The 72,089-nt window shown below is 43.4% G+C and overlaps 2 protein-coding genes and 1 pseudogene across 2 annotated transcripts; 2 read left to right on the top strand and 1 right to left on the bottom strand.

Moving 5' to 3' along the window:
- Positions 1-47,152: 47,152 nt before the first annotated feature.
- Positions 47,153-50,602, top strand: LOC128309201 (uncharacterized; annotated as a pseudogene).
- Positions 50,603-59,167: 8,565 nt separating this feature from the next.
- On the top strand, positions 59,168-60,439 carry LOC128309215 (putative nuclease HARBI1). The gene is made up of 4 exons (XM_053045598.1): positions 59,168-59,312; positions 59,368-59,800; positions 59,861-60,005; positions 60,084-60,439. The coding sequence occupies exons 1-4, from the start codon at positions 59,197-59,199 to the stop codon at positions 60,344-60,346; spliced, it is 957 nt and encodes a 318-aa protein (XP_052901558.1). The 5' UTR covers positions 59,168-59,196; the 3' UTR covers positions 60,347-60,439.
- A 78-nt stretch (positions 60,440-60,517) lies between these two features.
- Positions 60,518-61,390, bottom strand: LOC128309199 (uncharacterized). Its single transcript, XM_053045583.1, has 2 exons — positions 61,099-61,390; positions 60,518-61,030 (listed from the first exon to the last, which is right to left on the bottom strand). Exons 1-2 carry the CDS (start codon positions 61,282-61,284, stop codon positions 60,518-60,520), a joined length of 699 nt encoding a protein of 232 aa, XP_052901543.1. The 5' UTR covers positions 61,285-61,390.
- Positions 61,391-72,089: the final 10,699 nt, after the last annotated feature.

Raw genomic sequence — 72,089 nt, 5'->3', positions numbered from 1 at the left:
CATACACCTTGGAATCACAAGCAAATCGTTTCCATCTACTATTTTGTAAATCACTCCACCTTTCATCGTGTAACCGGTATCCGATCCTTTCGAGATTAGCTCGACGATAGGTTGCAGCGTCTCATCTTGTCGTTGAGCTTTCTTTATACGGACGGTCACATCGTCAGACATATGCATCATTTCTTTGGGGTATCGGCTTAAGCAATCAACATGCTGCAATCGGCTGCCCGGTCGATGTTCAACGCTAAAAGTAAAATCTTGTAAAAATATTACCCATGCCGCTACTTCCCGAGGGACGTCCTTCTTCTGCAGAGTTTGCTTGAACGCAATGCAGTCTGTCACCAGCTTGAATTGTATGCCCAGCAGGTAGTGTCTAAATCTCTTCACTGCCAGAAAGATCGCCTTCGCCTCCAGGATGTAACTATGCTGCTTGGCTTCACCCTCGGTAGTCTTCTTGCTCCAGTACATAACGGGATGCATCTTTCCACCGAAATTTTGCAGTAACACCGCTCCGAACCCTGCCTTCGACGCGTCTGTGTGAATCTCGGTTTCCGCGTCTCGATCGTAGATTTTCAATATCGGTTCCGTTGTCAGCAGATTCTTGAGAGATTCGAACGAATTGATCTGTCGCTCACTCATTTCAAACACCGTATCTTTTTGCAGTAGATCAGTCAACGGTCTCGCAATTAGTGAATATCCCTTGACGAACTTTCGGAAGAATCCCGTGAGTCCTAGAAACGATTGTATCGCCTTAACGTTTTTGGGTATGGGAAAATCCCGTATGGCCTTTATTTTCTCCGCTCCCGGAGATATCATACCCTGACTCACATTATGCCCGAGGAAATGCACTTCCGTTTGCATAAACTTACACTTCTTCCACTTTATAGATAAACCACTTTTGGCCGCTACTGCCAATACTCTTTCCGTTTTTTCCAGGCATTCTTCGTCCGTTTTTCCGTGTATCACAATGTCGTCCATGTACAAGTCCATCACATTTTGGTTTATTAAAGACTTGAACTTATCGTTCACATAACGAATGAACACAGCCGGTGAATTACAGAACCCGAATGGTGCGACATTGAACTCGTACAGGCCTCTTTTTGTCACAAATGCAGTAAATTTCTTACTTTCTTCATGTACAGGCACATGAAAGAATCCATTTTCCAAATCCATGATCGTAAACCATCGTGCTGTCTGCAGTTTTTCCAATACCTCGTCAATCATTGGAATTGGGAAGCCATCCTTTAGGACCATCGAGTTTAGTTTTCTAAAATCGACACACACTCTGTTTGTTCCGTCCTTCTTCTTCACTATTACCACGCGGCTCGCAAAGTTAGAAGATGAAGTACGCACTATGCCTTGTTGTAACCATTCTTCAACTTGTTTGTCCACTGCTACTTCTTCGGGATAGGCTAGACGAGTTGGCGCATGTCTAAAAGGCTGAATGTTATCTTCGGTCACAATCTTCAATTTCACCGAATTTTCTTCTGCGCAATTTTCGCTTCGAATAACCTTATATTCTTCGATCCACCGGTCTATCTTTTTGCGATACTTCTCAGGAACTATTATTTCTTGCTCACCGTCCACTTGGAAACCATCCGCGAGTAAAACAGTATCCACGTTGTTCAATCCTCTTTCTTCACATCGAGGAATCAATCTTACTCCGTCTTTTGTCACTTTAGCATCGAACAGTTGCAACGATTCTCTCCCGATAACACACTCGTATTTCATTGTTCCGTCCGGTACGATGAAAAACGGCACTCCCCGGTAGATTTGCGAATTTATCGACACCTCCGTCGAAATCCTTCCTGCGGCACGAGTACGTTTTCCCCCGAATCCGTGTAGTTCAATAGATACGTTTTCTACTGGTGGGGCTCCGATTCGATGAAAGACTGTGTTGGTGATCAAATTAAAGTAACAGCCAGAGTCAAACAAAGCGTATAACACACATTTTCCGATGGTGATATTTACCGTAGGCTCCTCCCCATCCACGATCAAATTCGTAGGAACACTCGTTACTCTACTTTTCCCGCACTCGTTAGCTTTGTGCCCGTTTTGTCCGCATCGGTAGCACTTTGTTCGCGACGTGTTGCGACACGTTTTTGCTTCATGTCCCGGTAAGCCGCAATTATAGCACTTTAGGTCAACGCTCCTTGTGTTGCACGTATTGGACAAATGTCCCATTCTTCCACATTTGTAGCATTTCCTAACTATGTCCTTAGCTGCTACACTACTTTTTTCACTACGCCCACTTGGCAGCTGTGATTTCATCGCCTGATATTTTTTCAGCTGAACCTTCAGCTCGGCCAAACTTGACGCCCCCATTAAACACACCTTGTTCCTGGGATCATCCTCGATACCCAGAACGATATACTCGCAAATCGACTCTTCGTCGACTTGTCCTTTATTTGCTAGCGCCTGCATGGCGTACACATATTCGATGTACGATTCGTCCGCCCGTTTCTTCCTCTTCCGCAATGATTCATGCACGTCTACACTCTTCGTTTGCTCCCGAAACTCTGCGGTAAGAGCGTCTTTCAGCTGTTTCCATGAGCTTAGACCACTGGCGCTATTAACGAACAGTTTTGCCGGACCAGTAAGAAGCCGCTTAGCATAGACCAATTTGTGCAATTCCGTCCATCCCAACAATCGAGCGTTCTCCTCGAATTCAGCGATAAATTTGCCTATGTCGTGACTTTTACCATCACCCGCAAACGTTGGTAACGCTTCCTTTACATCATTAAAGTTGAACGTGGTAGGACGCACCATGTCCGGTATTGTTTGCGCATCCACGAATTCTGCCACGCCGGTCGAGTTAAGAAGGCTTTGTTCCGCGCCTCTCTCTTCCGACTCACTTAAGTTAGCCAGTCGCGCTGCTAGCTCTTCTTTTGTTCCTGATGTCGACAGATTTTTAGCCTCACATTTTTTAACCAATCCTGTGCGAGTGAAAGATTCCACCAGCTCCGCTACTTCCATTGTTCCTACAACGATTTTACAGCCAACAAGCGTCTAACAGCTTACACGCACAACACGTTTTTTCTTGCACACGCTGCGATAACCAGGAACACACAGCAGTGCAATGCTCACAAACACTTTCACGCGCCCGCTAATGTGGAGCACACCACAATCCAATCAGCAGCTACACTCGCGCATACAGCGCTCACCGGGAGCACACAGCAATCCCACACACACAGTTACTTTTGCGCACACAGCGCCAGCCGGGAGCACACAGCACCCCAACAAACAGTACTTTACGTGCACACAGCACACATTTGCGCACACAGCGCTAACAAGGAGCACACAGCAACCCAAAATACACAGTACTTTACGTGCACACAGCACACCTCTGCACACACAGTGCTAACAGGGACGGACCACACGTTTTTTCGACAGTGCTTATTCCGCAAATCACTATCGCTCTATCGCTCTCCGTATGGCTATCCTTATCCCACTTCTGACACCAAATGTAAAAAGTATAGTTTTTATTCTCGTTAGCTCCTGTCGCTTAGACGGTGGTTTCACTACTGTCCTCTACCTGTTCCGGGACACCTTTTATATAATCCCGATCGCGAGCACAGGGTGCTTCAATTCAAATATTTGGTTACATTTTACATATATATATATTACATATATATATATATATATATATATATATATATATATATATATATATATATATATATATATATATATATATATGTAGGGAATAATGTGTGAGAAATTGATTTATTAAGAATGATTGCAAAAATGATAATTCGTATACAGAGTTCTTTCCACTTTGATCGTCAGTTCGCGAATCCTCCCTTCGTGACACCGCGCGTCACTTATTAACCTTTCTCCTTATCTCTTACTCTCTCTATCTATTTCTGTTTCTCTCCTTCCATTACTCTTCCACTCTTCCATGGGTGCTTCCTTGTTCATTCCCACATATATATATATATATATATATATATATATATATATATATATATATATATATATATATATATATATATATATATATATATATATATATATATATATATATATATATTCCGTATTCTCTCAAGTGTAAGTGTACAATGACAAAGCCGCAACCGTTTTATATCAATATACATAAATAATAACATACTTACAGAATTTTTAGTTTTTCCCCCATCAAAAGTGTCCGCGAGGAAAACCATTTCATCGTACCACATCCAATCATTCCGGTACTTTTGCGATGTTCCTACAAGCAAGCAATGATTGATTGTATATTATCAGTTATATTACAAATAAAATATTTTTAATGAATGTTCATGCTTTACCTGCTCCGGATGACATGCTGTCCTTCCGGACCTTGGTGTAGTGCCGATAGGAAGAACGAAGACTCTTCCACTTTTCCTTGACTTCGCTGATGGTAAAGCCTGCTCTTCAGCTATTTTCGCCCACGCTCTTTCCCGCGCCATGCCGTTACAATATTCATTCAGTGCCACGTTCCACAACACTGGTTGCTCCCGAACCGCCGCAATGAAACGTGTCGTACTATCATGCGACATAGTAACAGACTCAAAAAGATGGTTAAAAAATCATTAAGGATTACTTATAATTAGTTACATGCGACTCGGTTATAATTGCACACTGCACATAAATAGATAGTTTAACACACGTTAAACCATTACATTGACCGGAAGAATACGATAGTTGCACCGCGTGTTGACTATCCAGGAGTCGTAATCAATGAAAAGGTGCTCGTCCTGCTTGGCTAATTGGCTGAATCAAATACTTAATCTGCTCGGATGTTTTAGTAACGGATCAAGCCCCTCGGAGGCGGAGTGAGGCCTAAAGACACTTTATTTCAGCTTAACGAACTAAGGGACTCCTCGAATGAGATGAAATGAAAAAAATATATATATATATATCTGAAGGGGGCTCCATAACTGTCGAACTTTGAGGGATGTTCTAATTTAGGGTACCCTCTGGCATGCGTGAAGGTTGGTGCATGCGTGCACCACTTTATGTAAGATACTTTTACACCACATAATATTAAGGAACGTAAATGACGAGATCCTAGTCGGGCACCTACTCTGCCCATCGTTAGACTCGCTAGCGGATGCCTCCGTGGGTGCAGATATTAGTGAAGATGTTTAATCCTAACCGAAATTCTACACTTGCACTACGGATGTCTTTTTCCTAATATTGAGCCAAATACACCCTCTTTAACAATCGGGAACGACCAAAACCAACATGGATCAATCGTAAAAATTGATGTTTTCTTTGAAGTGAAGAAAGTATACTGCAGCATGAAAAAACATTCGACCGATAAAAATACGACTTACAACATAAATAAATAAACGAACTAACTACCAATGCACTTACCATTTTCTTCGCTTTCTTTGGCATCTGTGCCATTATTTTACTCTCAATTTCCAATCCAAATTAAAATAAAACGAACGAACGACAAAACTTACCAACAAGAACGCTGCACTGACGCTGTATGATCAAATTGTAAACAAACCTGAAAACGATGAACACCTAATTCTAAGAAAAAAATATATACGCCTGGTTTTTACATAGTTTTCTTTATTTTCAATTTTAATTATAGGATGTCATTTCTGAGGCAAACAAAAGTATAAACCAGTTATATACAGTTTTCTATGAAATAAATTAAATTTTAAAACAATATTATATTTGATATACACTGTTTACATACACTGTTTTTCTTTTATAATTTTAAACGAGTTGAAGAAAACTATTTTTATATTTAAAAAGATATATTTTTTTCTTAGTTTACACTCGAATATTTCATCCGATTTGGATCACGCATTAAAAAGTTATTTAATTTTAAAGATGGCCGTTAACGGTTCGATGGCAACGTCGTGCTTCATTTTTCCTGCATTGCAGAATATGGCGCGACGTCGCGCTAGCGTGAAATCTGACAGCATTCCTGTGTGTTGTATCCAGTTTGCATCCATTGTCTAATCGTCGACTCTTAAAACTTGCATTGAGCTTGAAAAGCTCTAAACAGACTCAGAATAATGCATCCAAGTTATCCACTATCTTCAAGAGCTTCATACAATCATACATCAATCATTAACCATACATCAGTTAATTATTCAATATTATTTAGTGCTAGGAAGCTCATTCACAGTACAATAAAAATTTGTTGCCAACTAGAACGTGCAACATCGTGCTCGGTGCTTATATGGCCCTGTTTGAACTCAACATACCAGTCAAAATGGTTGATTTAAATGGTGCTGAATTTTACGAAAATTGTCAATTTTTGCGTTACGTAATAATCAATTATTAAATGAGTAATAATCAATTAAATGAGCCCTTATGAATTCCCATGCTCCAAAACGTCACATGAAAAGACATCTTTCCGCGGTGTTTTCGGGGACGAAAAGACCGCGGAAACACGTCTTAATAACTTAATTACAAAGACGTCTTAATTAACGGCACAAAACATCAACCGCTGTACAAAAAATTGTGCCGCAGCAAAAATTATTTTTTGTGCCGCTTTTTTCTGAGCTTTTTTTGTGCCGCTTTTTTTCTTCGGTCATCTTTCCCCAATTAAACCCTACAACAGTCCGAATGCAAGCTAGCTATTGATAGAATTGAACTTGTGTATTTCTGAATGTGCAAATGTTTCTAGCGCTTTATACAATTGTCCTATTGTAGCATATCTGCTATACAGTCTTAAAAACATTCACCCCATGTCTTATGTTGAAATTCACCCCATGCTCCTCTATCAAGATATTAGAACTAGAACTGCAACAAACAATTAACGCAAATAGCATAAACCTCAGGCGCAATTAAATCAAACATTAATCGCTCACAAGTTACAGGTACTCATTCAATGCACACAAGTTGCAGGTACAAACCCAATAGGCAAAACATAAAAAACATACACCATAGAAGCGTCGACCGCGCAAAGAGCTTACGCAAACCCAATCCATACCCGATCAATACGCAGCGTCAAAAAAAAAACCCATCGCGACCTCATTGCAAGACAGTACAGGTGCGCTTCACGCCAGAGTTGCAACCTTTGCAATATAGCAATAGACCCTATTGCTTGACTTGGTTCAAGTTAACAACAGGAAACGACCTGTCCATACATAGCTTATATGAAACAGAACTAAGCCACCCAATAAATAAGAACTAGAACTCAAGAAAACAATTAAACCAACCATTCAAAATTCAGACAAACAAAAGCATCAAATTTCAACTAGTTCGATATCTAGGTTAATGGAAAATTCCATCAAATTTGTACTCACGATGTTTACCCGTAATTATGTTATAAAATAAAGATTGACAATTGACTAGGCAGTCACTCGGAGTCACTCGCAGCTACGTGCACACGCTGTTACTGTCGTAGTTGATCGTTATGCTCAACTAAAGAAGTCTAGTGTTTTATTGGGGACTCTGTCCCAATCCGTACTGAAAGAAATGTAGACCTATACATGGTGTGTTGTCCCGTGGTGATCACGTATGACCGTGTTGTATCTATGGGACAAGCAGTTATATTACATGGCGACCCTGACCATAAGCTGCAATCGTCGGAAAGAAAAACGCAACAGTGATCGACCTAAAAACGAGCGATGAAAAGTGTTGAAAAAAAAATTGACAAGTACAGTGCCCGTGGCATTCGTCTGTGGTCTTCAGAATGTAAAGTGCAGTTATAGTATGATCAGCGGGAATCGACAAGTACGAGTGTAACAGAAAAAAAACATTACGTGGATTGAACGTTACGTCGCAAGTGCAGAAATAGGAGATCCAAAGTGAAACATGGCAAATGAGTAGCGGAGAAACAGACTAGGTGCATACCTAATTGTTTAGCGACAAATCTCTACGGATGCTAGACAAATTTGAGAGCCGTAGTTGCAACATGAAATGAGTTTAATCTGCAATCTTGCAATGGAAAAGTGCGTGAATTCAATTATAAAACGCTGGATGTGAGTCTAGAGAACCAATCATTCTGCATAGATATGCATGCATTGAGAACGGATCATAAGTGTCAGACGTGACAAACACTTTATTCAGTGTGTAAAAGAACTAGACGTTTACCATTAGCGAAACACTAAAAATGACATACAACGGCAGTGTAACGTTTTTAAGAAATAAGGTTATTACAGTGTAATATGTATAATTACAATGGTGCGCAGAAAATGTGTAAACGACGTATAAAAACTTTCATCTCGCTTATTGAAAGATATGTGCAAGATGATACATGCAAGTAGCATGTACACAAAATTCGAGAGCGGTTATTCCAAAATCAATAGTGACAGAGAAGATACAGTGACTTTAATCTAATAATAGTGGAAAAGTGAACAAAAGGCAGTGACTTAAAAAAAAATGACAGAAAAGTGACATTAAAAGTGAAAAAGTAGAACGCAAGGCTAGTAGAATCGCTAACATCGCATTAATGCGAAAATAATAAACAAAATGCTGTAAAAAAAGGAGAATAATGTTTCCCATGCTACAAAGAACCCACGAAAAGACCGATTCTTTGTGTTTATACTGCTAGTTAGCGAGTTCATTTATTTCAAAATCGTTTGTACGGCATATTGAGTGAAAATTCAACGTTAAATTGTACTTATAGTTGATTTCATAATTTATCGTACAAGTTTTATGCATAATCAGACGATTTTTCAACAATTTTCTATTTTAAGCCAACAACTGTGGGCATTGCATTGTTGATGTTGTTACCTTGTGCGTTATTTTCCCACCTGGCAAAATCCCACCCATACATATGCAAAACCTTCTCAATAATTTCTCAATACCTTCGCGAAAGGCGTCGTTATTGAGAAGGTTTTGAACATGTGTGCGTGTTCGTATCCCTCCGGCGTTCGTGTCCTCTTCGGGTATCGAGACATATTTCTTTCCATGTGTTAGTGTTAGTTTTCCCTTCCATTTCTTTCGTTCTTTCGGCGACGAAGGAAACGCAGTACGATACACTTGCAACACGAAATAATTAACTTTATTTTTATTATAAAAATATTTGTTACATCACTTTCAAACTATTTTCACTGCACTTTGAACAACCAATATCAAGAAATGAACGAACAACACTATTCACTATTTTCACTATTACGGCTGTACGAAAGCAGCCTTCCCTCGCAGTGCACATGACTGTGCGGATGACGCTTCCAATGACGCCGTCGGTCGCTCCTGGAATCGTCGTCTGAAACACAAAGAACCAGAAAAAAAATGATATTAGAAAAGGTCCCAAACATTATCTTACACTTTATCTTACCTTATGCAACATGATGCACTAATATTTCACTGCTCCACGGCCGACTTACAAGCGTCCATCTTGCAAGCTGCTTCACCACAGCTGAGCACAACATTTACCGACGGCCTCACGGACTGTGTGCATGAGTGTGTTCTTCTTTCACTCTCGATCTTTTCCGATCGCGGTTGCAATTGCCACTACACATTGACAAAACGAGTAAAAAAACACATCCGTATTGCTCGATACGGTAAATTCGACACCAACACCAGAGCAAACGCGCTAAATTTCGTGTCCGTACAGCAAAAACCGAACGCAAACTTCGGGAAATGTCATATGGGTTGGCTGTCATGCCATATGAAGCTCAAGAAGAAGACAAAGAAGAAGACCATCAAGCTCGTGTAAACAACACCAAGGGAAAGATAAAGAGTTAAATAAACGTGTTTTTGTCGGTAATATTTTGAAATACGGTTGTTTTCTTGATAGAAATATCATTCAGGAGACTTTCCCGAAACTATCCAAATATATTGAGTAGCTGCATCACCTTCATGAGCTGTTACCGATTCTAAATAGGATCGCCAGCAGTGAAGCAGACGGCTTGAAAGATCCTTCTACAGAATGATTGTGTTTTTGAACAGGATAGCTGGTATGAACAAGAACGAGGAAAGGATCCCGAACTACAACTGTGTTGCCTTATTCCTGTGTAGACACACCCAGCGATAGTTTCAGCACCACATCGCAATGCTTTTTTGTCGGAATAGATTATCTAAACGCCATCAACCCTCGGAGTCCGAATCTGTTTTAACATGTTGAATTTGTGTAGCTGATGGTAATGTTTGTGTAGTTTTTGTGGCACTAAAGGCCGTGAATGAAAAATACATGTACATCTTGCAGGTAGCGTGTTTTAGCACTGCGGTTGCACGAGGCAAGCTTTTATTTGAAAGAAAGGAGTGCACTGCCCTATTACACATGCCGGTATAATCATGAATCTGTATCTCTTCCACCGGGTCTGCAGGATTGCAAACATTTTTTTACAATATTATTCCATTTGTCCCTATTGGTCTCATCCTTGACGAAATGACTTTTTGTGTAATACAGGAACGATGACACACCTGTTTTACTTCGGTTTGCAAAACATTAAACATTTTCTAATCCTCCGTTAGTTGATAACACATCATGGATAAGTTTCTAACCTATTGCCGATTCGATGCAGTTTTTCGAAGGAGAAAGGTTTTCCACGAAGTCAGATGGTAAAATGGCATCATCGGAAGCGTTTACCGTATCTGAAACGATTCACAAATATCGCACTGTGTTTATCTCAAACCATATAAAGAAAACACATTTTTCGTGGCCGAGGTCATAAATACATCAAAACGCTTACCGGGTAGTTCGTACACCATCAATTTCACGCATTTTTCGCGATTTGTTGATGAAGAAATACAACAGCATTACGTTTTCCATTCCACTACACCGTTGTTGCTTTTGTAGCTCTACAGTCGTCTTTTAAACAAAACAGACGCATAGGACAATTCAATAAAACGCTAGAAATATTTGCACAATCAGACATACACAAGTTCAATTCTATAAATAGCTAGCTTGCATTCGGACCGGACTGTTGTAGGGTTTCATTGGGGAAAGACGACCGAAGGAAAAAAGCGGCACAAAAAAAGCTCGGAAAAAAGCGGCACAAAAAATAATTTTTGCAGCTTTTTTTTTTGTGCCGCCATGACAGTTGGTCCGATGAGGTCCCAACCGGCATTCGAAGTCATTTTGAATGAACTTTTGGGGTCTCAGTCCGATAAGGTTATGGGCGCTGCATGGGGTGGTGCATGGGGACTGTGGAACAGTATGCGGCGAGTGAAGGTGTTGGGCAAAACTGGGGCCGAGATGAACGCTTGCCCATTGCTGTGAGCGCTCACTCATCGTTTTTTTCATTCTCCTCTTCGTCATCGCTGATCCTCTCAACTGTCACCCATATTGTTTGTTTTGGTTTTTACGGCGCTTCCGCATCGTATCGTTTATTTGAGATATTTTAGTTACAAAAGTGTAGTTTATGCTGTTAGTTTTAGTGGAAAGAATTATAGTGCGGGTATTTATCGAGTGTGCACTGCAGAAATTTGTTTCCAATGGGATTAGTGCTTTGGTTTTGATTTTTAGCTGCAGGTATGTATGGATACTGTTGTTCGTTTTGTTCCATGTTTTGCGTAAATTTTTAGCCTTGCCGACCGAGAAATTTACGTAAGTATGACTATGTGGTTGCCGACGTTACGAACAATCCTCCTTTTGCCGTCCGGATAATACATGGAGCAGTGTAAACTATCCGGAACAGTACGGATAACACACGGAGCAGTATCCACGTCCATTTGACGATCAACCAAAACAACGTATGTTTCCGGATGTCCCTCGATTGTTTGCTAAGGTGAAATTGAAATTCAGTTAACTAAGTGTTACATCTAACGGCGAGTGATTGTTTTCTTTTAGGCGTAACGAAGCACCGACAACGGAAGCAGCTGCTCTGTCGGGGTATCAAAAACTTACCATGCTGCAGCTGCAGCAGTGAAGATCGCTGTACATACTGGGATTATATAGCTAAATTATCTAAATTATCTGAAGGTTCGATATGTCGATTACGGTTAACGATTTATGTTACGGTACGTCCTTTAACGAAGGTAATGATCGTATGTTTAGGATACACATAGATGTAAGATTAAATTGTATTTGAATTATTAAAATGTTTACTCCAGTTCTTAACTATTGTTCTCTTTTTAGATTCCAGCACGGTATCACCAAATCGATTCCATGCAGATTCTACTGTGAAACTTCGTAAGATATAATCATAATATCGGTAACGTAGTTCAAGACTGGGAAGTAATTAGGCCTGGCCAATGAAAACGCACCATTTACTTTGGTAAGTAAATGCTCTATTTTACTATCGTTGATAAGTTGATAACGTTAACGTTGATAAGTTGAAAAGTTCCTTGATTGATTTGTTTATAATATGCATACAAGTTTACTAGTTTTGACGTCAAAGTTACGCGACTCATATCATATGCATATCTCATCTATTTACATCAATTAATAATCTATCATTGATCTTAAGATTTGGGATTGTTATTAACATAAAAAGTTGCATCTTACAAAAGAATTGTCGTTTAATGATGTAATGTTAATCACAATCCTTATAATAATCATAATATATTAAAATAAGTCTAATGTAAACAAAATAATTAAATGGGGTATGGCGGCTTCAGTCTAATTTGTTTGCTATGCAAAGCAATAACAATCTCCACGGGTGGAAGAGGCGGAATGAACAGTAATGAGATTGCGGTCAGTTAAAAATAAACAGAGGATGGTCTGTTTATTACTCTGTTTTGTAACATTTTGCCCAACTATTCATTCATTCCGTTTGGTACGATGTTACGATGTTACGAACTATTTATTCTTTTCGTTGGTTACGATGTACGATGTACAGTTTAACCTAAGACATGAAAACCAGGTACAGTTGGTACACACAGTGAGGTAAATATATTTAATAGCAACACCTATGCTTTCATTTCACACAAACAAGTTAGGTGCTACTTCAATTTCTAATGAAGCTTTGCAAGAAAAAGGTCCTTGACAAAGGGTACTATTTTAGAGTGCTGTCGGACTGAAGAAGCTTTCTCTTTTTTACTATGGAATAAGAACATTAACGGGTAGTTAATGGGGGTAGTTGTTAGGTAGTCTATTAGGGGGTAGTTAGGTAGGTAGTAGTGTTAGGTGGTGCTTTGTTAAAGCAGGGTGTTCGTTCCGCACCCTATTTAATGGAATGTTTTCTGAAGCAATCTTCATTTGGTTTCTCATTCGTGCAATAAAGTGGATAGTGTTTTGTAACAGTCTCGATTTCTGTCTGTATTTCGTGATATACGTGATCGCTTTTACTCAACTGTACTATTTCCACGAGTGGTTTTATTCTGCAAAGTGATTGTGAAAATGTCGGCCAGAAAGTTCCGTAAAACAGGATCAGTGTATAAAATTGCCGCGACTAACGATGCTATCTTAGAACGCGAGCTGTTCGGCACTAGCAGCAGAGCGGATTTAAGAAGCACGTCGGCCATGAGCAATGCAGTTAATCCGAGTGACATTCAGGAGTCAGGAGTGAACGACTTATCTTCTGCTTCGGAGATACCTGTTAACGAACCGGCAGTTGACAGCTCAGCGGAACTAACGAATGAAGATGTTACAATAGATTACGATTCTGAAGACGATGATGTGCAGCATTGGGTAACCATTGACGATACTGACGAAAGTGAAAATGAAAGTTATCTGGAAAGAGACCCTTCAACTGTGTCTGCTTCTAAATGGGAAGGAGTTGAAATTCAGGAATGCATCAGAAGTTGGGCATTGAGCACACATCAAACTCACCAAGCGCTAAATGGATTGTTAGAGATAATGCGAGAGAAAACGCAGTTTAAATTTCCAAAGGATGCTCGAACTCTACTTCAAACCCAACCAGGTCCTCAGCAACAAATAGTGCCCATAGCGGGAGGCGAGTATTGGTACCACGGCATTGGCACATGTTTACGGAAATATTTTGAGTGAGTTAAATAATTTCTGTTCGAGTATTTCACGTTACCCTTTACTTATTCTAATATTTTTATGTTTCTAAATTTTGTTCACTTCAAGGCGTATTCAACCAAAAACGACATCTTTCTCCCTTAACGTATCCATCGATGGTCTTCCACTGCACAATAGCGGCCCAACACAGTTTTGGCCCATACTGATCAATATACACGAAGAACCGGAAATACCCTGCATGATTGTTGCCATTTTTTGCGGATCAACCAAGCCACTCTCTACAGAAGAGTATTTACGTCCGTTTGTCACAGAATTGAAAACCTTAATGGAACATGGAATCATCATTGGTGACAAACTAATCCAAATTCGCGTGCGTGCTTTTATTGCTGACTCTCCTGCTCGTGCTTTTATCAAAGGTAAAATAATTGCGAGTGGTACATGATACATGAATATAATGTATTAATTTTTATTCTATGGTTTGTTTTCTCTTTCAGGCACAGCAAACTTTAATGCCAAGAATGGTTGTCATAAATGTACAGTGGTAGGAGAATATAACCATGACTTTAAGGTGGTGTATTTTAATACAGTCGATGCAGTTGCCCGAACAGATGAAATGTTCAGAAATTATCTCTACGGTGCTCATCACAAAGAACGGACGCCTTTATTTGATATACCCGAATTTGATTTAATCAAACAAGTTCCTGTTTCGGATCAACTGCACATAAGCGATTTAGGAGTAACACGCAAGCTGCTTATTATATGGAAAACTGGCAAACGTAGACCCAACGGTACCAAGTGGTCTAAAGAAACGTGTAGAGAAATATCAAGCGCTATACTACAGATAAAACTCCCTTCTGAATGTCATCGAAAACTGCGCCCGAAAGAATATGTGAAGCACTGGAAAGCTAGTGAATTTGCGAACTTCTTGCGATATGCTAGCCCCATAGTTTTAAAACGTTTTATTTCACCAAGAGAATATGAGCACTTCATGCTTTATTACTGTGCCATAACATTATTCTCCTCTAATTATTATAGAGAATATTGGCAGCAAGCAGGTTGCATGCTGACGCAATTTGTGAGAGAATTTGCTTCGATTTACGGTGAATCCTACATGTCGAGCAATATTCATAATTTGGTACATATGTATGATGATGTTTGCCACTTTGGTCCTTTGAACACCTTTTCATCATATTCATTTGAAAATAAGTTGCAAGTTTTAAAAGGTTTACCTAGGCACGGTTATAAAAGTTTACAACAAACCGTTAACAGAATATTAGAGTTAAACTATTTAGACGCAGCTTCCAGCACCCTTGAACCTAAGAAGTTTCCTGCAATTAAGCATAATATTAATGATGATATTTTATATGTAAGATCCGATTTTGTTTTGCGAGCAAATGATAAAGACTCTTGGTTTCTAACCAAAGATGATTTCATCGTGAAATATTGCAGTAGCATAGAAGAATCGAGCATGATCAAGATTTATGGTCAACATTTTAATGAAATATCAGAATCCTATACTTTTTACTCCTCGCCATGGATGAAAAACATTTATGAGGCTTACCTTCATGATATTTCACCAACACCTTTTATATTTACGATTGAGGACATAAAATGTAAATTAGTTGCAATAGATACGAGAAGCTCTAATCTAATGATATTCATCCCACTGTTACACACTTTAAGATAATAAAAACCAATAGTTTAAGTTCTTGGCAAATTAATAGTTGGCTTTTATTATTAATTTATATAATTAAGATTGGAAATGCACAAGTGACAATACTTGAAATAATAAATTGAATAAATTGAAAAATAAGTTAAAGTTGAATATGTCTATGATTATCGTGTAGTTATGAATAATTTGAATTAAATAGAAAAGGAACAACATCACAGGTACAGTTTTAAAAATAAAAAAACACTGGCAAATAATGGAATATGAATTAATTTTTATCTTAACTTCATGCATTGCGATAGTCCTTTTTTTGAAAATTTTAACTATTTCTTATGGCGATCGTGGCAAGTCGTTTTTCTTATGCCTATTAAACTTATTCTACTTTGCGCATGTTTTAGCTTATTCATAAAGAAAACTTGAACATATTTACTATCCACTTCTACTCCAAACCTATTGCGGGCAATGCTTTGAAACAATTTCAACACATTATTATATGCCCTAAATGAAATTTTTTCGCCTAACTTTCCTTGCCCAGTCCAGCTACACAGCGTTAGGAAAGTAGGTTCAAAAAGTATATCTATTGCATGGTGCATTCTATTCTTAGCTTCCTGATCGGTTATTTTTCTATTAATTCCGGCTATGATACTGTCGAAAAAGTTGCTGTCATTTAAATTATCTTCCATCCGATTAAATTCTTCCAAATTTGAAATTCTATTAAAACTAAATTCTCCATGCCTGTCACTATCCTCAATTGGTACTAAAACATTCATGATTTTGTCTTGAACTGCCTGCATTATCGATAACTGCCGCTTCATTATTAACACTTCTTTTAATATAATTTTTTCTCCTTCTGTTAGAGTACAGGACTCAAGCACGCTCGCCAAACTGTTTGCTGAATCTTGTGATGGCGTCACTAGCTCTTTCGCACCACTCTGCTGAATTGAAGGCTTCCGTAGCGGCACTGGAATTCTACTCGCGGCATCACATGAGCTAGTCGACAATGCTGTGGATGGCGTAGAACTATTCGCTGAAGCCACTTCCTTCCACTCTTGCCGAAAGTTATTTCTTAACTTGGGTGACTTTCGCACCGGTGATTTTGCACTACTGCTCGCATCGTCGGAGTGAAATGGAGCATCCGTTGAATGGTCTTGATGTGCCAAACTGTTGATCACTCCACGCTCACTCGTCGGTTTCGGTTGCACCAGTGGCATTCGACTCAATCCTATGGTTGGCGCTGATTTATTCTGGATCATTCCTTGTTGTATGGTTTTCAGTGGCTTACGTTGTGGTACCGGAATAGAACTCCCAACGTCGTTTAAACGTTTCCCAGCAACGTGCTGTAGCAGATCAGCTTTAGATTGCAGTGGTAGATGTACTACCATTGGCACAGGAGTCGGAGGATCAACAGACACAGTAACATTGCCAGATTTAATTTTTGAAGCGAAATTAGAATTTTGTAATTAATTTAATCCATAATATTTCATGTTTCTAGCTTCGTACCTGATACTGCAGCATTCGCATCACATTTGCAGCAGATGATGCCGAAGGAAAAGATGTTGATGAAGAATCTCTCAATGAAGCCGGATTCTCCATTTGGTCATCATTCTTTTGCGAGGACATTATGCAGCTAGAAATACAGTTTATAAAACTGGTAATTTATAAATCCAGCACGATCTGTTAATATAACAAATAATGCATATCGCACATCTACTTACAGGAGCAACAAGATGCTTTCGACAAGATGAACAATAAAGATATTCACGATCACTTTTATATCAGCGTAAAAACAAACCGAGCAAAACACGTCCAATAGGTACAAAACGCCACAAGGAAATGTTTTAAACCAAGCATGATCAGGAAGTATGAAGCTACAGGTAAAAATAACAGCCTGCTATGAACAGGTAAGCGAAATGACAATACTAGTGTAGGTCATTCGTTGGTAAAACCAAAATGAAACTGTTTTTGAGTTTTACATATTGTTGTAAGATTTTTTTGCTTGTGCATTGTGTAAAATTCAGCTTAACCTGTCCATCGACGAATATTCATCTTTGGAATGAGCCAATTGCTTGCGGATATTTAATACATTCTTGCCCCCATTGCAGGGACGAATCATTTTGTACGGAAAAACTAATCGTTTCTTGTTATTGTTATTATAGGAAAATTCATGCCAATCCAACACTGAGGCAGAATAACGAGGCGTAGCGGCAGTTTTCCTGCCCAAGAATTTTTCTCGAGGCCGCACAATCAGCAAGCTGCACCGAGAGTACAAATGCAACGGTAAGTGTAACATTTCATATTATGATAGCATATGGTTTACTATCCCATATCATATCATACGATAATATAGAATAATAATAATAATAAAATAATTAATAATTGCAGATGTGCAACCTGTCACAACACTTTAAAGGACGCTGCTTTCGATTAAAGCATTGGTTTGTGTTTACCATTTTATACTCTATAACCACACTCTGGACTGAGCATGTTGCAGCTAATTGCGGACGAAAGTTGTTTCGTATTATTATTTAATACTTATTTAGTATTAGTATTTAAATTAATGTAGAATAATTTTAACTTTTATAAATGGCAACATAAACATCATGTAGTCGACGATGTTATTAAATGTTTGTTTAGTCAGGACTACTTTTAGAATGTAAGCAAGTGATTTTGTGAATTAACATAGTTATTAAGTCTATTTAATGTTAATTGTACACAATTTTATGTTTAAAATTAATTATAATGCTCATTTATTGTAAAACTAACCGTAAAATAAGTTAAATTGTAAATTAACAAAAAAAATGAAATAAAAAATAATTTGATTTTAAAAACGAAAAAAAAAATTAAATTTTAATGATTTTGATGAGGAAAGACCACTGTGTGCATGAATGAGATCCCTCAGGATCTCAGTCATATAGCGACTTCCATCGGGCCGCTCTCGGACCAGAGCTCAAAATTCACTCGAAATTCACCCAAATTGCTTGTTGGGACTTTACTTCAGACTGGCAGCACACATTTTTTGACACGCGGCACTCGATTTCTTGTCGCAGGCGCACATTTTTGAATGCAAGCACCGGATTTTTGATCGGGATCATTTAATTTCAACAGCCAGACGCTTGAAAGCTTTTCGGCCGCATGTTTATAACCCCCCTTGTGAAAGATTGGTTTGAGTTTGTAGCATTTGTTTATATGCAATATTGTTTGTTTTTTTTGTTACCTGATAAGTTTTGGTGCAAAATATGTTTAAAAAATTGTGAAAAGGTTTAAAAAACATGTATTGGATAACGTATTTGAAGAATTATGCCCGAATCGCTCTAATTCTATGTATGCAACAGATTTATTTAAATGTGCAGCAGTGGATCCTTGGAGATAAACCTATGTCCATAGAATTGGTTCAAAATTGTGCTAACCGACAGAATGGCGGCAGATTTCTAATCTTCTTTTGAGCTATTCACGGACATCGGTGTAATCATTTTGCGTAAACCTCATATATTCCCACGAAATACTGCTGCTGCTAACAATAGTGTTGTGTGTCATTAGACAGGTACGTAATTGTTCGTCCGAAATTCTCTAACTCACCCACGATCTTGTTTACAGGTATCACAACGTGTTACACATTAGGAACACATTTAGAGCTACGCATTTCAAAGAGGTACTGTGTATTTTATCCTTGCAATACAACAAGGAGATAATTCTGTTCATGATAATCCTACAGCAAACTTGGATACATCGGAGGCTGTACCTCGACGCCGTAACAAAACTACATCTGACGAAGATCGAAACCGTGTTGTTACAGCGTACGAAAATGGTGCATCCGGCAAAGGTATTGCAGAAATGCTAAACATCAATCGAGGATTTAATAAAGTTTATTGAGCTTATAACACCATTAAATATTAAGAAATGCATAGCTTGAAATCGTATTAATTTTCTTTAGGTTCACTGTGTGCTTCCAATTAATTTGTTTGCGTAGCTCTAAATGTGTTCCTAATGTGTAACACGTTGTGATACCTGTGTGATACCTGTAAACAAGATCGTGGGTGAGTTAGAGAATTTCGGACGAACAATTACGTACCTGTCTAATGACACACAACACTATTGTTAGCAGCAGCAGTATTTCGTGGGAATATATGAGGTTTACGCAAAATGATTACACCGATGTCCGTGAATAGCTCAAAAGAAGATTAGAAATCTGCCGCCATTCTGTCGGTTAGCACAATTTTGAACCAATTCTATGGACATAGGTTTATCTCCAAGGATCCACTGCTGCACATTTAAATAAATCTGTTGCATACATAGAATTAGAGCGATTCGGGCATAATTCTTCAAATACGTTATCCAATACATGTTTTTTAAACCTTTTCACAATTTTTTAAACATATTTTGCACCAAAACTTATCAGGTAACTAAAAAAACAAACAATATTGCATATAAACAAATGCTACAAACTCAAACCAATCTTTCACAAGGGGGGTTATAAACATGCGGCCGAAAAGCTTTCAAGCGTCTGGCTGTTGAAATTAAATGCTCCCGATCAAAAATCCGGTGCTTGCATTCAAAAATGTGCGCCTGCGACAAGAAATCGAGTGCCGCGTGTCAAAAAATGTGTGCTGCCAGTCTGAAGTAAAGTGTAAAACCCTGTAAGACGTCTTTCCGTCGTCTCTACGGGGACGAAAAGACCGCGCAAAGACGTCTTTTCATGTGACGTTTTGGAGCATGGGAATCGATTTTGACAATAGCGATTAATTTTTCGGAGCAAAAATTGAATTTTTCGAAGAAAAAATTAATTTTTCGGGAAAAAAAAAATTCTAGCAAAACAATTAATTTTTTTGGCAAAAAAATTAATTATAATCGTCGTGTAAACGCACGGTTACAGTTGTGCTAAGCTAAGCTAAGCAAAGACCATGAGCAAAGGTTGGATTGTGAGTGAGACGATGGAAGGGGTGGCAATAAAGAAAGTAAAAATTTTCTAAGGAGTGGTTGTCGGGAACGTGGCCGTTGCGGCAATTTTACGAGGCATTACCGTTGAGCAAGCGGAAGGCGGAGTGGATGCGTTTTCGCGACCAGTTCGAACGAATAGTAGCATGCAAAGCTCCAGTGGACGCGGAAACTCGGGTGGCTGGTTTAAAAATCTATGCGGGTAGTTACCTGTTGAGAATAATAGCGTCAAAGGAGTTTGTCAGTGGAATCGAATAATGTGTATAAAGACACGATCCGGGAACTCGACGAATATTTTAATGATTTGTGCGATGCAACAAAAGAACGATTGAAGTTCCGGGAGATGAGAATGAAGACATTGGAGCCATTTGCGGATTTTGTGCTGCGGTTAGAGAGCCAGGCGGCGTTGTGTGAGTTCGGGACGGTGCAACGCGAGGAAGAGATGATACAAGCGGTGACCAGGTGATCAATTCCAGAATTATCCAATAAGCTGTATGAAGTGGCAAGCTTTTTCGGTAACAGTTTGGAGAAGGTGATCAGCCACGGAAAGCATTTGGATTTTATTCGCGCTGAGGCGGAAGAGGTGCAGCCTGCCGTAGGAGAGACAGCTGCTGAAAAAACAGAGGACACTCAGCAAGCTGGGAAAAAGCTGGTTAACGCTATCCGTTAGGTGAATCGTCCAGCCCGCCATTTTAAAACGTTCGGAGAAAAATGGAGTAGTGGTCGAGAGGACGGAATGCAATCACGTGGGAACGAATACAGGAAAGAAGCATCGCGAAACTGCCCGAAGTGTGGACGGTCACACGCGTGGGGGCAGTGCAAGGCATTTCTTGTGAAATGTTTTTCATGCGGTCATTTTGCTGAATTCTGTTATTCCAAATCATCAAAGACGGAGTTGAAACGAGAAGCCGGGAGAGTAAATCAGGTAGAGGTGGAGGTTGAGAAGTGAAAAAGAAGATGCTATTGTAGATGAATATTAGATTATGGTTTACTACGTTTATTATAGTACGTACGTTAGATTATAGTAAAATAATTATAGTTGGACATAGGTTCGTTTGTATTTGTTAGTCTGTTAGTATTTAATAGAGAAGAGCGTGATTGGTAGTTGTATAACGAAATAAGATAGAATAGGATAGGTTACATAAAGATAGGGATAGCCTTTAGAATAGTTAGCATAAGAAAATTAGGAATACATAATGTTAGCTAGGACTAGATAGGTAGGATTTTGGTATAAATAGCGGTTAAGGATTAACGGAGAAGATCAGAATTTATATCCGTGTAAGGGGAAACTCTGCCCGAAAATAAGCAGAAGTAAAAATCATAGATCTAAAATAAAGGCCATACACTTGGATGGAATTTTCTTAACTTCGCCTTAATTCATACTACACTATTATTATTTTTTTTGTGTGTGTGCGTTACTTTTGAATTTGAATAAAGAAGAAGAAGCGTTAACGCTATTGGTTGTTGGCAAAAAAATTACATTGAACTAATTTTTGTTTCCTTTTCTTTTTTTCCAAATTTTATTAATAGCTGATCACCGGTAGTTCAACGCCACAAAGCGTTGTTAGTGATCCTATATTTGTGAACTGTGAGATAGGATCCATAGAGTTCAAATGTTTAGTAGATTCGGGAGCATCAGTGAATACGATTACCAGCGAAGGATGGAAAAGGATTAAAGAAGAATGTAGTTCTGTTATTCAGGAGGTGGTATTCCACCACGAGGAAATTTTAAAGGGATATGCAGCTCAACAGCCGTTAGACGTAATATGTTCATTTAAGGTATATGTGGGAGTGAGAGACAGCAAGCAAGTCAGGGAATTGGTAAAGTTTTTTGTAGTAGACGGTACAGAACTATCACTACTAGGTTTCCAGATGGTAGAAAAGATGCATTTCATTCGGATAGGACATGAACCACGACAAGAAATAAATTGTGCTGATGTGATCGACAAAGGTACCGAATTCCCAAAGATTCGGGGAGAGCCGGTAAAATTCAGGGTAGATAACTCAATAATGCCGAAACGAATAATCAGATACAATGTTTCGATAGCATTCGAAAAAGTGGTAATCTCAAAAACTCGCGGAAATGGAGAGAAAGAAAATTATTGAAAGAGCTGACAACATAAATAACAGAATAACGTTTGTATCGCCCATGGTATTGGTTCCAAAAGGTCCGAAAGATTTTCGGATGGTCATCGATTACCGTGAGATTATTAAGGCAATTATTCGTGAGCCTTATCCAATGCCATCCCTTGAGAGGATATGGGTGGACATACCAAGTAATGGTGGCAAGTTATTTTTCACTAAGTTGGACATAAAGGATGCGTATTTTCATGTAGAACTTCATGAAGAAGTGCGGCATCTAACCACGTGCATGACTGCCAACGGGTTGATGCGGTTTAGGAGATTGCCTTTTGGACTATTCTGTGCGCCAGAACTGTTTCAGAGCGTCATGGAAAATTTGTTTGCAAGATGTAGAAATTTGGTGGTATACATAGATAATGTTTTCGTTTATGCGCGATCGCTAGAGGAGTTAAGAGAACTAGTAAAGGAGGTGAAAACGGTGATTAGGCAGAATGACTTAACGATCAATGAAGGAAAATCACTATACGACCAAGAAAAGATAGATTTTTTTGGATTTATAATTGATGGTAGAGGAATACTACCCTCAAAAGACAAGATATCGGATATTTTAATGTTCGGAAGGCCAAAAGATGTATCGGAACTACGAAGTTTTTTAGGCATGATTACTTTCATAAATGGGTTTTCGCACAAAACAAAACCGTTGAGAGATTTGTTGTCGGGAAAATTTGAATGTAAGCAAGTTCATCAAGAAGCGTTCGAAGAGCTGAAGATGGAGCGGAAAATGATCTTATAAAAAGAGGGTATTTTGATGTAAACGATAAAACTATTCTGTATACGGATGCGTCACCATGGGGGTTAGGAGCAGTGTTGACACAAGAAAAGTATCAGGGGGAAAGGAGACTTATAGCATTTGCTTCGAATAGTCTGATTGACGTGGAGTGCAGATATCCGCAATTGCATCGAGAGGCGTTGGCAATAGTATGGGCCATGGAGAGGTTTGCATATTACCTGTTGGGCAGGAAATTTATTTTGCGATCGGACAGCGAGGCTTTAATGTTTATGATCAAAGGGAAACATCGGAAGGACATGGGTAAAAGGATTATGTCGAGAGTTGAAGGATGGTTCTTAAGGATGAATCATTTTGATTATACGTTTTAACACGTAGCAGGGAAGGAAAATATTGCGGACGAGGCGTCCCGGATAGGCGGAAAGCGAGATGATTCGCAGTTTGGGAGTGTAAGGGAGTCACATGAGTTGTGTATGGTGGAAACCGAGATTAATAGTATTAGTGAGGATTTATTAGCGGAAACCGCGAAACAGGTACAGGAGGAGCAGTTAAAGGACAAGGAACTGCAGGCTGTGACACAGTGGCTAGCTAAGGAACAGAGATGGCCAGAAGAAATTGTTAAGTTTCAACTTTTCCAACGCGACATGTACATCTAGGATGGAGCATTAATGAAGCAGAAAAAGTTGGTATTGCCTTCAGCTCTACGTAAGAGGGCGTTAAAAGTATGGCGCATCGAAGTCACCCAGGAATGTCAACAATGAAGAACTTTCTGTAGCAAGGACTATGGTGGCCCAATACGGATCGTGAGGATGAAATTTTCGTTAGAAGCTGGCCGGAATGCCAACTCATCAAAGGAAATAGCCACCCGCCCGGGAAAATTCGACTCTCGCTTCCTCGGGTGTTTCCGGGTGGAATGTAGCTGGTCCGTCGCCAGTTGCATACCAAGTAGAGCGGTGGAACAGGGAATCTTGAATGCTTAAGTTCAACGAACTGCCTGGGTCCTGGCGATCTGACTTTTCGGCGAACCATCCTTATTCCTGACGAAAACACAGTAAACATAACGAGTACATAGGATGCATAACTAAAACATAGGATGCAAAACATGTTGGCATGTCCAATTCCGGTGCTGGTGGATGACCCATCGCTACCTTAGTAACTTGGGATGAAACCCATCGAAACGGCTGGCGGGCTAATTGGAGAACTACCTCCGTCCTGTTAAAACTTGGCAAGTCTCCAGCAGCGCTCTGTTACTTGTTATTGGGTTCAACTCCGGTAGCTGTAGGTGGTAGGTGCGCTTCATCCCCTACTTTATCCTGCCTGGCACTGAATGGCTCCCCCATAAGGGGAGCTGTCAACCCTCGCGTCGTCATAACCACGAGGCGTCATAAAGGGACTATGGCCGCAAGTTCGGATAGCGGGCTGGAGTATGGACCCAATTGCAATGAATAGTACAATACAAACCAATGATACAAACTTGAACGCATATGAAAAACCCTGCACCCGGTCGGCCTCTAAGGCGATGCAGAGCGCAGCGGTTACCCCCTCCACTCCGGTGGAGGGTTCATCGAATTCGACTAAAATAAAGGATTTGGAGCGATTGGCATGCGAGGTAAAACTCGAATTTGGGGCAGAGGATCGGACGCTGTCCTACCTCGACCAGTTTCGGGTTTACGTGGAGTCCCTCGTGGACGACACCCTCGCGGTGGCGAACGATGAGTTTTTGAAAGAGACTCTTGACGTAATGGAGGCGCTGTTCGAGGAGATCAAACTCCTCAAGCGGCAATCCGCTAGACCTACTGCGCTGGTCTCAGAGGAGACCCAGACAGAAGCGGGAAGCCGGCCTTCGAAGGATTATGTTGAGGCGGTCGATAAACGGACCGGAGCCGTGTGCGTCAGCACACAAACGACCCCGATCCCGGAGACCGCGTCTCTGAAGACGAAACTTGGAGCGTCCGCCATGGCATCCCGGAAAGCCCGAAAGCCACCTGTTGGGGCAAAAGCTGTTGCCCAACCAACAACAAGCGTGGTGACTAAGGCAGGCGCTCGACCGAGCAAGCGTGCTACGCCGTCTGCTGGAGAGACAGCTTTCACCCAGAAAACAGCAGGCCCAGCCAGCACGGTGCATTCCACGGAAAAGGGGTTTGCATGCCAAACTAGAAAGGACCGCAAGCCGAAGACCAAGCCGGAAGCTACCGCTAAGGTGGCGAAAAAGGACGGTTCTTCGGTTAAGGCGCCGCCGAGGCAACCACGTGTTGCTGGGCCAACGAGTCGGAAGGGCATTGAAGTGGCTCCGAAGACTCAGCAGCCTAAGCGCACCACGAAGGCCCGAACAGAAGCGATTCTGATCAATGCGGGCTCGGAGGGGCAGACGTACGCCGATATTCTAAAGGGTCTCCGTAGTGCGGAGTCTCTGAAAGATTTCGGGAAGAATGTCAAGCGCATCCGGCGGACGCTAAAGGGTGCGCTCCCCAACCAGCAATTGGACTCCTCCCATCCATTTTTTATTCGGATCTCTCGTTCTGGCCTACATGCGACGCGAGATAAAAAATCGAACACACACGTGATACACACGCAAAATCACGGTACGCGATCCACGCCCTCCATCGCGCGTATACGGATATCGCAACGCACCAACACATTCAAAGCAACCGACCGACAACGCGTGTGTCGACAGGTACCTGTGTACTGTGCTCGCGCCTGCCGACTTAGAGTTAAATTTTGTCCTTGCAGCTTACGCGCCTATGTACGCATAGGCGAACACATTCAAAGCGACCGACCGATAACGCGTGTGTCGACAGGTACCTGTGTACTGTGCTCGCGTCTGCCGACTTAGAGTTAAATTTTGTCCCTGCAGCTTACGCGCCTATGTACGCATAGGCGAACACATTCAAAGCGACCGACCGATAACGCGTGTGTCGACAGGTACCTGTGTACTGTGCTCGCGTCTGCCGACCTAGAGTCAAATTTTGCCCATGCAGCTTACGCGCCTTGCAGCTCAGCATATGCGGCTCGAAGCCCACATATTCAACCTCTCATTTAAAGCGTCCAACTGACTGGCGTGTGTGGATTTCTGCATTTAATCGTACTTAAATTATTATTTATTTATAAACCATCGGTTGTAAAGTATTGGCAACACTTTAACTAAACAATTGGAACACTTTTTCCTAAGATATTTGAAGGACAAGCGCACAAATTCAATGATCAAAACTAGGTATAATTTGATACATTCGAAGACATTGCTTTGTGGCGATCGGTAACACACGGGAGTATTTAACAATAGCAGGAAAAGTTTAAGTGTTAGATACATACATTGTTCTACAAAGTGGTTAAGAATAAGAAATGTAGTTTTTCTATACATATCAGTGGTGATTTTTCCACAATTTTTACATATTTTTAAGAATAACTAGAAAAGTAGCAGAGATAGATAAAAATGATGTTCTACAAAAATGTAAAGAATAAAATAATACATCTTTTTATGGCGTTCTAAAAGTTCTAAAACTTATACCAAAATTTTTTTTTCATTATTTTTCAATGCAAAAATTATTTCAAAATGCCTTAAATTTTATGTTTTATTTAAAAACAGCCAATCGCCAAGCCATTTGAATGTTTTTCAAAATTTTCAATGACAAAAATCCTTCCCGTTAGGCTTTGTTTATAAACCGTTAGCAACGCACGTGAGCCAAGCTACTCGCGCGACCCTGAAGGATGTACCTATTGCTGCTGCTCGACCGACTTAATCCAATATTCTCTTTCATTACAGCACTATCGCCACGCAAATAGTATGGGGAAAAAGAGTATCATTCTCTGATAACGGCTCTCACGAGAGAGCCAGAGAGTGGTGCTAGGTCCCCCACCCCCCTTTTTTTGCATAGAATCATATTTTTGCTACGACCCGGCGTAGGTCCACACGCTGCAAAAGCCGCCGGGCGACTGAAGCGGGCGTGGTTACGCGCCGCTTTATATACCATGCGGTGAGAGTGTGTGCGTGAAGGTTGAAGTTCGTCTTCCTGTCGGTTGTCTACTCGAAAGAAACTTGACTCAAAATTTGACTATGAGAACAAAAGAAACTCGACCAAGAGACTCCGCCTTTGTATGACTGGGTCATAATCGAGTTGGCTCCTGGCCGCAAGGTTAGCGAGCATATCGGCTTGATTGGCGAGTCCCTTGGCACCAAAGGTACGGCGAAGGCGTTGGCACCGACAGTGATGTTTGAGTGCAAATACCTCAATGAGGTATCAACGCTCGAAGAGGTCAGTGAGTCCCTTAACGAGTAGTTTGCGCTTGCAATCTGCCCTTCCACCATCAAGGTGAGAAAGGGATTCTCTCCGGGCACACAAAACGCTCGTTTTCGTGTCCCGCTTTCCTCGGCCGCACCTTCTTCTTCTTCTTTATTTTATCGAGGGGGAAGATCTTCATAGAGAACCAACATCCCAGAAGGGGAAGCCTGATCGAATTCAAGAACCGCCGTGGTCATGGAACTGCCCGATTTGCTATTGCACCTACGGACTAGAAGCCCCTCTATCCTCAGATCTGTTGACGGATCGCCGATAAGGCATTACTTCACCAACAGATCTATAGGGTACGTTCGAAACCCACAATGACGAACCTCCCACGGCAGCGCACTGTGGCCCTTGGCTAGAGGGCCAGGCGAAAATAGACGGCTACACAGCAATAGCAAGATGAAAATGCAATCAACCACTAGAGCAGGTGCCATCAGCCAGCTACTTGGCTACCGCTAGGGCAGTTAGTTTACCAACTACGAAAACAGGTCAGCTCAGGTGACACACGGATGCATCACACATGAACTAACCCGACTTAGTTTTGCGCAAGCCGGCGTTCATTGCGTATTGCACGCTGTTGAAGCCTGACCATAACAATCCTGATCCCTCCATTCACTATCACCCAGGCATCTTTGCTGCTGAGTAGTAGAGCAATGATATTGCTCGGGGTGATAGATGCACCCAATGCCCGCTCAACCCGGACTCGCATAGCAGCAGAACTCTCGCAGCAGAATATTGCATGTTCCGACGATTCTACCACATCACACGTCGGACACATGGCAGATGAGATGAACTTCATCCGCTGGAGAAACTCGTTATGAAAGCCATGCCCAGTAAGGAACTGGGTAAAGTAGAAGTCCACCTCCCCATGTTTCCGATCCAGCCACGCTTTCACCTCTGGAATCATAACTCGAGTCCACATTCCATGGACAGAGGAGCTCCACTCCTGCTGCCATTGAAGGATCGAGGACTCTCGTTCGACATTTCTGACTAGTTCGTAGTCTTCTCCTGTCGCTAAACGCCGATAGTAGACTCGAGAGTCTTCATCTATCAGGATGTGCAGTGGCACCATGCACGCGACCACACAAGAGGCATCATGTGATGCAGTACGGAAGGCGCTGGACACACGATGTGCCAGGATCCGGTAAAATCGCCTTAGCCACTGTCGGCGACACTCGAACCTCAGAGCTCTGGCCCATACGGGAGCCGCGTAACGCACCACGGCCGTCACGGTAGCAGCAACGACTTTGCGCCGACTACTCCGTGGACCACATCTGTTTGGCATCATCTGTGTCAGCATGTTCATGGTCCTCGTCGCTTTCTCAACCGCATAATGAATGTGTTGAGTGTACTCTAGGCGATCATCAATGATGAAGCCCAGGTACTTCAAACTGCGCGACGACTGAATCACATGATTCCCGATCCTGACAGATGAATGCTGCTGACTTCGATGCGAACTGACTAAGATGTATTCCGTCTTGGAGGGTGCAAGTTCTAATTGCACTGATTGCATCCATGAAATTATTATGGCAATCGACTCCTCCACAGTCCGCTCGACGTCCCGAATCTTACTACCTTGCACCGTAAGTACAATGTCGTCGGCGAAACCAGTTAGTGTCGCCCCTGTTGGAAGAGGGAGCGACAGGACGCCATTGTACATTATATTCCAAAGGGTCGGGCCCAGAACCGACCCTTGCGGTACACCCGCTGTTATTCTGCGCGATACTGTTCCCTCCCGGGTGTCGTAGGACAGCACACGTCCTTGGAAGTAATCCCCTATAAGATCATAGAGTTACTTAGGCACCTTAATTTCTCTCAGTGCTGCTGCTATGGCGAGCCAACTTGCATTATTGAATGCGTTCCTCACATCAAGCGTGATAATCGCACAATAGCGGTTGCTATATCGGTTCTTTGACCGTGCTTTTTCCGCTATGGCGACTACGCTGAGGATCGCATCCACCGTCGATCTACCCTTCCGGAAGCCAAACTGTCTATCCGACAGTGCCCCGGTAGATTCTACGTGCTGGTTCAGTCGGTTTAGGGCACATCTTTCTAAGCCCTTACCCGGCCCGTCGATTAATAAAATTGGCCGACTCGATCCTAAGTCTTCGGGTGGCTTTCCCGGCTTAGGTATAAGAACCAACCTCTGTTGCTTCCATTGATCAGGGGATTTTCCCTCATCAAACGCTTTCTGATAAGCTTCTCTGAAGATCTCCGGGTAGGTCTTCATGGCTACAGCCAGCGCGACGTTAGGAATTCCGTCAGGCCCGGGCGCTTTCTTTGGCTGCAGTCTCTGAGCAATCTCAATTATTTCGCTAATGCTCACAGGGACCGGAGGCGTGGTGGTCTCCGGCTCGTAAGGTGGCCATTCAATTGGTGCGTGAGTTGGAAAAAGGTGATCCACCATCAGTTTCAACCGCACCGGATCTCTCTCGAGAGGGGTTTTGTTACCCCTCAAGATCCTCATAAGGATCTGGTACGCCGGACCAAACGGAACTAAGTCCGCCTGCTCCACTAGGCCTTTGAACAGACTGCGTTTGCTGTCCTTGATGGCCTTGTTCAGTTTGCGCCTAGCGATTTTGTATTCGACCAAGCGCTGACGATAAAGAGGCGATTTGAAGGATCGCTGCGCTTGCCGACTCGCTCGTAGACAGGCCTTACGAAGGTCTCCAATTTCCTCCGTCCACCAGAAGGACTGGTTTCGCTTTCCCCTTATGGTATAGGTTTTCCTTGGCATAACCGCTTCGCATGCACTGTTGAGTGCATCCATCAGTGACACATCATCTAGCACGTCGTGACGGTCTAGATAGAGGGCCAACGCCTCTTTGAAGATGTCGGCGTGAAAATATTTGATAGCGAACCCCATAGTGGCAATGGGGTTGTGGTGTCCAGTGGTCCCTGCGTAACCAATCTGGTACACCAACGCACGATGATCACTTTGCATGTGCGTATCAAGCACTTTCCACCGTGCACTCTGCGCAAACTCTGCACTGACGATGGTAACGTCCACAAACGACGATTTGCTCGGAGTCTGAAATGTTGGTACTTGCCCGTCATTTAAGACGGCAACATCCAGACAAGCGAGCGCTCTGAGGAGCTGCTCACCTTGCCGCTTCTGGGGTTCTCCCCGTTTTCTCATATCACTGCCCCAGCATGAAGACCATGCGTTGAAATCGCCTCCTATCACGATCTTCCTGGCTCCTGTCACAGACAGTACCAGGTTGTCCAAGAGCATTGCGAACTCCTCTTCCGACCAGCTGGGTGGGGCATAACAGCAACAGAATGTAATGTCGTCAATGACGACTGCCACCAAACCCTTGTGTGTTGTTGTTATCACACGCTGGACCGGATAACTTCCAGTTATTACAATAGCGGCAGATTGATCCGAACAATACGTGATATTGTTATTATGCGAGTAGCCTCTCGCCGGATCTGCCACTAGCACCACATCTATCTGTTCTTCGGCCGTCGTTTGCCACATTAAGTGGAACGAGGCCACACAATGATTTTGGTTGTGTTGAAGAACTCTAACCATTTCGTTTACGGTGGACTACATGGCGTTTTGGACACTCGGCACTAGCCGTAGTGTGCTTGGTCGCCATGCTCCCTGTGCAATCCAAACAGGCCATCGGATTGGAGCAATCACTCCGCTTGTGGCCCTCCTGACCGCAGTTCATACAAAGCTTACTGCGGTCCTCCTTGGTGCAGGCATAGCTTAGATGCCCCGTGCACCAACACTTGAAGCACCGTGCCGAACGTCGCGCCGGACGGATGTGGCAGATGCTCCATCCCACCTTAAGCTTTCCAGTTTTGAAAAGCGTTTCCGCCTCTAAGACACCCAGTTTGAATGAAGCTGTTTGTGTGCCAGCTTCCCGCCCCTTGCGGAGACGGATGGAACTATCATCGACGGAGATCTTTGTCTGCTCCTTCAGAGCATCGACGATCTCCTCAACCGTCGCGATCTCATCAAGATCGCGTAGCTCCACCATCTTGGTGGGAGCTAGCGGCCGAATGGTGGCCTTGTCCTTAAGCGCCTCTGCTAGAGCAGGCGCTACTGCATGGGCGGATTCACCCCGCTTCAGCTCGATCAGCATATGCCCATTTTGGGCGCGGCGGATCTTCGCCACTTGCTGACCAACCTCTTTGAGGCCCTCGTTGGTGCGGAATCCTTTCAGGATATCCGCATATGAGGATTATGGATTATGTTGAGGCGGTCGATAAACGGACCGGAGCCGTGTGCGTCAGCACACAAACGACCCCGATCCCGGAGACCGCGTCTCTGAAGACGAAACTTGGAGCGTCCGCCATGGCATCCCGGAAAGCCCGAAAGCCACCTGTTGGGGCAAAAGCTGTTGCCCAACCAACAACAAGCGTGGTGACTAAGGCAGGCGCTCGACCGAGCAAGCGTGCTACGCCGTCTGCTGGAGAGACAGCTTTCACCCAGAAAACAGCAGGCCCAGCCAGCACGGTGCATTCCACGGAAAAGGGGTTTGCATGCCAAACTAGAAAGGACCGCAAGCCGAAGACCAAGCCGGAAGCTACCGCTAAGGTGGCGAAAAAGGACGGTTCTTCGGTTAAGGCGCCGCCGAGGCAACCACGTGTTGCTGGGCCAACGAGTCGGAAGGGCATTGAAGTGGCTCCGAAGACTCAGCAGCCTAAGCGCACCACGAAGGCCCGAACAGAAGCGATTCTGATCAATGCGGGCTCGGAGGGGCAGACGTACGCCGATATTCTAAAGGGTCTCCGTAGTGCGGAGTCTCTGAAAGATTTCGGGAAGAATGTCAAGCGCATCCGGCGGACGCTAAAGGGTGCGCTCCCCAACCAGCAATTGGACTCCTCCCATCCATTTTTTATTCGGATCTCTCGTTCTGGCCTACATGCGACGCGAGATAAAAAATCGAACACACACGTGATACACACGCAAAATCACGGTACGCGATCCACGCCCTCCATCGCGCGTATACGGATATCGCAACGCACCAACACATTCAAAGCAACCGACCGACAACGCGTGTGTCGACAGGTACCTGTGTACTGTGCTCGCGCCTGCCGACTTAGAGTTAAATTTTGTCCTTGCAGCTTACGCGCCTATGTACGCATAGGCGAACACATTCAAAGCGACCGACCGATAACGCGTGTGTCGACAGGTACCTGTGTACTGTGCTCGCGTCTGCCGACTTAGAGTTAAATTTTGTCCCTGCAGCTTACGCGCCTATGTACGCATAGGCGAACACATTCAAAGCGACCGACCGATAACGCGTGTGTCGACAGGTACCTGTGTACTGTGCTCGCGTCTGCCGACCTAGAGTCAAATTTTGCCCATGCAGCTTACGCGCCTTGCAGCTCAGCATATGCGGCTCGAAGCCCACATATTCAACCTCTCATTTAAAGCGTCCAACTGACTGGCGTGTGTGGATTTCTGCATTTAATCGTACTTAAATTATTATTTATTTATAAACCATCGGTTGTAAAGTATTGGCAACACTTTAACTAAACAATTGGAACACTTTTTCCTAAGATATTTGAAGGACAAGCGCACAAATTCAATGATCAAAACTAGGTATAATTTGATACATTCGAAGACATTGCTTTGTGGCGATCGGTAACACACGGGAGTATTTAACAATAGCAGGAAAAGTTTAAGTGTTAGATACATACATTGTTCTACAAAGTGGTTAAGAATAAGAAATGTAGTTTTTCTATACATATCAGTGGTGATTTTTCCACAATTTTTACATATTTTTAAGAATAACTAGAAAAGTAGCAGAGATAGATAAAAATGATGTTCTACAAAAATGTAAAGAATAAAATAATACATCTTTTTATGGCGTTCTAAAAGTTCTAAAACTTATACCAAAAATTTTTTTTCATTATTTTTCAATGCAAAAATTATTTCAAAATGCCTTAAATTTTATGTTTTATTTAAAAACAGCCAATCGCCAAGCCATTTGAATGTTTTTCAAAATTTTCAATGACAAAAATCCTTCCCGTTAGGCTTTGTTTATAAACCGTTAGCAACGCACGTGAGCCAAGCTACTCGCGCGACCCTGAAGGATGTACCTATTGCTGCTGCTCGACCGACTTAATCCAATATTCTCTTTCATTACAGCACTATCGCCACGCAAATAGTATGGGGAAAAAGAGTATCATTCTCTGATAACGGCTCTCACGAGAGAGCCAGAGAGTGGTGCTAGGTCCCCCACCCCCCTTTTTTTGCATAGAATCATATTTTTGCTACGACCCGGCGTAGGTCCACACGCTGCAAAAGCCGCCGGGCGACTAAAGCGGGCGTGGTTACGCGCCGCTTTATATACCATGCGGTGAGAGTGTGTGCGTGAAGGTTGAAGTTCGTCTTCCTGTCGGTTGTCTACTCGAAAGAAACTTGACTCAAAATTTGACTATGAGAACAAAAGAAACTCGACCAAGAGACTCCGCCTTTGTATGACTGGGTCATAATCGAGTTGGCTCCTGGCCGCAAGGTTAGCGAGCATATCGGCTTGATTGGCGAGTCCCTTGGCACCAAAGGTACGGCGAAGGCGTTGGCACCGACAGTGATGTTTGAGTGCAAATACCTCAATGAGGTATCAACGCTCGAAGAGGTCAGTGAGTCCCTTAACGAGTAGTTTGCGCTTGCAATCTGCCCTTCCACCATCAAGGTGAGAAAGGGATTCTCTCCGGGCACACAAAACGCTCGTTTTCGTGTCCCGCTTTCCTCGGCCGCACCTTCTTCTTCTTCTTTATTTTATCGAGGGGGAAGATCTTCATAGAGAACCAACATCCCAGAAGGGGAAGCCTGATCGAATTCAAGAACCGCCGTGGTCATGGAACTGCCCGATTTGCTATTGCACCTACGGACTAGAAGCCCCTCTATCCTCAGATCTGTTGACGGATCGCCGATAAGGCATTACTTCACCAACAGATCTATAGGGTACGTTCGAAACCCACAATGACGAACCTCCCACGGCAGCGCACTGTGGCCCTTGGCTAGAGGGCCAGGCGAAAATAGACGGCTACACAGCAATAGCAAGATGAAAATGCAATCAACCACTAGAGCAGGTGCCATCAGCCAGCTACTTGGCTACCGCTAGGGCAGTTAGTTTACCAACTACGAAAACAGGTCAGCTCAGGTGACACACGGATGCATCACACATGAACTAACCCGACTTAGTTTTGCGCAAGCCGGCGTTCATTGCGTATTGCACGCTGTTGAAGCCTGACCATAACAATCCCGATCCCTCCATTCACTATCACCCAGGCATCTTTGCTGCTGAGTAGTAGAGCAATGATATTGCTCGGGGTGATAGATGCACCCAATGCCCGCTCAACCCGGACTCGCATAGCAGCAGAACTCTCGCAGCAGAATATTGCATGTTCCGACGATTCTACCACATCACACGTCGGACACATGGCAGATGAGATGAACTTCATCCGCTGGAGAAACTCGTTATGAAAGCCATGCCCAGTAAGGAACTGGGTAAAGTAGAAGTCCACCTCCCCATGTTTCCGATCCAGCCACGCTTTCACCTCTGGAATCATAACTCGAGTCCACATTCCATGGACAGAGGAGCTCCACTCCTGCTGCCATTGAAGGATCGAGGACTCTCGTTCGACATTTCTGACTAGTTCGTAGTCTTCTCCTGTCGCTAAACGCCGATAGTAGACTCGAGAGTCTTCATCTATCAGGATGTGCAGTGGCACCATGCACGCGACCACACAAGAGGCATCATGTGATGCAGTACGGAAGGCGCTGGACACACGATGTGCCAGGATCCGGTAAAATCGCCTTAGCCACTGTCGGCGACACTCGAACCTCAGAGCTCTGGCCCATACGGGAGCCGCGTAACGCACCACGGCCGTCACGGTAGCAGCAACGACTTTGCGCCGACTACTCCGTGGACCACATCTGTTTGGCATCATCTGTGTCAGCATGTTCATGGTCCTCGTCGCTTTCTCAACCGCATAATGAATGTGTTGAGTGTACTCTAGGCGATCATCAATGATGAAGCCCAGGTACTTCAAACTGCGCGACGACTGAATCACATGATTCCCGATCCTGACAGATGAATGCTGCTGACTTCGATGCGAACTGACTAAGATGTATTCCGTCTTGGAGGGTGCAAGTTCTAATTGCACTGATTGCATCCATGAAATTATTATGGCAATCGACTCCTCCACAGTCCGCTCGACGTCCCGAATCTTACTACCTTGCACCGTAAGTACAATGTCGTCGGCGAAACCAGTTAGTGTCGCCCCTGTTGGAAGAGGGAGCGACAGGACGCCATTGTACATTATATTCCAAAGGGTCGGGCCCAGAACCGACCCTTGCGGTACACCCGCTGTTATTCTGCGCGATACTGTTCCCTCCCGGGTGTCGTAGGACAGCACACGTCCTTGGAAGTAATCCCCTATAAGATCATAGAGTTACTTAGGCACCTTAATTTCTCTCAGTGCTGCTGCTATGGCGAGCCAACTTGCATTATTGAATGCGTTCCTCACATCAAGCGTGATAATCGCACAATAGCGGTTGCTATATCGGTTCTTTGACCGTGCTTTTTCCGCTATGGCGACTACGCTGAGGATCGCATCCACCGTCGATCTACCCTTCCGGAAGCCAAACTGTCTATCCGACAGTGCCCCGGTAGATTCTACGTGCTGGTTCAGTCGGTTTAGGGCACATCTTTCTAAGCCCTTACCCGGCCCGTCGATTAATAAAATTGGCCGACTCGATCCTAAGTCTTCGGGTGGCTTTCCCGGCTTAGGTATAAGGACCAACCTCTGTTGCTTCCATTGATCAGGGAATTTTCCCTCATCAAACGCTTTCTGATAAGCTTCTCTGAAGATCTCCGGGTAGGTCTTCATGGCTACAGCCAGCGCGACGTTAGGAATACCGTCAGGCCCGGGCGCTTTCTTTGGCTGCAGTCTCTGAGCAATCTCAATTATTTCGCTAATGCTCACAGGGACCGGAGGCGTGGTGGTCTCCGGCTCGTAAGGTGGCCATTCAATTGGTGCGTGAGTTGGAAAAAGGTGATCCACCATCAGTTTCAACCGCACCGGATCTCTCTCGAGAGGGGTTTTGTTACCCCTCAAGATCCTCATAAGGATCTGGTACGCCGGACCAAACGGAACTAAGTCCGCCTGCTCCACTAGGCCTTTGAACAGACTGCGTTTGCTGTCCTTGATGGCCTTGTTCAGTTTGCGCCTAGCGATTTTGTATTCGACCAAGCGCTGACGATAAAGAGGCGATTTGAAGGATCGCTGCGCTTGCCGACTCGCTCGTAGACAGGCCTTACGAAGGTCTCCAATTTCCTCCGTCCACCAGAAGGACTGGTTTCGCTTTCCCCTTATGGTATAGGTTTTCCTTGGCATAACCGCTTCGCATGCACTGTTGAGTGCATCCATCAGTGACACATCATCTAGCACGTCGTGACGGTCTAGATAGAGGGCCAACGCCTCTTTGAAGATGTCGGCGTGAAAATATTTGATAGCGAACCCCATAGTGGCAATGGGGTTGTGGTGTCCAGTGGTCCCTGCGTAACCAATCTGGTACACCAACGCACGATGATCACTTTGCATGTGCGTATCAAGCACTTTCCACCGTGCACTCTGCGCAAACTCTGCACTGACGATGGTAACGTCCACAAACGACGATTTGCTCGGAGTCTGAAATGTTGGTACTTGCCCGTCATTTAAGACGGCAACATCCAGACAAGCGAGCGCTCTGAGGAGCTGCTCACCTCGCCGCTTCTGGGGTTCTCCCCGTTTTCTCATATCACTGCCCCAGCATGAAGACCATGCGTTGAAATCGCCTCCTATCACGATCTTCCTGGCTCCTGTCACAGACAGTACCAGGTTGTCCAAGAGCATTGCGAACTCCTCTTTCGACCAGCTGGGTGGGGCATAACAGCAACAGAATGTAATGTCGTCAATGACGACTGCCACCAAACCCTTGTGTGTTGTTGTTATCACACGCTGGACCGGATAACTTCCAGTTATTACAATAGCGGCAGATTGATCCGAACAATACGTGATATTGTTATTATGCGAGTAGCCTCTCGCCGGATCTGCCACTAGCACCACATCTATCTGTTCTTCGACCGTCGTTTGCCACATTAAGTGGAACGAGGCCACACAATGATTTTGGTTGTGTTGAAGAACTCTAACCATTTCGTTTACGGTGGACTACATGGCGTTTTGGACACTCGGCACTAGCCGTAGTGTGCTTGGTCGCCATGCTCCCTGTGCAATCCAAACAGGCCATCGGATTGGAGCAATCACTCCGCTTGTGGCCCTCCTGACCGCAGTTCATACAAAGCTTACTGCGGTCCTCCTTGGTGCAGGCATAGCTTAGATGCCCCGTGCACCAACACTTGAAGCACCGTGCCGAACGTCGCGCCGGACGGATGTGGCAGATGCTCCATCCCACCTTAAGCTTTCCAGTTTTGAAAAGCGTTTCCGCCTCTAAGACACCCAGTTTGAATGAAGCTGTTTGGGTGCCAGCTTCCCGCCCCTTGCGGAGACGGATGGAACTATCATCGACGGAGATCTTTGTCTGCTCCTTCAGAGCATCGACGATCTCCTCAACCGTCGCGATCTCATCAAGATCGCGTAGCTCCACCATCTTGGTGGGAGCTAGCGGCCGAATGGTGGCCTTGTCCTTAAGCGCCTCTGCTAGAGCAGGCGCTACTGCATGGGCGGATTCACCCCGCTTCAGCTCGATCAGCATATGCCCATTTTGGGCGCGGCGGATCTTCGCCACTTGCTGACCAACCTCTTTGAGGCCCTCGTTGGTGCGGAATCCTTTCAGGATATCCGCATATGAGGATTATGGATTATGTTGAGGCGGTCGATAAACGGACCGGAGCCGTGTGCGTCAGCACACAAACGACCCCGATCCCGGAGACCGCGTCTCTGAAGACGAAACTTGGAGCGTCCGCCATGGCATCCCGGAAAGCCCGAAAGCCACCTGTTGGGGCAAAAGCTGTTGCCCAACCAACAACAAGCGTGGTGACTAAGGCAGGCGCTCGACCGAGCAAGCGTGCTACGCCGTCTGCTGGAGAGACAGCTTTCACCCAGAAAACAGCAGGCCCAGCCAGCACGGTGCATTCCACGGAAAAGGGGTTTGCATGCCAAACTAGAAAGGACCGCAAGCCGAAGACCAAGCCGGAAGCTACCGCTAAGGTGGCGAAAAAGGACGGTTCTTCGGTTAAGGCGCCGCCGAGGCAACCACGTGTTGCTGGGCCAACGAGTCGGAAGGGCATTGAAGTGGCTCCGAAGACTCAGCAGCCTAAGCGCACCACGAAGGCCCGAACAGAAGCGATTCTGATCAATGCGGGCTCGGAGGGGCAGACGTACGCCGATATTCTAAAGGGTCTCCGTAGTGCGGAGTCTCTGAAAGATTTCGGGAAGAATGTCAAGCGCATCCGGCGGACGCTAAAGGGTGCGCTCCCCAACCAGCAATTGGACTCCTCCCATCCATTTTTTATTCGGATCTCTCGTTCTGGCCTACATGCGACGCGAGATAAAAAATCGAACACACACGTGATACACACGCAAAATCACGGTACGCGATCCACGCCCTCCATCGCGCGTATACGGATATCGCAACGCACCAACACATTCAAAGCAACCGACCGACAACGCGTGTGTCGACAGGTACCTGTGTACTGTGCTCGCGCCTGCCGACTTAGAGTTAAATTTTGTCCTTGCAGCTTACGCGCCTATGTACGCATAGGCGAACACATTCAAAGCGACCGACCGATAACGCGTGTGTCGACAGGTACCTGTGTACTGTGCTCGCGTCTGCCGACTTAGAGTTAAATTTTGTACCTGCAGCTTACGCGCCTATGTACGCATAGGCGAACACATTCAAAGCGACCGACCGATAACGCGTGTGTCGACAGGTACCTGTGTACTGTGCTCGCGTCTGCCGACCTAGAGTCAAATTTTGCCCATGCAGCTTACGCGCCTTGCAGCTCAGCATATGCGGCTCGAAGCCCACATATTCAACCTCTCATTTAAAGCGTCCAACTGACTGGCGTGTGTGGATTTCTGCATTTAATCGTACTTAAATTATTATTTATTTATAAACCATCGGTTGTAAAGTATTGGCAACACTTTAACTAAACAATTGGAACACTTTTTCCTAAGATATTTGAAGGACAAGCGCACAAATTCAATGATCAAAACTAGGTATAATTTGATACATTCGAAGACATTGCTTTGTGGCGATCGGTAACACACGGGAGTATTTAACAATAGCAGGAAAAGTTTAAGTGTTAGATACATACATTGTTCTACAAAGTGGTTAAGAATAAGAAATGTAGTTTTTCTATACATATCAGTGGTGATTTTTCCACAATTTTTACATATTTTTAAGGATAACTAGAAAAGTAGCAGAGATAGATAAAAATGATGTTCTACAAAAATGTAAAGAATAAAATAATACATCTTTTTATGGCGTTCTAAAAGTTCTAAAACTTATACCAAAAATTTTTTTTCATTATTTTTCAATGCAAAAATTATTTCAAAATGCCTTAAATTTTATGTTTTATTTAAAAACAGCCAATCGCCAAGCCATTTGAATGTTTTTCAAAATTTTCAATGACAAAAATCCTTCCCGTTAGGCTTTGTTTATAAACCGTTAGCAACGCACGTGAGCCAAGCTACTCGCGCGACCCTGAAGGATGTACCTATTGCTGCTGCTCGACCGACTTAATCCAATATTCTCTTTCATTACAGCACTATCGCCACGCAAATAGTATGGGGAAAAAGAGTATCATTCTCTGATAACGGCTCTCACGAGAGAGCCAGAGAGTGGTGCTAGGTCCCCCACCCCCCTTTTTTTGCATAGAATCATATTTTTGCTACGACCCGGCGTAGGTCCACACGCTGCAAAAGCCGCCGGGCGACTAAAGCGGGCGTGGTTACGCGCCGCTTTATATACCATGCGGTGAGAGTGTGTGCGTGAAGGTTGAAGTTCGTCTTCCTGTCGGTTGTCTACTCGAAAGAAACTTGACTCAAAATTTGACTATGAGAACAAAAGAAACTCGACCAAGAGACTCCGCCTTTGTATGACTGGGTCATAATCGAGTTGGCTCCTGGCCGCAAGGTTAGCGAGCATATCGGCTTGATTGGCGAGTCCCTTGGCACCAAAGGTACGGCGAAGGCGTTGGCACCGACAGTGATGTTTGAGTGCAAATACCTCAATGAGGTATCAACGCTCGAAGAGGTCAGTGAGTCCCTTAACGAGTAGTTTGCGCTTGCAATCTGCCCTTCCACCATCAAGGTGAGAAAGGGATTCTCTCCGGGCACACAAAACGCTCGTTTTCGTGTCCCGCTTTCCTCGGCCGCACCTTCTTCTTCTTCTTTATTTTATCGAGGGGGAAGATCTTCATAGAGAACCAACATCCCAGAAGGGGAAGCCTGATCGAATTCAAGAACCGCCGTGGTCATGGAACTGCCCGATTTGCTATTGCACCTACGGACTAGAAGCCCCTCTATCCTCAGATCTGTTGACGGATCGCCGATAAGGCATTACTTCACCAACAGATCTATAGGGTACGTTCGAAACCCACAATGACGAACCTCCCACGGCAGCGCACTGTGGCCCTTGGCTAGAGGGCCAGGCGAAAATAGACGGCTACACAGCAATAGCAAGATGAAAATGCAATCAACCACTAGAGCAGGTGCCATCAGCCAGCTACTTGGCTACCGCTAGGGCAGTTAGTTTACCAACTACGAAAACAGGTCAGCTCAGGTGACACACGGATGCATCACACATGAACTAACCCGACTTAGTTTTGCGCAAGCCGGCGTTCATTGCGTATTGCACGCTGTTGAAGCCTGACCATAACAATCCCGATCCCTCCATTCACTATCACCCAGGCATCTTTGCTGCTGAGTAGTAGAGCAATGATATTGCTCGGGGTGATAGATGCACCCAATGCCCGCTCAACCCGGACTCGCATAGCAGCAGAACTCTCGCAGCAGAATATTGCATGTTCCGACGATTCTACCACATCACACGTCGGACACATGGCAGATGAGATGAACTTCATCCGCTGGAGAAACTCGTTATGAAAGCCATGCCCAGTAAGGAACTGGGTAAAGTAGAAGTCCACCTCCCCATGTTTCCGATCCAGCCACGCTTTCACCTCTGGAATCATAACTCGAGTCCACATTCCATGGACAGAGGAGCTCCACTCCTGCTGCCATTGAAGGATCGAGGACTCTCGTTCGACATTTCTGACTAGTTCGTAGTCTTCTCCTGTCGCTAAACGCCGATAGTAGACTCGAGAGTCTTCATCTATCAGGATGTGCAGTGGCACCATGCACGCGACCACACAAGAGGCATCATGTGATGCAGTACGGAAGGCGCTGGACACACGATGTGCCAGGATCCGGTAAAATCGCCTTAGCCACTGTCGGCGACACTCGAACCTCAGAGCTCTGGCCCATACGGGAGCCGCGTAACGCACCACGGCCGTCACGGTAGCAGCAACGACTTTGCGCCGACTACTCCGTGGACCACATCTGTTTGGCATCATCTGTGTCAGCATGTTCATGGTCCTCGTCGCTTTCTCAACCGCATAATGAATGTGTTGAGTGTACTCTAGGCGATCATCAATGATGAAGCCCAGGTACTTCAAACTGCGCGACGACTGAATCACATGATTCCCGATCCTGACAGATGAATGCTGCTGACTTCGATGCGAACTGACTAAGATGTATTCCGTCTTGGAGGGTGCAAGTTCTAATTGCACTGATTGCATCCATGAAATTATTATGGCAATCGACTCCTCCACAGTCCGCTCGACGTCCCGAATCTTACTACCTTGCACCGTAAGTACAATGTCGTCGGCGAAACCAGTTAGTGTCGCCCCTGTTGGAAGAGGGAGCGACAGGACGCCATTGTACATTATATTCCAAAGGGTCGGGCCCAGAACCGACCCTTGCGGTACACCCGCTGTTATTCTGCGCGATACTGTTCCCTCCCGGGTGTCGTAGGACAGCACACGTCCTTGGAAGTAATCCCCTATAGATCATAGAGTTACTTAGGCACCTTAATTTCTCTCAGTGCTGCTGCTATGGCGAGCCAACTTGCATTATTGAATGCGTTCCTCACATCAAGCGTGATAATCGCACAATAGCGGTTGCTATATCGGTTCTTTGACCGTGCTTTTTCCGCTATGGCGACTACGCTGAGGATCGCATCCACCGTCGATCTACCCTTCCGGAAGCCAAACTGTCTATCCGACAGTGCCCCGGTAGATTCTACGTGCTGGTTCAGTCGGTTTATGGCACATCTTTCTAAGCCCTTACCCGGCCCGTCGATTAATAAAATTGGCCGACTCGATCCTAAGTCTTCGGGTGGCTTTCCCGGCTTAGGTATAAGGACCAACCTCTGTTGCTTCCATTGATCAGGGAATTTTCCCTCATCAAACGCTTTCTGATAAGCTTCTCTGAAGATCTCCGGGTAGGTCTTCATGGCTACAGCCAGCGCGACGTTAGGAATACCGTCAGGCCCGGGCGCTTTCTTTGGCTGCAGTCTCTGAGCATCTCAATTATTTCGCTAATGCTCACAGGGACCGGAGGCGTGGTGGTCTCCGGCTCGTAAGGTGGCCATTCAATTGGTGCGTGAGTTGGAAAAAGGTGATCCACCATCAGTTTCAACCGCACCGGATCTCTCTCGAGAGGGGTTTTGTTACCCCTCAAGATCCTCATAAGGATCTGGTACGCCGGACCAAACGGAACTAAGTCCGCCTGCTCCACTAGGCCTTTGAACAGACTGCGTTTGCTGTCCTTGATGGCCTTGTTCAGTTTGCGCCTAGCGATTTTGTATTCGACCAAGCGCTGACGATAAAGAGGCGATTTGAAGGATCGCTGCGCTTGCCGACTCGCTCGTAGACAGGCCTTACGAAGGTCTCCAATTTCCTCCGTCCACCAGAAGGACTGTTTCGCTTTCCCCTTATGGTATAGGTTTTCCTTGGCATAACCGCTTCGCATGCACAGTTGAGTGCATCCATCAGTGACACATCATCTAGCACGTCGTGACGGTCTAGATAGAGGGCCAACGCCTCTTTGAAGATGTCGGCGTGAAAATATTTGATAGCGAACCCCATAGTGGCAATGGGGTTGTGGTGTCCAGTGGTCCCTGCGTAACCAATCTGGTACACCAACGCACGATGATCACTTTGCATGTGCGTATCAAGCACTTTCCACCGTGCACTCTGCGCAAACTCTGCACTGACGATGGTAACGTCCACAAACGACGATTTGCTCGGAGTCTGAAATGTTGGTACTTGCCCGTCATTTAAGACGGCAACATCCAGACAAGCGAGCGCTCTGAGGAGCTGCTCACCTTGCCGCTTCTGGGGTTCTCCCCGTTTTCTCATATCACTGCCCCAGCATGAAGACCATGCGTTGAAATCGCCTCCTATCACGATCTTCCTGGCTCCTGTCACAGACAGTACCAGGTTGTCCAAGAGCATTGCGAACTTCCTCTTTCGACCAGCTGGGTGGGGGCATAACAGCAACAGAATGTAATGTCGTCAATGACGACTGCCACCAAACCCTTGTGTGTTGTTGTTATCACACGCTGGACCGGATAACTTCCAGTTATTACAATAGCGGCAGATTGATCCGAACAATACGTGATATTGTTATTATGCGAGTAGCCTCTCGCCGGATCTGCCACTAGCACCACATCTATCTGTTCTTCGACCGTCGTTTGCCACATTAAGTGGAACGAGGCCACACAATGATTTTGGTTGTGTTGAAGAACTCTAACCATTTCGTTTACGGTGGACTACATGGCGTTTTGGACACTCGGCACTAGCCGTAGTGTGCTTGGTCGCCATGCTCCCTGTGCAATCCAAACAGGCCATCGGATTGGAGCAATCACTCCGCTTGTGGCCCCTCCTGACCGCAGTTCATACAAAGCTTACTGCGGTCCTCCTTGGTGCAGGCATAGCTTAGATGCCCCGTGCACCAACACTTGAAGCACCGTGCCGAACGTCGCGCCGGACGGATGTGGCAGATGCTCCATCCCACCTTAAGCTTTTCCAGTTTTGAAAAGCGTTTCCGCCCTCTAAGACACCCAGTTTGAATGAAGCTGTTTGGGTGCCAGCTTCCCGCCCCTTGCGGAGACGGATGGAACTATCATCGACGGAGATCTTTGTCTGCTCCTTCAGAGCATCGACGATCTCCTCAACCGTCGCGATCTCATCAAGATCGCGTAGCTCCACCATCTTGGTGGGAGCTAGCGGCCGAATGGTGGCCTTGTCCTTAAGCGCCTCTGCTAGAGCAGGCGCTACTGCATGGGCGGATTCACCCCGCTTCAGCTCGATCAGCATATGCCCATTTTGGGCGCGGCGGATCTTCGCCACTTGCTGACCAACCTCTTTGAGGCCCCTCGTTGGTGCGGAATCCTTTCAGGATATCCGCATATGAGGATTATGGATTATGTTGAGGCGGTCGATAAACGGACCGGAGCCGTGTGCGTCAGCACACAAACGACCCCCGATCCCGGAGACCGCGTCTCTGAAGACGAAACTTGGAGCGTCCGCCATGGCATCCCGGAAAGCCCGAAAGCCACCTGTTGGGGCAAAAGCTGTTGCCCAACCAACAACAAGCGTGGTGACTAAGGCAGGCGCTCGACCGAGCAAGCGTGCTACGCCGTCTGCTGGAGAGACAGCTTTCACCCAGAAAACAGCAGGCCCAGCCAGCACGGTGCATTCCACGGAAAAGGGGTTTGCATGCCAAACTAGAGAGTTTGCCAGCTCTGGTTGCGCATGTTGCGCTTGCTTCTCCCGTAGGAGATCCTCCAGCAGCGCAAGGACTTTACGAAGTAGCTTCGGCTTTGCCTCCACTACCTTCTCGTCCTTGCCTGCTCCCTCCACCAAGGTAACACTCCGGAACTTTCCAAGAACAGCCGAAGGGCTTTTCTTTTTGGGTTCCTTGGCCTTGCGACCCAGACCCATGCTGGCTTTCGTTAAAGCCAGCACTTGCTGAATCTAGAGCGACTTGGAAATCTCATCGTCGCTCTCCACCTCGCTTTCATCTCGAATCGTAACATTGAGTAATTTATCCATTCGATATGGGCGCCAACTCCAGTCCGCTATCTCCGTCCACTAACTGTAGTCCCTACACACGATCCCGGGGTTGCCTTTGCATGCAGTGAGATCCCGCGAGGGTTGAGAAGGAGCCCTCATCTGGCTACATCTCAGTGCCAGATCAGGATAAAGCAGAGCCTTGGCTCACCTGCACCTACAGTGGCCGGGTGGCTAATCCGGCCGCAGACATCGAGCGCTACTGGAGACTCGCCAAGTTTTAACGGGGCGGCGACGGATTCACCATTAATCCTGCCGCCGTTTCAAGGAAGTTTCACCCTTCCTTACTAAGGGGCAGGGCTGGATCCTCCGCCAGCTCCCAAACACAACCTTGCCTACGTCTGTTTGAATCCCCGAGGGTAATAACTTCGCTTTTTCTGATTGAAAAATCCAAAGTCCCAATAAATCAGGACTTTGGACTATTTCCAGATAGAAAGCAACCATCACCGCCCCCGGGTCTTCCCAGCTCTCATGTTCCCTACGACGTGCAAAACCGCTCCACTTAGTATGCAAACTGGCACGACAGTCCAGCTACATTCCACCCGGGGCCACGAGGAGGCGGGAGTCGGATTTTCCCGGGCCCTCGGCCGCACCTTTGGTGATTTCCGTTGGTTGGACTGTCAAATGGTGGAGGCTACTTCGTCGTGTTTCCGCTGCTTACGCATCGGTCACGTGGCGAAGTACTGCACAGGCCCCGATCGGAGCAAACTGTGCAGCAACTGCGGCAGCGAAGGGCACAAACGCAGTGCGTGCCCTAATCCGGCGAAGTGTTTGGACTGTAAAGGTCCAAATGTGTCACGACATGCGACCGGGTCACATCTGTGTCCCAACAGGCGTGTGAAGACCGCTCGTGGGATTTCGAATGCTTAAGGTTCTGCAGTTAAATCAGAACCATTGCGCCACAGCAAGACAACCCAGATTGCAAAGAACGCACGAAAAGACCAACCTTACGGATTTATAATACAGAGTTAAAGAGTTCACATACATTTCATGGGAAATTCTCGTAAATTACGCCGGTAATGATTGTAATGATTGTAACAATTATTTTAAAAATAAGAAACATATTTAATTCAAATTAAAACCATAAATCCTGAAATTTTGATTTCGAATAAAAAAAAGCGGATAATGATGATGTTGGTATTCTAGCTTGTATTGGTTTTGTTTACCTTTTGCTGACACAACAAAAACGACGCTATCCAGTGTTCAATATCAAGAGTGTTAATCTGTGTGATCGGCAATTTCTAAAGAAAAGTGAAAACTTGTTTATTTTCTCAAAGAAACTATAATGGATAAACAATTCTCAGACCATATTCGGTACAATTCGTCTCTGTACCGCAATCGGGACCGTGTAATACAAGCTGATGGAATGGTTGCTAGCGGAAGTTCCTATGGTTTGGTTCAAAGTTGAACTGTATGTTTGTGCTCGTCATTCAGCGCGATTTTCTTTGGTTTATAGCTAATACACAAGAGCAAGATGTAGATGCACAGGTTCACGAAACAGAAATCGATTGTGTCCAGGACGATACTTCGGCGTTGGCATGCGAAATGGATTATGTTGAAGACGATGCATCGGCTTTGGAATACGCTGAGGATGATGGTAATGATGATTATGCTGTCGATTATCTCATCGAAAGCTCAGATGATGAAACGGACATTCCCAACGAACCATATTCGGTAGTGGATGACTTACGGCAGTGGGCTATATCTACAAACCAAACGTATGACTCCAATGAGCAAGTTATAGCAATCATACGAAAAGTTGGGCCTTGCAAACTGTGCAAAGATGCTAGGACCTTGCTGAAGATCAACCGTAATCCGTCTAAGGATATACTGACGGTGCAAAGAGGCCAATATTGGTACCATGGAATTCAGAAATGTTTTACCAACGAGCTAAGGTTCGATTAAATCGATGATGCCATCAACACCTAATTTACATTCTTTATACTGTTGAACTTGTTTTGATTGCAGCCGTGTACTTCCTAATTCAATTGAAACGATATCATTGAATTTATCAATAGACGGATTACCGATAACCAAAAGCAACATCCTTCAATTTTGGCCTATTCTGATGAACATTCATGTATTGCCAGAATCACCAGTGATGACGATTGCCCTGTATTGTGGAGCAACAAAACCAGCAAATATATAGCATTTTCTTCGGCCTTTTGTTGATGAATTTAATTTTCTCATTCAAAACGATATAATCGTCAACAACAAGAAAGTACAAATCAAATTACGAGCTATTATTGCTGATTTTTATGAATGCTGATTTTATGAATGCTCGAGCATTCATAAAAGGTATAATAACTAATATTATATTATTACATTGCATATGGACTATAAATTTCTATTTTCAATAGGTGTTGCCGGCTTCAACTCGCTTGATGGTTGCCTGAAATGCACTACAAAAGGGAAGCGTATCAACGGAAGAGTTGCATTCTCTGAGTCTAGAGCACCAGATCGAACAGATAAGGAATTCAGGATGCGCACTTACGGCAACCATCATAAAGAAGATTCTCCTCTGATACATTTAATCAATTTTGATATTATACAGCAAGCAACTGTTGCCGATCCGTTGCATTTGATAGATTTAGGACTAACCAAACGACAACTTATAGGCTGGATGTTTGGTAATTTTGGCGTGAAAAAGAAATTAACGTCGTCACAAATTAATACTTTGTCAACTAAGTTAACTAACATCAAATTACCTGTAGAAATTCATAGGAAATTTCGTTCACTTCTCGAAATAAAGCGCTGGAAAGGGTCAGAGTTTGCTTCGTTTTTACACTATGGGTCTATAGTTGTGCTGAAAGCTTCGATTGCTGACGATCAATATAGCCATTTCATGCTGTTTTTTTTGCAGCCTTACGTTATTCTCGTCAGGTATTTACAAACAGAATTGGGTCGTAGCCAATACTCTGCTTAAACTCTTTGTGAAACAGTATAGTAATATCTATGGTCCAGAATATGTATCAAGCAACGTGCATAATCTTTTGCATAATAACGAAGAAGTGAAACAGTTTGGTCCACTTAATACAATCTCATCATATCCGTTCGAAAATGAGCTGCAGCGTTTGAAAAGGTTATTAAGAAGAGTCAAGAAAAGCTTGGAGCAAGTAATTAACCGAATATCTGAAAGGGATGCCTATTATACACCACAAGTAAGTGAACAAGCCAGGTATCCTTCAATTCATCAGCGAGGAAACACAATAACATTACATATACGCAAAGATTTTTGTTTGAAAAATGAACAAAGCAACAAATGGTTCCTTACGAAGTCTGGGTATGTATGTGAATATGTAAATGCAGTTTTGCAAGAGGGGATCGTAGAAATATTAGCAAGAAAGCTATCTTATTCGTCTAGTGCTTTTGATTATCCTTTTGATTCGAAATTCATAAACATACATCGAGGAAATATTGATGTATTAGAAGAATTTAACATTACAATAGATCTGAGGGACATAAAATGTAAACTAGTCGCGGTACCTTTAATTGAAATTAACGAGTTTGCTTTTATTCCATTAATCCATACGCTTGTTATGTGAACCATCGGCATACGAATAAGTAAGAAAACTTTTTATTACTGGTTTTTACAGCATAGTTTTTAAGTTATTATCACCGCAATGTTCATAATTTTGATATTGTGCCTTCAGGTATATTTGAATATAAGTATAAATAAGAATGTGTAAGTGTAAAGTAAGAAAAGAAATAAAAGTTAAATCACATAAACTTTGCACACAACTAACTTAACTTAAATTAATCCAACTAATACTAAATCACAAAATCAATTAAGCCTAAAATTCATGAAACTAAAACTAAATCACATAACTAACTTAACTTAAGTTCATGAAACTAAAACTAAATCACAGAACTAACTAAACTTAAATTCATGAAACTATGGCTGTTATTAAATATTAAACAGTTAAGGATTAGTGTCGTCTGTGGTGCGACGTTTTGACTACTCCTAATAAATTTAGTCTTTGGCTCGCATGTTTAAACTTATTCTGAAAAAATAACTTTATCGTATTTCCAGTTGGGTGTACCCCTTGACATGCACTTATATCTATGTACATACTTAAAATGCACCCTCTCCAACCTGTCCAACGCGGTGGCACCCACAGGCGACCAAACGACCGCGGCGTAGTCCAGAATAGGACGCACCCAGCAGCAGTACAGTGCCTTCAAGCACAGCGGATCCTGAACCTCAGACGCCATACGAAATATGAGACCCAGCACCTTGCTGGCTCGCTCGATGACCGAGTTGAGTTGAGGCTCGAAAGACAGCTTGTCATCGAGCCACACCCCAAGGAGCCACACCCCAAGGTTAACAATAGAGACTCGTGGGAGTGTGGAGCCACAGAGCTCGTAATGATGATTCCTGACTGGGGAGCGACCGAAAGAGATAACGCAGCACTTGTCGACACAAAGAATGAGACCGTTGGCAGTGCATCACCCAGCAAACGCATCAGCAAAGTGTTGAAGGGAGTGACAGTCATGGGACGAAGACACGGGAAGGAAGAACTTGACATCATCGGCATACAGCAGACACCCATCTGGAGGGAGAGAGCTGATGCAGTCCGAGATGAAAAGGGAAAACAATAAGGGACTCAGGACACTACCCTGAGGAACTCCCGACTTGCCGATGAATGGATCAGAGAGAACCCCCTCAACCCTTGCTCTGTAAGTGCGACCTTCAATGAAGGAACGGAACCAGAGGAGAAGAGGCCCACCGAAACCAATACGCTCGAGCTTAGCCAGGAGCAGCCTATGGGACAAGCAGTTGAAGGCAGCCTTAAAGTCGGTGTAGATGGCATCGACCTGCCTACCAGCAATGAGGTTAGGGAACAGGACGAGCATCAACGACATCAGGTTCGACAGGGTGGACCGTCTCGGCATAAAGCCGTGTTGGGAAGATGGGATAAGCGGAGAGACGACGGGAAGAATAGCGGAATGGATGACAGATTCGAGGACTTTGGACGGTGCACAAAGGATTGAGATGCCTCGGTAATTGGAAGGGGAAGTTCGGCATCCCTTCTTGTGGATGGGAATCATCCAAGCAGATCTCCATAGAGCGGGAAAGACACCCGTAGTTACCGACCTTATGAAAAGGCGAGTTAAAACGGGAGCCACAGCCTCCTTGGCGTCTATGAGGGCGGAGGAGGGGATGCCATCAGGACCAGGGGAGAAGGAACGCTTCAGCTTTATCCTTTTGATTCGAAATTCATAAACATACATCGAGGAAATATTGATGTATTAGAAGAATTTAACATTACAATAGATCTGAGGGACATAAAATGTAAACTAGTCGCGGTACCTTTAATTGAAATTAACGAGTTTGCTTTTATTCCATTAATCCATACGCTTGTTATGTGAACCATCGGCATACGAATAAGTAAGAAAACTTTTTATTACTGGTTTTTACAGCATAGTTTTTAAGTTATTATCACCGCAATGTTCATAATTTTGATATTGTGCCTTCAGGTATATTTGAATATAAGTATAAATAAGAATGTGTAAGTGTAAAGTAAGAAAAGAAATAAAAGTTAAATCACATAAACTTTGCACACAACTAACTTAACTTAAATTAATCCAACTAATACTAAATCACAAAATCAATTAAGCCTAAAATTCATGAAACTAAAACTAAATCACATAACTAACTTAACTTAAGTTCATGAAACTAAAACTAAATCACAGAACTAACTAAACTTAAATTCATGAAACTATGGCTGTTATTAAATATTAAACAGTTAAGGATTAGTGTCGTCTGTGGTGCGACGTTTTGACTACTCCTAATAAATTTAGTCTTTGGCTCGCATGTTTAAACTTATTCTGAAAAAATAACTTTATCGTATTTCCAGTTGGGTGTACCCCTTGACATGCACTTATATCTATGTACATACTTAAAATGTTAACATACTTATGGAAACCGATTTTAGGATTAGGGTGCCCAATGCCAGTCCAACTAATGTGTGTCATAAATTTTTTGTTGAATATTATATCTACACTTGCATGTAGCCTAGCTTCCGCACTGTCGGAAGGCAGATGTGTGTTTAAAAAAATCATAAAATTTTTTTTAAACTCAGGTTCCTCCAGCCGCTGCTCAAACTCAATTCGCTTCAAATCGTCCTCGTTTTCTAACGGCTTCCATTCGAAAGAACATTCTGGAACGTACCCTGGCCTTGCAGTAATTTTGTTGCCGATAAAATCTAGTTCAGCTCGCATTAACTAGATTTGTCTTTCCATTGCGGTCATCTTCTTTGCTGAGATTTCTGCCTGCCGTTGTTGCTCTTGTTGAATAGCTGCCAATTTCGCCATTTTTTTCATTTTTATTAGTCAAATTGTTTGCCACAAGGGCTATACAATTACTGAAGTCTTACAATCTAAGAACATAAAAACTAAACACGAAGGGAGCAAAGACGTGAAAGAAAAAGAAAAAAAACTATACAAAGGACTGAAAGAGGAGAGGTAAAACAAGACATTAAGGATTGGAAGACAAAAGACGGGAGCGGAAACTATTTATAGTTATGTTGTGGTCGAACAGATCGCCCACCGAATTGAAGTCGGAGAGCGCACGCATCCACGGATCGCTCAAAGAAAACCGCGTACGACGTAGGGGGATAAGGAGAGGTGGGCGAACGCGCAAGCGGTAGGAAGGGATGTAGTACGGGATAGCCGCCTGTAGGATAGGGGAGTCGATATTCGACAGGAGAATATTGGCGATAAACAACTCGCGGGCATGACTGTGGCGAACCTTGAGGCTCTCCAAGCCCAGCAGCCGACACCGCAATGGATAGGAAGGCAAGGTCGCGCGAGGGTTGCCTAGGAAGCGCTTGGTGGCAAGACGCGTGAATTTTTGCGATGCACCCTCTCCAACCTGTCCAACGCGGTGGCACCCACAGGCGACCAAACGACCGCGGCGTAGTCCAGAATAGGACGCACCCAGCAGCAGTACAGTGCCTTCAAGCACAGCGGATCCTGAACCTCAGACGCCATACGAAATATGAGACCCAGCACCTTGCTGGCTCGCTCGATGACCGAGTTGAGTTGAGGCTCGAAAGACAGCTTGTCATCGAGCCACACCCCAAGGAGCCACACCCCAAGGTTAACAATAGAGACTCGTGGGAGTGTGGAGCCACAGAGCTCGTAATGATGATTCCTGACTGGGGAGCGACCGAAAGAGATAACGCAGCACTTGTCGACACAAAGAATGAGACCGTTGGCAGTGCATCACCCAGCAAACGCATCAGCAAAGTGTTGAAGGGAGTGACAGTCATGGGACGAAGACACGGGAAGGAAGAACTTGACATCATCGGCATACAGCAGACACCCATCTGGAGGGAGAGAGCTGATGCAGTCCGAGATGAAAAGGGAAAACAATAAGGGACTCAGGACACTACCCTGAGGAACTCCCGACTTGCCGATGAATGGATCAGAGAGAACCCCCTCAACCCTTGCTCTGTAAGTGCGACCTTCAATGAAGGAACGGAACCAGAGGAGAAGAGGCCCACCGAAACCAATACGCTCGAGCTTAGCCAGGAGCAGCCTATGGGACAAGCAGTTGAAGGCAGCCTTAAAGTCGGTGTAGATGGCATCGACCTGCCTACCAGCAATGAGGTTAGGGAACAGGACGAGCATCAACGACATCAGGTTCGACAGGGTGGACCGTCTCGGCATAAAGCCGTGTTGGGAAGATGGGATAAGCGGAGAGACGACGGGAAGAATAGCGGAATGGATGACAGATTCGAGGACTTTGGACGGTGCACAAAGGATTGAGATGCCTCGGTAATTGGAAGGGGAAGTTCGGCATCCCTTCTTGTGGATGGGAATCATCCAAGCAGATCTCCATAGAGCGGGAAAGACACCCGTAGTTACCGACCTTATGAAAAGGCGAGTTAAAACGGGAGCCACAGCCTCCTTGGCGTCTATGAGGGCGGAGGAGGGGATGCCATCAGGACCAGGGGAGAAGGAACGCTTCAGCTTGCTGAGGGCGGAGAGGACCAACGGAACATCACACTGGACGGTGCTGACGTTGATGGCGTCGCGGGGAACGCTCGATAGTCCGGACGAAAGAGACGCGGTCGATTGGTCGGGATCAACAAAAAGACCGCCAAAGTGACGCGCGAACAAATTACTTATCGCCAAAGGGGAAGAAATAGAACGGTTGCCGGAGGTCATAGTGGACGGGATGCCGGACTGGCCGCGGCGTTTATTGGCATAGTGCCAAAACGTTCTAGGGTTGGAGTGATAGCGGGATTGGATGCGCGCGATATGGGTGCGGAGACAAATCCGATTGTAGCTACGGTGAGCTGCTGCGGCGTACTTAAAAACACGCAGATGGTACTGAGACCGGTGCATGCGATAAGCACGACGCGCCCGATTAAGGTCCGACTTGATAGAACGAAGGTGCCTGTCCGACCACGGAGGTTTGGGAGGAAGGGCACGAAAGGGACAACATATAGAAAGGAATGATAAAATAACTGACGTAAAGTTAGCGACAGCATCGTCAATCGAAGGAGCCGCATCCAGGAAACTCCAGTATTGCATATTTATGAGGCGCCCGAATTTCGCACAGTCAAGCTTCTTATAATTTAACTCGCAGGACGATGTACGAGTCTGTCGGTCCGTTGGGGTGGAGCGACCGAGAAAGCCAGCTCTAAGGCAGGATGATAGGCGTCTTCGGCAACTAAAGCTAAAGGTGCTCGACAAACAGAACCACAGCACGGTAAGGTAGCGGAGTTGCACAATATGAGGTCTAGTTGACGACCTTGCGCATTGGCGATTCCGGAGAGCTGATTCAGATTGTTGAAACTCAGTCCATCAATGAATTCCGATTCGCGCTTTCTAAAATGAGACGGGATAAAACACATAGTATTGGAGGCGTCGGGGATCCACGTGATAAAGGGCAGATTAAAGTCGCTGTTGTAAAAGTAATGGCGAAAAAAAAGGTTTTGTCGGTTGTGCTAATCGTTAGCAACCACAAATTAGTCTTTATTGCCACTTAGTTGGAAAAGAACGAAATCGTCCCTTTCACCCCCTATTTATAGAATTTTCCGCTCTCCGGCCATCATTTTCTCCAATGTCGACTCGCACACTGTTTCGTCACGATCCTATCTCGCTTGACGTTTCCTCAAACGGTGAACTTATTACTGCAGTAAACCTACGCTGTCACCGCGTGCGCACCACTACATTGACGCGTTGTTTTCACAACATTCTCCCCTCCAGTGTTGCAACTCGGTTCTTCACTTAACGAAACGTCACTGTAAACCACGCGGTTCCTAGTTTGTATGTTCTGATCGTTTGATAAGTCTTATTCCTTCCGCGGTTTCACATCTAATACTGCTATTTTAGTTGCGGGTCGCTCGATCGTACCGGTATTGGTTTGTATTGTCGCACGCCTAACCTGACCGTCACTAGCCCTAACCGCTGCAATCACACGTCCTTTCGGCCAACTGTTGCGAGGCAGGTTCCCATCTACGATCAACACGATATCGCCGACCGCGATCGGCTTTACAGGCTCGAACCACTTAGTACGACGGGTTAGCGTGGGCAGGTAGTCTAGGATCCACCTCTTCCAAAATAGCTGCGCATTGCGTTGAGCCGCGCTCCATATCGCTCTCACTGCTGCCGGTGAATCGTCAAGGAAGGCTTGTGGTTTAACTCCGTCCGAGCTACCCAACAGAAGGTGGTTTGGCGTTATTGGGGAGTCCATTTCGTCTTCTAAAGCTAGGTACGTTAACGGCCTGCAATTGATAATAAATTCTATTTCCGTTAGTGTTGACAGCAGCTGCTCGTCGCTCGGAGTCTTTGGTAGATCCAGGCTACTTAGTGCCCTCTTAACGGACTGCACCAGACGCTCCCAACAACCACCAAAATGAGGTGCAGCTGGCGGGTTGAAGCTCCATTTCGTTGTCGGGCTCGAAAACCTTTCCATCAGCGATTTAGTGTCGACGTTCTTCATAGCTGCTCGTAGCTCACGCGCTGCGCCGACGAAGTTGGTGCCCTGGTCACTGAGGATTTCGCGCGGTGATCCGCGCCTCGCCATAAATCGTCGAATCGCCAAAATGCACGATGCCGTCGTTAGTGAGTGGGCCACCTCCAAATGAATTGCTCGCGTGGTCAGACAGGTGAAGATCACCCCCCATCGTTTCTCGTGGCGACGTCCAACGGCTACATGTATCGGACCGAAATAGTCCACTCCGGTGTAAGTGAAGGGTCTCTGTGAAACCGCAAGCCTCTGATCGGGAATATTCCCCATTAAAGGGGGGTTTGGCACAGCATCACGAACTTTGCACCATTGACACAGTCGCCGCACACGGTTGAACTCCATTAGCACCTTCGGTATGTGAAACTTGGCCCTCAGTTGGTTTACTACTGTCCTATGGTTGCGGTGACAGTATCTTTCATGGAAATCCTGAATTATCAGTGTTGTGACGTGGTGTCGTCTCGGGAGGATGACCGATCTCTGAAGCGACTCATCGAAAAGGTAATTATTAATACGCCCGTGTGTCCTAAGCACGCCATGTTCATCTAAAATGGGACAGAGTTTTTATAGTTTACTATTCTTTTTTAGGGGTTTCGTCCAAAGATACTTTCTGTCAGCGGTGTTCGTCATGCGTTTGATTTCGCAACCAAACTCTTCCCTTTGAACCGTGATGAATATGATTCGTTCCGCCGTTGATAGCTCCTCTTGAGTTAGTGGTCCTCTCGGCGTTTCCAACTGTCGAACCTTGTGCCGTAAAGTGTTTACATACCGAATAACGTATCCGACTGATCTCAGGAGCGTTTTCCATCGAGAAAACCGTGTGAAGTTAACGAAGTGATCTTCCATTGTGTGGTGCAGGATCACTTGCCGGGCTTCCTCGGTCGTTTCTCCGGCGTCGGTGTTGTTAATCGGCCATTCTCCTTCTGGTTGCCAGATAAACTCCGGTCCACGGAACCATCGTCCTGACGGCCCCATCTCTGGTATTGTCTGCCACTTAGTCGCGTCGTCCGCGACGTTTAGCTTAGTTGAAAGCCATTGCCATTCTTCCGCCTTAGTAGATTCGACCAGTTCGCTTACCCGCACAGCCACAAATGGTGAGTATCGCCTGTGATCGGACCTGATCCAGCTAATGACGTTCTTCGAGTCGGTCCAGAATACCCTTCTAGCAATACTCAATCGATGTTCTTCTTCTATGTGCTTGGCGAAACGGGTTCCTAGCGCCGCTTGCAGCTCAAGTCTCGGAATGGATAGGTACTTGATCGGCGCCACTCGCGTCTTCGAGCCGACCAGCACACACTCTATTACACCATTTTCTTCGAAACGCAGGTAAGCCACCGCTGCCATACCATTTTGACTGGCGTCGCAGAATATGTGCAGCTGTATGTTCTTGGTGTGGGACGATGATAGTTTTCGATAACATCTTCGATCCCGCAAGCGCTCAACGACCTCCCTGGAATTAGATAACCAGTTACGGATTTCGAAACCACCTTGTGCATGTACGTGTCGAACGTCTTCTGCTAGCGTCATCGCTTCCTGGACCGTCTCAACGCTGGACAGCATGTCGTCTACGTAGTGCTCAAGCTTTATACACTCCGAAGCTCGAGGAAATCTGTCTGCGAATCTATCCGCGTTGATGTTCTTCACATAGTGGGCACTACCTGGGGAACATGCCGCACCAAAGGTCATGACGGAGACTGCGTAGATATTTGGCGATCCATTTGGGGTTGTATCGTCGTTCCAGAAGAACATTTGGCTCCGCTGGTCGGCTGGCTTCATACGGACTTGGAAAAACATCTCGCGAATGTCTCCCGTTACCGCCACCCGGAACTCGCGAAATTTGTAGAGTACTGCAACCAATCCTACCTATTGGTCCGGTCCTGTGAGGAGAAAACTGTTTAAACTAACTCCCTGGACCTGCGCGGCAGCGTCGAACACCATTCGAAGCTTTCCAGGCTTATTTGGATTAAAGACTGGGAAGATCGGCAAAAACCAGTCTCTGGGTCCCCGTTCGGCAATCTCGCTCTCCGTCACTCGGCGGATGTAGCCCTTCTCTTCGTAATCCTTCATCTTTCGGATAATGGCATTCGCTAACGTAGGATCCTTCTCCATTTTCTTCCGTAGGCCCGAGTATCTCTTCAACGCCATGCTCCTGTTACACGGTAACCGCACATCGTCGTATTTCCATAGCAAGGCGGTTTGGTAGCGATTATCCAGCAGCCGGGTTTCTGAGGCCAGTATTGCATTGGCCCTTTCACTCTCCCTCGGAACGAGATGGTTTACGTTGCTAATTCCCAGCGATTCGATAGCGTAATGCGTCTTCAACGTATTGTGTAGAAGCTCGTTCGAGGCGTCGTCACATACGCAGACATGGTAGCAGCTGCGGACTTCATCTTCATGCATCGACCCGCCGCGTGCCCCGAACACTGTCCAGCCAAGCTTCGTCTTTGTGGCGATCGGTTCACTACTTCGCCCTTCTGCATACTTGAGGGGCCTCCCTAGACTCCAGTTGGCCACTCCAATCAGTATGCGTGGTCTCGCCTTACGATACGAGGCAATGGGCAGTCCCTTCAGATGAGTATACCTCTCACCTAGCTCTTCCATGTTTAGCGATTGTTCTGGAAGAGACAAGTCATTAATAGAATGTACTATTTTTAGGTGAAATGATTTTGACCCATCGCGCACGCCTGCGATGCGAAGTGCCGCACGGACTGAGCCAACTTCCTGCCGAGTTATGCCTCCCGTCCACCTCAAGCTCAATGGATCCGGCCTGCTTTCAACACCTAACTCGCCAATCAAACTATGTTCGATGAAGGTCGCCGTTGACCCTTCGTCGAGGAGGGCGTATGTCCTCACCTCCTTGTCGTTGCCGTAGAGGATCACCGGTACATAACGTAGTAGGATTTTTGCATCTGTGCTTGAGTGTGTGTTACATTGTTTACCGTTACGTGTGGCGCCTTGTTTAGTGTTGAGTGCCGGTTTTACGCGTAGTGTCATTTCTCTCGTGCAACAGTGTGTGGTGTCTTAGTTTGCACCCGTCGATGTTACACACCGTCTTTATGAAGCACACACCTCGATGCGCTGCCAAACATCGTACGCATAAGTCCTCGTTTTGTACGTGTGTACGTCGTTCCGATAACGGTAGTGTAATGTACGAAGTTCTGGGTTACTAGTGTCATGTCATATGATCACTCGCACGTTCTTTCCGTAGCGCATAACGCGTGCACTCGCGAGCACACTTTCCGGGTGCGGTAGGTCGGGTACGTTACCGTATTCATTCGTTTTGCTTTGTCGGTGAAACATGATCGTCCAGGCGATCGTCGGGCATTCTAGACGTGATTACCCCTTACTGGAACGTTGGAGACATTTGGTGGAATCGCATAAGAATACTCGATTCGATTTCGATCGAAGCAACATTGTCGATCGAAATCGAAATCGACTCGAAATCGCTATCGCATACGGGTTTTCGATTTCGATCGAGAAAATACATGGGATCGACTAGTCGAGCAGTTTGCTACCTGTCAAATTGATGTTTGTTTACGTTGTGAAAAGCTTGTTCAAGGTGCAGTTTCTATTATCTCCACTATAAATACATCGAATTTAAAGAATGATTGCTTCAATTTTGCTATCGGAAGCTGAAAATAGTCAACCAGCTGTTGAATTGAAGAATTATCGTCGAAACTTGCGAAAGAAATTGGACCCTATGAGTTTAGATGATTCCGCGTAAGTACGCTGCATAACCATCATCTAGCCGTATTGTACTAGTTTGTTTTTGTAGTTTTAGGAACAACTTCAGAATTTCTAAGCAGTTATTTATAGATATTCTTCGAAAAATTACACCTATAATAAGTCCCAAACATAATCGAGGATTGACTGCTAAGCAAAAGCTGGCAGCATCTTTAAAATTCTTGGCACAAGGTTCATACCAGCGGGGTGTTGGAAATGATTTCACAGTGCCGATTGGACAATCCACATTTAGTGAAATCTTCGAAGAAACGTTGTGTGCTCTAGAAAATACACTTAAGCACGTTATTACACTGGAAATGACAGAAGAAGAACAAGCTGATGCACGTAGATTTTTTTACGAAAAATCGGGCATTCCTGGAGCTGTATTGGCAATAGATGGAACGCATATCCGAATAACAGCTCCACATGAAAATCCAGTAATGTATTACAACCGGAAAGGTTTTTACAGCATGAATGCATTATTGGTAAGCATTTTTTTAAAATTTAGTTGAATTAACATTGAATAATTACAATGTTTATTATAGATATGTGACCACCGAAACATCATTCGATATGTAAATGCCAGATTCAGTGGGTCGAACCACGACGCATTCATATTCGACTCCAGTCCAGCAATAGAATATTTTGAAAACAAATGGAGGAATGGTGAAAGAGTGTTTAGGCTGTTAGGTTAGTATAACAAAAAATAAATTAAACCAGTATGTATTGTTTGAGTTAAACTTATAGATTTTTCATTTCGCATTCTAGGAGATTCTGCATATCCGACCAAACCATGGCTTGTGAAACCTTTCGCGAATGCTCTTCCTGGAAGTCAAGAAGCAGAATTTAATACCAAGCATGCTCAGGCACGTGTAGTTATTGAAAAAACTATTGGCATGCTAAAAGCAAAATTCAGATGTCTTAACGGCGAAAGACAATTGCGCTATTCTCCAACTAAAGTTGTACGAATGGTAAATGTTTGTTGCGCTTTGCATAACATTTGTATTCTTAACAGAATTCCAGAAGTTTAATCTGCGAATATGTATTGATAGTAACATTTATTCGATATAAATTCAATTCAATGATATAAAACCAGGCCAATCTACCAATGATAAAAACTTTCAATTTAATAACCTTTTCTTTTGTCACTTGAAATACTACGTTAGTCAATACAAGTAACTGTTGAACTATTGTTTCGTAGATTAATCCTTATTTCTTTGTTTCATGCATTCCAAAAGTTCCTTTTGAAAATTGCTAGTTGCTTCCACGGATATTTTCATCAAGGACACAATTTCAGTCAACGAATTAGCAATAGATTCATTTTGCTCTATCAGAGTCTGTTGGTAGATATCGGGTTGTTTTGGATTAAAATTTTCTTGTTTTCGCTGATGTTGCCGTATCGATGATGTTGTAGCTTTCGAAGCAGTTGCTTCTTGGTCCAACCGATCTATTGCGTATGCTGGCTCGGCTTGCCTGGATATTCCACATGGATCAGCGATAGTTTTTTCCTGTTGGTCGCTACTGCACTCAGGTATTCCTACACAAATAGTGTCTTTTGCTCCTTCCACATTGGCCTTTATATTTGTGACATTTAAGATACGCTCCTCGATATTGTTTAATCTTATAGCCAGTGGAATACCACCTCCGGTTTTTTTCTGCTCGCTTCGCATTAGAGAGAACTTCTTCTTGACGTTCGATTTCTTGTCAGTCCATGTCTAAGAAAACACAAAAGATACATACAATTAAACACACATATCATATGCAGATTGCATGCAATGCGTACCTTCTTCCAAGAATGACTATCCTTTGAAGGACCCAGACTGTTGAGTTCCAAACTAACTTCACCCCAGAATGCCGTGGGATTGGTACAAATTCCCTTGGCAGCATCAGGGTTTTTCTCCATGATTTGCACCAACCGTTCAATTTGTTCCTTCGTTATACGAGACGTAGCGTTTTCGACTTTTTCCATGATTGACGATTGAACTAAAACTGTATTCACTTAATTTAACTGTTACGTTCTTCTTAACCGTTTACGAGTTCCAGCAGATCTTCAGAGTTCCTTCCTCGTCTGAGTTCGAACGATACTGATGTTTGATACAGTCATGCGCTGGCGATTTTAAAATAAAACCGTTCCCGTACACTGGATGTGTGTATGTGTTTCGCTTGTGCACTATTTTTTCGTAAATTTCTTTCAAACATTCCCTGTATCCCTATTCTTATTCCTATCCTTCCCCCCCCCCCCCCCCCCCTTAGGTCTCGAACTTGTTTGTCATTGTATCTCAGACTAATTGTTCTCCATCGCCCACATTTTTGGCCTAGTCTTGTTCCCCTTGGTTTTTTGTCTGGGCGTACCTACACACAAAGGCTGCATTGTTCTCATCCTTTCATATAAACCTGGCAATTTTTGTTGGATTGGTGTGTTTCGTACTAGATAACGCTCTTCCAGATGTTCGTCAGTTTGTGTTGTTAGACATATTTTTCTTGGTACACTCTTAGTTTTGCTGACATGACCTGGTCACCAGTCCGTCTTGTTTAGTCCTACCCGACAAAAAACGTATTGTTCTCGTCCTGTCTTGAACTGTCCTATGATAGTCAACCAAAATTATGTTAAACCGTTAAACCCCGAAAGTCTCGGACAAAACAAATATTCTTAAATATCACTACTCGAGAAAGTCTTGTGCCTGGTCTCTTGTCTTGTGTGTCTTGTAACGGTTCTTGTGTATGGTCGTGCACTAGAGAGCGTTAGTTGATTGAGCGGTTGTCATACTGGCTAGAACTGACTAAACCTTTTCGTATGATTTATATAAAATTTATTGGATTAATTTATTTTTGATGTTTTTGAGTATCTAGTAACGGACTTTTCAAGATGGAAATAAGTTCTCCACATAAATGAGCACCAGTTATAGAAGTGATTATTAAAATTTAGCAAACAACGGTCAAAGGGTTTAATATTATTCTCCCTCGATGCCTCAGAATCTAGGAAGTTCTGGTCATCACAAAGCAATAATTCATTATTGATTGTTACAAAAAAAATGATCGTAGAAACAGTTCCTGTCATTTGGCCGTCTTTTAGCCTTTCTTCCTTTTCTGAACCTGAATAACCCACCATGCTGTATAGGTTTTTTTTCGTTAGAACGGCCTGGCCGTATCGACTTATTTTTACCACGTAGCTGAATAGTCAGTCCTTGCTACGGGGGTTTGGTCCGGATGGGATTTGAACCGGACACCAGTACCAATAGACCACCGGGCCGCCTTAATTTTCGTTTTGTTTTTGAATGGAAAATGTTTATTTTTTTATAATTATTTTTTTTAATATTTTTAAAATATTTCTAAGAAATATATATAAGGTTATTAATAACCTACCTTTCTACATTGATAAATTTGATTAATAATGCTCTATTTAATGCTAAAATGCTTCAAATTCACAAGTGAAAGCTTTTAGCGCAAACGTTCACTGGCTTTCGATAGCCCTTCAGCCTGTCGAAACGATTTCGATCGATACAGAGCGTTCGCGATACCAATTGTCGATAAAATTGTCGACTGCTCGATGTTTTCCATACATTTTGTAGACAGATCGAAACTCGCATTTCGATTTCGATTTCGATCGACTCATCGTTGCTTTCGCGATGGCGAGATGAATTGTGTTCACTCAAAATGAACCTTTTTCTAGAGTTTCTCGATTTCGATCGAAATCGAAATCTTATGCGATTCCACCAATTGTTGCCTTACCTTGGGTAGGGGGACTTCCAATGCTCTTGAAATCAAACTTTAGACGAATAGTTTGGTTTGGTAAACTTGCGGTACCGACACCAGATCGATAACCGTCTGATCGTATGATCGTCCGGATCTCTCTCCGTCTACGACTGTCTCTGTGTCGTCCACATCGCTTTATTTATACCAATTCTGATGGGTACTTTTTGCTTAACCTATCTACAAAAGTTCTGTTTGTTTATTAAGTTATAGCCGAGATGTTTATAAATTGTTTGGTAATTGTGCCATAAATTGGTTTGTCCCTAGTTAAACAGATTGCTGTGCAGCTAGCTTTCTTGCGCAATTATTCCATTTGCATGCGGTTGCGTTTGTTATCTTTTCGTTGTCCTCAATTAATTATTGTTATGATTTACTGCTGCATTTGTTTAAACTGTGTCACCTGTGGTGCACTATCCGATCGATGTGCAATCGATTACTTTGTTGGCTGAACGAATTGTCTTTTTGTAAACAGTGTCTAGCTGTTTCCTGCTTATGTTGATTTATGTTTGCGTTAGCTGTCTTCTGTCAAGAATGGTGCAATGTTCCGAGCTAATGAAATGGTCACCTATGGTGATTTGTCTTTTTTGTAAAATGTGCTAGCTGTTTAGCATATATGCTACACCTCCCCCGTTTAATAGAATAACGTAATGAATATCAATGATTGGAGTTATTCTCCTGTATATTTAATCAACCTGTTTTTGTGTACTGTGGAGGTTTTCTTGGTTATGTTGTTTTGTATCACGCAATTTGGTCCTAGATCGCTGATTATTGTAAAAGGCCCAATATAGACTGGGTCTAGTTTCTTCCTATTTTCGTTTGTCAAATATACTTGATCACCTGCCTGTATGCTAAGTGGTGTTACATTTTTAATTAAGGTTTGTTGTCTTTTAAATTTAGCTTGTTGCAGATTTTTCCTGGCTATTTCATTTGATTTTTGGAGTTTATATTTCATTTCGTAATAATATTGGTCGATATTGTATACTGGCTCGATTTTAGTTTTGAATATATCCTGTGGTAGATTCGCTTTTCGTCCGAATACTAATTCGTATGGTGTGTAATGTGTGTCTGTGTGTTCTGTTGTGTTGTAAACAAATTCGTAAAATTTAGTCCAGTCGTCCCAATCGTCATGGTGTTCGTTCGTATAACTTCTCAGATATTCATTTAAGCATCTGTGATTTCGTTCTAATGCTCCTATTGTCTGTGGATGGTAGGCTGTACTGAATGTTTGTTTAATTTTTAATATTTCTGAGATTTTGTTAAGAATTTCGTTGTTGTATTCTAAACCTTGATCAGATTTTAATTCCATGAATGTTCCGAATGTAAGTATGAAGTTTTCTACTAATGCCTTTGCTATAGTGTTAGCTTCTTTGTTGTGTATTGGTATTACTACTATGTATTTTGTCAAATCACATTGTATAGTTATTGCATACCTGTTGTTTCTGTTAGTTTTTGTTAGTGGTCCTACGGTATCTATTGATATTACGCTAAAAGGTTTTGTGGGTGTTGTTGTTACAACTGTCTCTTCTTTAGTGTGTCTAGTCGTCTTATTAACTATGCATGCTTTACAGTTTCGTACGTATTTCTTGATATCATCTTTCATGTTTTTCCATTTGTAATTTTCCCGTATCTTCAGGTATAATCTGTATTGGCCTATATGTCCTCCCGAAGGGGTCATATGATAATCTGAAACTATCCTCAGCCTATTTTTTTCTGTTGTTATCCATCTAGGTGGAGAGAACAATATTATTTCAAACTTGGTAATGGCTCTGTTGGCGATTTCCTTTATAGTTTGTTGGGAATACTCTTTAAATATTGGGTCTTCTTCTGACCATGCTAGCTTATTTCTTCCATATTGTTTCGCGATTTTGCACATTTCTAGAAGAGCAAACTCTAATGCTTGACTTCCATCTATATTTTTTCTTATAGGAATTTTTCCTAGTGCTTTACCATATGAATGGTTGTATATTATGAATTCAAGATTATTCTTGTTTGTTTGCGTATTTATTTTTAATACTTTTCTGACTTCTGAAGGTTTATCTGTTTTCCACATTACGGGTTGATCAATCCCTGTTGCTGCAGCTGATTTGTCGTTAACCATTACTTTGTTCCTTCTGATCATAGCCCTCGTGTTAACCATTAAAATCGTTTTTGATTTAGGTATTGTTGCTTTGAGGTCGTCTGAGTTAAGAATTATTCTAGACAGCGCGTCCGCTGCTACATTAGCTTTACCTGCTACATATTCTATTTCGAAGTCGAATTCCTCTAAATCTAGTCTCATTCTAGTAAGTTTAGAAGTAGGATTTTTCATACCAAATAAGTATGCTAATGGTCTATGGTCTGTTCTTATCATGAATTTCTGACCGTATACGTAAGGTTTGAAATAGTTAATGGCCCAATGTATAGCTGTTAGCTCTTTTTCGATAATTGGCTTATTTTTTTCTCCTGGTGTGAAACTTTTACTCGCAAACACGATTGGTAAATCGTTTCCATTCGTTATTTGTGATAGTACTGCACCACATGCCATATCCGATGCATCTGTGGTAATTATAAATTGCTTGGTAAAATCTGGGTATTGCAAAATTGTAGGTGAAAGTAAGCTTTGTTTCAATTTATCGAAAGCTTCTTGGCATTCATGGGTCCATTCGAATTTAACATCTTTCTTAATTAAGTTATTAATGGGTTTTGCAATCTTAGCAAAGTTCTGTACAAATTTACGATAATAATTACAAAATGCGACAAAACGTCTTGCTTCGTCTGCATTGGTTGGAATAGGATAGCTTTTGATTGTATCAAATTTTGCGTCATCCGGGTAAATTCCCTTATCTGTTATTTTATGACCTAAGTATGTGACTTCTGTTTTGAAAAAGCAACATTTCTCTGCATTAAGTTTAAGGTTGTATTTTCTAAGTCTATCAAAAACTTTACTTAAATTACTGATATGATGCCGTGCACTGCATCCAGTAACGATAATATCATCTATATATACAAATGCTAGCTCTGGTGTTAAACCAGCCATAGCTATAGCCATCATTCTTTGGAAGCTGTTTGGGCTAATGTTAAGTCCAAACGGCATTCGTGTAAACTGATAGTGTCCTGTAGGCGTGGAAAAAGCTGTATATTTACGAGAATTTTTATCAAGCTTGATCTGATGAAACCCTGACATCAAATCCAAAGTGCTGAAATATTTTGCTCTTCCTAGCTGATCCAGTATGGTGTCTATGCGTGGTAGTGGAAATTTGTCTGGTAGAATTTTCTTGTTTAGTTGTCGAAAATCTACTACTAATCGCCATTTCTTATTGCCTTCAACTGACTTCTTTGGGACTAGGAGTATGGGTGAATTGTATGATGAAACAGAGTGTTCAATAATATTGTTTCTCAACATTTTGTCTACCTGTGTTTGCATTTCTTCTGCTTGAGAATGTATTTGTTTATAATTGGGTATGTACGAAGGTATGTTATCTTTTAATGATATTTCCTGGGTATAAAAATTGTTAGTAGAAACTGGTTCATCTTCTAGACAGAATATATCGGAAAACTTTGTGATAAGACTTTCTAATTCTTCTCTTGCTATTTGAGGAATATTTTCTATGTGAATATTGTCATGAATTCTCTGTATTCGTTCTCTAGATGCTATAGATTTTGAATTTAGCTGTTCATAATTTCTTAAAGGTTCAATTTCTGGATTAAAAGATTTCGTATGGAAAGAAACATCTTTATCCGTGGTATTAATAAATTTAATGTACTGATTTTGTTTCGATACTATTGTGTTTCCACAAAATATTCCTGGTTGAATTTCCTGTGATAAAATGATTGAGTCTTCTGATAAATTTGGCAATGATATTTTTCGTACTACTTCACTTCTTTTCGGTAAAATATGATTTCCATTTAGATTGTCCTCTATTGGGTGTGACGTTAGTCCATAATCGGTTGAGAAATATATCATCCAATTAACATAGTCAACAATGCATCTGTGCTTTAGGAAATCCTTTCCTAACAGCCCGTCGGTAAAAATGGATTGTACGTCATCTATTATATGAAATTCATGAGTAATGGGATAATCTCCAAAATGTATTGTTGTAATTGCGGTTCCTAAAGTCTCTGTTTCATGGTCACTAGAACTTATCAAAGTTAGTTTTTTGGATGTATTGATCTTGCATTCTGGCTTGAGTTTGCTAGCTTTAAGTACGGATACTGTTGCTCCTGTATCTATGATTAACGTGTTGAAGGTCTCTTTTGTGATTTCGATTTTTACTTTAACAAAATTATCTGCATCAAAGTTTATGGTTAGTATAGGGTTTCTTCTGATGCTTGAGTGTGGTCTAAAAAATTATTCTGTTCCTTGGATGTTACTGTGTTATGGATGGGGGCTCGCGTATTTCGCCAATTGTTGCTATTCCGCTGATTAGGTTGTGCGTACTGATTCCTGTTTGAGTTAAATTGTCTATTTGCTTGCTGATTCCTATTGTTGAAGTTGTTATTATACCGGAAGTTGTTATTGGTCCTATTGTTGTTGTGTCCAAATCTTGCGAGTGGGAATCTCGGTTGGTTTTGTACTTGGGATCTATTGTTATTGTAGTTATTCCTGCCTTGGTAGTTGTTTCCATACCATCTATTGTTCCTGGTAGTGTTAGAATATAAAATCTTGGTCTGATCACTCTTTCCTTTTTTTGATTTGTCTTCTAATTCTAGCTTTACTGCTTGTTCTATTGCTTCGTGCAGGGTTTCAAATTTGCTTGATCTCATAATTATTTTCGTTTCGCCATCTTTAAGCCCATAGCTCAATGCACTTATCCCTGATTTTGTAGCTTTTTCCTGGCCACTTCTGGTGCAATTTCTTCAGCTATATATGCTTCTTCTAATTGCTGCGTTAATTTCTCGATAACGCTTCCAAAATCCTCTATAGTTCCCGTTTGCTTGGTACTATCCATCTTTGATACTATCAGCTCTGGTGTTTTCTTTATGCTACACCTTTCCTGTAACTTGTTTATTATAACTTCGACTGATTCAGGTTTTTCTCCCACTACGATGCGTGCTTTTCCTGATAGTTTTCCTAACACTAATTCTATTACCGTTTCCTTATTTTCAGGTTTGACGATTTTCCTAAGTACGTTTAGATTTGATATTAATCCTTTCAAATCTTTCTCATTACCATCGTACTTTGGTACGAGAGAAGTGGTGATTTTAATCAACTCCATTATATCAGCCATTTTGTCTGTTTCTTGTTTCTCTTCTGATAAATTAAAAAGTTGGTCTTCTGTCAGTGTTACGTTTAAATAGTCAGGGTGCCTCTCTGAATGAGTTTTGATGCACCTGTTTATTGCACTGTACAAATTTCTACTCTTTTTTATTAGTGTTGTTAGTATTTCATCTTTGAATGTCGATTCTTGTTTCCTAAGGAGTTCCTGTATTTCGTCATAAATTTCCTTAGTATTTTCTCTCAACGTTGTTAAGGCGCAAAATCTGTAGCTCTTGTTCAGCTGTTTGACTTGGTCATAGATTCTGTCTAATTTGTCAATTTTCTCTAATACTTTTTGCATTATTTTATCTCTGAGTTTTTGTTTTAGTCAATCATGTCATGCATGTCGGTCATGTCATATTCTTTGTGGAAACGAAAAATTCTACTATTTTTTTTTTCAATTGCGTTTTCTCATTATTATTATTATTATTTTTTTTTTGCTGTTCGAGGTGGACTGAGCGAATTATTTCGGATATATGTATATAAAAAATATATATATAAAAAAAATAATTTTTTTGTTTTAGGACTATTCCATATTTATTATAAGATATTGCAGCTCGCACAATTTTGCGAAAACTGCTCCCCTTGTGTCGTCTCCTACCTTGTACCGCTGCAGGATTATCGTCAGCTCTTCTGCTGATTTTATGAAATCTTCTTTTGTTAGCTGGAGTGCTGCCGTCAGAACCCTCCCTGCTAGTTCGTCCACTTCTTCATAGGAGGGTCCGATTTTCCCCCTGATGTACTGGGTCCAGCGTTCTCGCAGGTCCTCCTCGTCGTCTTCTTCAAGAAGTTCGTAGTTCTTGGGCTGATCGTCCTCCTCTTTGCGCAGCTGGTCGTCTTTCCAGCTCACAGGGTCTGCGCTATTCTCCCAAACCGCTGAGTTGTCCCATGCTGCGTCCCAGTTGAGTCCGGTTGAGTTTTCCATCCTATTAAGGTGAAGCTTGCCGCACACACGACCCCGCATGGAGTACTACGCACATCAGCGCATCGGCAGGGTTCGGATCAGGTCGAGGAGTGGTTTAGTGCGGTCGCATCGGTTGCTTGACTCGCTTCACGGGTCAAGCTTCATGATGAATCCCACATAACCCATCTCGAGGGGCGGTGTCTAGCCGCGATATGCCCCTCTAGGTGGGTACCTTTTGAAGGTTCCCTCCCCGTTAACAAAAAAAAAAAAAAAAAGGTGAAGCTTGCCGGTTGAATGATGTTTTCACTTTCGGTTGCCATTTTTATATTGTTCTTCAGCACATATCAAAATTGTCAACACCAATGATTTTTCAAATTGGTCCAACACTTTTCATATTGTTTTTATTTTTCACTTGCACTGTCTTCATACACATATTTTTTTTGATGCATTTGCATTATGTACCCAATACGCTTGGATTTGTGGATACACTTGTTTTGGTTCGTTGTTGGGTATGAAAAAAAAATGTAACGGTGCACTAATGATTTGTAGGTTTTTATTTTTACACTCTGGTTGCGTTTTGCAGCTCTAAAGCTCTTAACGTTTGCTTTCTAAGAATTGCTTTGTATGCTTTCCATAGACCGAATAGCAGTTGTCCTATGCATAATAGTACAATTAGCCACAATTTCCAATCATGGTTACCATGTGCCTGTTTGTGGTCCTCCAAGATGTTCAGTATTTTCACTTGGGCATCCCCACTGAAAGTTGGGTTATGATGATTTGTATCAAACATTGTTACTAGTTCGAGATTACCAGTTTTTGAAATCTTCACTTTTGTGCTCATTTCATGTAATAATTATTACACTGCATATTTACGTTGCCTGTGTTATCAACACGATATAGTTTTTAAACTCTCTTATTTCATATATATTTTTTCTGTGCCCTGCTATAACTATGCACTTCACTGTAACGTTTCACGTTTGGTACTTAGTCGTTGGTTGCCGTTTTTGTACTTTTGTCTCTGTCACACTTCTTGATACCTTGCATACAACACTTTTCCCTCTTTTACTCGTCGACACACTTTTTTGATATCATTGAACGTTTTTTTTGTTTGTTCCGCACTTTTTCACCTGGCGGTTTCTGTTCACTTCACTTTGTTTATTTTGCACCTTAGGTCGATCACTTTTTGCGTATGCTTCCGCGCTCTCTTTTCTTCTTTCCGACGATTGCAGCTTATGGTCACGGTCGCCATGTAATGTACGAAGTTCTGGGTTACTAGTGTCATGTCATATGATCACTCGCACGTTCTTTCCGTAGCGCATAACGCGTGCACTCGCGAGCACACTTTCCGGGTGCGGTAGGTCGGGTACGTTACCGTATTCATTCGTTTTGCTTTGTCGGTGAAACATGATCGTCCAGGCGATCGTCGGGCATTCTAGACGTGATTACCCCTTACTGGAACGTTAGAGACATTGTTGCCTTACCTTGGGTAGGGGGACTTCCAATGCTCTTGAAATCAAACTTTAGACGAATAGTTTGGTTTGGTAAACTTGCGGTACCGACACCAGATCGATAACCGTCTGATCGTATGATCGTCCGGATCTCTCTCCGTCTACGACTGTCTCTGTGTCGTCCACATCGCTTTATTTATACCAATTCTGATGGGTACTTTTTGCTTAACCTATCTACAAAAGTTCTGTTTGTTTATTAAGTTATAGCCGAGATGTTTATAAATTGTTTGGTAATTGTGCCATAAATTGGTTTGTCCCTAGTTAAACAGATTGCTGTGCAGCTAGCTTTCTTGCGCAATTATTCCATTTGCATGCGGTTGCGTTTGTTATCTTTTCGTTGTCCTCAATTAATTATTGTTATGATTTACTGCTGCATTTGTTTAAACTGTGTCACCTGTGGTGCACTATCCGATCGATGTGCAATCGATTACTTTGTTGGCTGAACGAATTGTCTTTTTGTAAACAGTGTCTAGCTGTTTCCTGCTTATGTTGATTTATGTTTGCGTTAGCTGTCTTCTGTCAAGAATGGTGCAATCCCCCTGGTCAAACAAGCGCTCGAACCTGTATGCAACCCCCTAATTTCGGTTCACATGGCTTCAGCCTCTTGCAAAATTAGGGGATTCGTTATATGAAAATAGGGGAAAATTAGGGGATTCTGCTACGTGCTCCTGAGAGTGTGTGAGTGAGCGTTTGCAGCCCAGGGGTATGCATGTGTGTGTGAGATCGCTCGGAATGTGTATGTAGTGGTGATTTTCGTTTTCTTTCGCCCAGCTGATTAAATTTTATTTGTCAGTTTAATAAAAAAAAGATGATTATTTTTTATTGTTACGATTTTTACATTTCGTTTTTACAAACATGTGAGATAAAAAATATTGAAAAAAATATTACAATAGTATCCTGCAATGCTGCAAAGGATACAATTACGCACAACCTATTCCTCATGAAAATAATGGTAATATAATGGTGACGTGCCTATTTTACCACAAAAGGCTATTGATTTGATGTAAGCCAACAATCTTAAGCTTTCGTTACTGTTTCAATTTTGATTTAATATTCTACCCTAACGTAGTACAGACGATTGTTTTGAATGTTGAAGGCAAGAATATGGATGTTATTCCTAGCTGAAATTTGCATTATTAATTCTGTACAATAATCTTCTTAATTAAACCCTAGATCACGATCTGCACTGAACTCCTAGCCTAAATGAAACGAAGTTGAATCCTATCTGAACCTATCTTCAGCGAGAAACATTCTTCTTGAATTATTACGATTCGTTGTTCTTCAGCCCAGGATGGTTTCACTAAAATAGAGAAGAAAACATCGTAATATATTAGCACAACGAATGTGATAAATTATGTGCTATCATTGCAACGACG

Source organism: Anopheles moucheti, unplaced genomic scaffold (assembly GCF_943734755.1).
Source record: "Anopheles moucheti unplaced genomic scaffold, idAnoMoucSN_F20_07 scaffold_24_ctg1, whole genome shotgun sequence".
NCBI lineage: Eukaryota > Metazoa > Arthropoda > Insecta > Diptera > Culicidae > Anopheles > Anopheles moucheti.
This window is presented reverse-complemented; position numbering and strand designations above follow the sequence as displayed.

Bases quoted from the DNA above. Each gene is read 5' to 3' on its own strand.
- LOC128309215 (XM_053045598.1), top strand. From the start codon at position 59,197: ATGATTGCTTCAATTTTGCTATCGGAAGCTGAAAATAGTCAACCAGCT. The intron at 59,313-59,367 runs GTAAGTACGCTG...TTGTTTTTGTAG, and splicing joins ATGAGTTTAGATGATTCCGC to TTTTAGGAACAACTTCAGAA. The intron at 60,006-60,083 runs GTTAGTATAACA...TTCGCATTCTAG, and splicing joins AAGAGTGTTTAGGCTGTTAG to GAGATTCTGCATATCCGACC.
- LOC128309199 (XM_053045583.1), bottom strand. From the start codon at position 61,284: ATGGAAAAAGTCGAAAACGCTACGTCTCGTATAACGAAGGAACAAATT. The intron at 61,031-61,098 runs GTACGCATTGCA...GTGTTTTCTTAG, and splicing joins ATAGTCATTCTTGGAAGAAG to ACATGGACTGACAAGAAATC.